This window comes from Mus caroli, unplaced genomic scaffold (genome assembly GCF_978045245.1).
Source record: "Mus caroli unplaced genomic scaffold, Mus_caroli_1 scaffold_9, whole genome shotgun sequence".
NCBI classification, from domain to species: Eukaryota; Metazoa; Chordata; class Mammalia; order Rodentia; family Muridae; genus Mus; species Mus caroli.
Window position 1 is genome coordinate 69497340 of NW_028227264.1, and position 60948 is coordinate 69558287.

The 60948-nt window shown below is 44.7% G+C and overlaps 2 protein-coding genes across 4 annotated transcripts in view; both read right to left on the bottom strand.

Moving 5' to 3' along the window:
• The window catches only part of Tfam (transcription factor A, mitochondrial), a 10852-nt gene extending 5155 nt beyond the window's left edge, over positions 1-5697 (bottom strand). Inside the window, exons 1-5 of one of the 3 annotated variants that reach the window (XM_021174086.3) lie at positions 5678-5697; positions 4361-4476; positions 2427-2497; positions 1748-1897; positions 113-208 (exon numbers count right to left, since the gene is read on the bottom strand). In XM_021174086.3, the coding sequence (XP_021029745.2) occupies positions 113-208; positions 1748-1897; positions 2427-2497; positions 4361-4476; positions 5678-5694 (450 nt within the window). In that variant the 5' untranslated portion in view covers positions 5695-5697. Of the gene's footprint in view, positions 1-112; positions 209-1747; positions 1898-2426; positions 2498-4360; positions 4477-5282; positions 5645-5677 lie in introns of those variants that run through there. The other 2 variants (XM_021174085.3, XM_021174087.3) reach the window with 2 other exon arrangements.
• A 16521-nt stretch (positions 5698-22218) lies between these two features.
• Ube2d1 (ubiquitin conjugating enzyme E2 D1) lies at positions 22219-55787 on the bottom strand. Its single transcript, XM_021174639.2, has 7 exons — positions 55644-55787; positions 29650-29713; positions 29528-29559; positions 27218-27295; positions 25695-25800; positions 24126-24219; positions 22219-23100 (listed from the first exon to the last, which is right to left on the bottom strand). The coding sequence occupies exons 1-7, from the start codon at positions 55665-55667 to the stop codon at positions 23055-23057; spliced, it is 444 nt and encodes a 147-aa protein (XP_021030298.1). The 5' UTR covers positions 55668-55787; the 3' UTR covers positions 22219-23054.
• Positions 55788-60948: the final 5161 nt, after the last annotated feature.

Here is a 60948-nt window from a genome sequence, read left to right on the forward strand (position 1 = left end):
TTTCCATTTGCTATTTTCCTTCGTCATGCGACATCAGACAGACCTACAACTTCCTACATGACTTTAAACTAAAATACACACAAACCTGAGGGCCACCTGCAGCTCTGCTTACCTGAGCCGAAACATCCTTTGCCTCCTGGAAGCTTTCAGATACATAAATGTTATATGCTGAACGAGGTCTTTTTGGTTTTCCAAGCAAAATTAATTCCTGAGTAACAAAAATTAAAGTGTCATATACAGTCACCAGGAAGCTGAATACAGAATCCAACACTAGATACTGTTGTGTTTCTGCCACTTTGTAGCCAGCCTCTTCCCTCCACTTCCCAGTGCGATGCACAGCACGCACCACCACACCCAGCGTGGTGGGATTTGTAAATGAAGTGTGTTTGTTACACCTTGGAGATCAAACTTTGTCAAGCATAGCGTCTTAAAAAGCTAATAAGTTATTGTTCCATACAGAAAGGTTTTCCCTTGACATGCTATTTCTACAGCGTTCATGAACTGAACTGTACCTTGGTTTTTTTGGGTTTTTTGTCAAGCATAGCGTCTTAAAAAGCTAATAAGTTATTGTTCCATACAGAAAGGTCCCTTGACATGCTATTTCTACAGCGTTCATGAACTGAACTGTACCTTGGTTTTTTGGGGTTTTTTGGTTTTTCGAAACAGGGTTTCTCTGTGTAGCCCTGGCTGTCCTGGAACTCACTCTGTAGACTAGGGTGGCCTCGAACTCAGAAATCCGCCTGCCTCTGCCTCCAGAGTGCTGGGATTAAAGGCAGGCGCCACCACGCCCGGCTGAACTGTAGCATTTTTTAAAGCCCCATTTCATCCTTGCAGGGCATCCTCATATTGGCCCAACATGCCCACTCTGAACCTGATAAATATAGGACTATTTGTTGTAATAACCTTATCTCATTCCTCCCTTTCATGGCTCAAGCATTTAAAATTCAAAAGATGTGTTCAACTCTTGCCAGCTACCAAGAAGGGGAACTATGGGACGGGCAAAGAGCATCTCTTATGCCAGGTCCCACATGTACTGTGATACACACTACACTGCACTGCACTTTCCTATCTATTTTCTGTACTTGGAGAGTGTCATAGCAGTGTCTGAATTGACAAAGTACTTAGGTGAGATGGCACAGCAGATAAAGGTCTGTATTGCATAACCCCAGCAAGGGTCAAAGGACAGGATGAACTCCACAAAATTATCTTCTGACCTCCACACTGGTACCCCTGCCCCCATTACACACACACACACACACACACACACACACTTAAAAAATAAATGGGAGGGGGACCTAGGAGTAGTTAGGAGACAAAAGGTATTAAATGTCTAAGGTCTTATCTGCATGGGTTTTACGTAGAAACTGTAAGAGAATTCCTAAAGAAAAATGTAGCCTGAATGAAATCAAACAGTGGCCTTGAAGTAAAATTAACACAAGTTGAAAAATAAAAAAAAGTTAACAATGTAGATGTTTTAATAGTTATTTCTTTGGAAGAAAATATGATCCTATTTCAATAAATAAGTGACATTTTTCCTCTGATGTGCTAATGAAGGAATTAGCACCTTTAAAATCCTGATCCCCTACAGACAATTCAAACGTGAACGTCCCTCTGGAAGGTCTGGCCTAAGCGAGTGCCCAACAGTACTCTGCTCCGTCACCTCTGCCTTCGCTGACACAGGGAAACTAGCCCAGACTCTCGGCCATGCGGACTCTTCCTCCCGGGAACAGTGTTTCACGATACTCACTCTTCTCTTCACCAGTGCTTTCTTTTTTAACCGTTTCTGCCGGGCCTCCTTCTCCATACCCATCAGCTGACTTGGACTTAGCTGCTCTTTATACTTGCTCACAGCTTCTTTGTATGCTTTCCACTCAGCTTTAAAATCAGCTTCATAAACCTGTGATGAAAAACTCAAATCAAAATCAATCAACTGGTGCTGCGGGCGAGCTCAACCCATCACATGTCAGGGAAGGACAACTGGACTCAGATAAAGGGAGATGACCAGCCAGGAGAAGATAGATGTGCTCTTAGATGTATTTTTCACTGGCTTGCTAATAATCAAGGTGTGAGGACAGCAACTGGCCTTCGTTCCTGACCACTGTCAATCACTCACCTGCACTCTGCCCATCCAAATCATCACTTACGAAACAAAAATGAGAGATTACCTGTGTGGACAGGACTGCCAAGAGGGGAGGTGATACTGACAAGATGGCTCAGTGAGTAAAGGCCTTGCCATGCCCAGGGTCTATGACCCTCATAATGGGGGGTGGGGAGGGGCATACACGGGTAGGCCCCTGGAGCTTGCTGGCCAATCAGCCTACTCAGCTGGCAAGCTATGAGCACAGGCAGAAACCCTTGCCTATCCACTGAGCAAACACACACCCTATCTACACAGCTGTCAGGAAGCTGACAACAGAAACGCTTACCTTTTTTTCTGCTTCCGGTAGCTCCCTCCACAGGGCTGCAATTTTTCTAACCAATTCTGAAAGTTTTGCATCTACAAATAGAATGGAATAAAAATGGATGTCTCAATTTTATTTCTTAGAGGTTAACTTCTACAACCTTTTGAAAATAGCCTAGTGGCTCTAAAGACAGGCTAATTACATGCATCTCTACACCATACAAATACAATTTTATCAGGAAATGCTAGAAAACTGATATTTAGCTTTAAGGAGTATGTTGTAGATTACCACAATCAGTCCTTGCAAACCCACTGCTAGAGTAAAGTAAGCACTTGGGGAACCACCTGCTTCAAGTTCAGGATGTCTGCATTTTAATTCAAATATTCTGTCATGTCTTTCAAGATTTACTGTTAGTAAAACACACACAAGTCAGGGCCTAGCAAACACAGAAGTGGATGCTCACAGTCATCTATTGGATGGATCACAGGGCCCCCAATCGAGGAGCTAGGGAAAGTACTCAAGGAGCTGAAGGGAACTGCAACCCTATAGGTGGAACAACAATATGAACTAACCAGTACCCCGGAGCTCTTGACTCTAGCTGCATATGTATCAAAAGATGGCCTAGTCGGCCATAACTGCAAAGCGAGGCCCATTGGACTTGCAAACTTTATATGCCCCAGTACAGGGGAACGCCAGGGCCAAAAAGGGGGAGTGGGTGGGTAGGGGATTGGGGGGTGGGTGGGTATGGGGGACTTTTGGGATAGCATTGAAAATGTAAACGAGGAAAATACCTAATAAAAAAATAAATTTAAAAAACAAAAAAACACACACACAAACCAAAACGCGTGCTGCTCATATAATAGCACCTTGCACTCCAACTACAGAAGTACCATTCGGATATAAGATAATCCATTCGTCTCCATTTCTCCCTCATTCTTAACCGAGGATACAGCTGCTTCATCAACCATGTGTTAGGACCAAGTCTTCCACTTAAGAAGACAGGGGAAGCCGGGCGTGGTGGCGCACGCCTTTAATCCCAGCACTCGGGAGGCAGAGGCAGGCGGATTTCTGAGTTCGAGGCCAGCCTGGTCTACAAAGTGAGTGCCAGGACAGCCAGGGCTACACAGAGAAACCCTGTCTCGAAAAAAAAAAAAAAAAAAAGAAGACAGGGGAATTCCTATAAGCATGTCTCTTCATCTCCTATCTACAAGGTAAGAATTTCAGTCTGATTTCCACTAGCATCTTTCGAGGTACTGGAAGTAAAAGAACTTTGGAAATCCTAAGGACTGACTTATTAATCAGCTACTACCTTTACACCGTATATTCAAATGAAGGTCCTACAACCCTTTCTTAGGCTTCCTGGAAAACTTTTCTAGTTGTACATCTTTTCCCGCCTTCAGCTTAGATAATTTCCAGTTAAGTTAATGATTTATACAGACCATTATTGTATTATATAGAACACTTCCCGATAAGTTATTTTATTGCACCTTAGACATTACAAACAAGCAACGGCCCAGGATACCTAGGCCTCAACTTTATCTCTTTTCTCTACAGTGCTCTTCACTCTACATGCTTTTATTTTTTTATTTTTTTGTTTTTTTTTTTTAAGATTTATTCATTTTATGTATATGAGTACACAGTAGCTGTCTCCAGACACACCAGAAGAGAGCATAGGATCCCATTACAGATGGTTATGAGCCACCATGTGGTTGCTGGGAACTGAACTCAGGACCTCTGGAAGTGCTCTTATCCACTGAGCCATCTCTCCTGCCCTCTACATCTTATTTTAAAACTATTTTTTCTCATTTATATTTAAAGAACTTATATTAGTTAAAAAAAAAAAAGTTATACAGACTACCAAAGAAAATGACTGTTGCTAGATGCTCTGGTAATGCAAATCAAAGATTGCAATTAAAAAAAATCATATCAGAGAAGATCATAAGTCCCAAACTCCTTACCTGGGTGTTTAGCTTTAAATTTGGGTAGCTGTTCTGTGGAAAATCGAAGGTATGAACTCATAGGTTTCTTTGGATAGCTACCCATGCTGGAAAAACACTTCGGAATACAGACAAGGCTACACACAAGTAAAAAGAACCGAATGTCAGATACGTGTAACATTCATACACAGATCTCAGATTCTAAGTACAAAGTCAGCCAAGGTGCTGTATATCCAACATATTCACCTACAATGCTAATAACTAGCTCAGCAGTTGTGGCACGGGCCTTTAATCCCAACATTCTAGTGGCAGAGCAGGTGGATTTCTGTTAATTTAATGACAGCCTAGTCTACAAACGGAGTTCTAGGACAGCCAGAGCTACGCAGAGAGACCCAATCTTTAAAAAAAAAAAAAAAAAAAAAAGTCAACCAATCAACCAAAAAAAAAAAATAATAAAATGGTAATAACCTTTGAGTGCATTTCCCTTCCCTCTGCTGTGCTAAGAATTCAATTAAACGCAAGGGGCTTCAGCTGTATAAGCTCCACAACCGACTTACTTCAACACCCTACCCTAAGCAAAAAAAAATAAAATAAAGAGGTTGCAGGGCTGATGCCTGCAAACAGGGCAGGTTTGGGTGACCTAGCCAAACCAAAGAGGGGTGAAGCAAGTCCTAGCATCATGGGTGACCTCGCCAAACCAAAGAGGGGCCTGCAGGGCTATCCTAGGTGACCTCCTGGCAGCGTCGGGGCGAGCGTTCCGCGCCACAACTCCAGGGCCCGCCTCCAAGGCAGAAGGAGAGCGCCCTAGGCGCCGAAAGGTAGAAGGTGACAGGAAGTGGGGTCGGGTACCAAAAGGCGCGAGACCCCAGTCGGCCCGGAGGACGAGGGTGGGACGAGGGCAGACGGACGCCTGAACGAACGGCGTCCCTCGCCCGCGGCCTACCTGATAGACGAGGGGATGCGACCCCCGCAGCCCGCGCACATGTCGACCCCCGTGCGCCCCAGTGTTTTTAGCACGCTCCACAGTCCCCGGAACAGCGCCATCGCTCGGGCCGACGAATGATGGCCCGGCGCCGTCCGGTTCGTCTCACGCAATACGGTGCCTATAGACGGCCACTCTACCAGCGTGGGAACTCCGGGGGCTTGTTAGCATGCCCGCCGCGCGCGGGGCACTGTGGGAAGCCCGGACTTCCGGTCCGCGGCAGGAGGCGGGGAGGACCGGAGGTGCTGTGCGTCCCCCACCGCTCAGTGGGCGGGGCCGGGCCGAGGAGGGGGCGGAGCCTGCGGCTAGGCAGGGCGGGCCTGGTCTAAGGTGGGTGTTGCTGTGCGGTGGCTTACCCCCAGGCCCCTGCCATGTGTTCTCCTGGGCTGCCTGCGGGCTGTTGCTGAACCATGGGCCTGGGCTGCCTACTGAGCTTCGTGACGCTGGTGCTGCGGCTTGTGTCACAGTGCCTGGCTACTGAAGTTAGAGATCCGTGGTACTGCTGATGCCCCAACAGCAAACTGCATGTTTCATGAGTCCGCAGGAAAGCCTACGAGGCTACTGAAGAGATGGAAGAGAGGGAGGAGTGGTCATGAAATGGATCGCCTTATTTATCTTCTCTTTAACAATTAATAGAAAGGAATGAGGGTTCCCAGGATGGCCCAGAGCCTGGCAAGCTTGAGTTCTATCCCCAAGACCTACATGATTGAAAGAGAGAACCAACTCAAACAAGTTGCCCTCTGACTTTGACATACACACACAAACATGTACACAAAAGGAAATGTGTCACCAAAAAAAAAAAAAAAAATTAATAAACTGAACCCAGCTTAATGGTGCAGGCCTGTAATCCCAGCCCTTGGGAGGTGGAGGCAGGCATTCAAATTCATCCCCTGCTACACAGCAAGTTCAAAACTACATGAGACCCTGCCTCAAAACAAACAAAAACCCAAACAACTAGCCCTCGTAATAGCAACAAAGCAAGAATATTCTTCAGTTGATCTTAGCCAAAAGGCTGAGAAGCAATAGCAAAAATATTCTTATATTAATATCTGAGCAGGGAATGCCAGAGCCCTGAATATTGTTTTCCACTTTGCAGATCACATGGACTAGATGAGCTTAGCCAGCCAAACCACTGAAATTGTGGGACCAGGATGGACTTGAGGTAGTATACAGTTTATGTTCTACAAAAAACTCGATTTTTGTTTGTTTGTTTGTTTGTTTTTATTCAATGGCATGGAAAAGATTAGGAAGATCTAAAAATGGTCAAGGGCTTCAATCTGTTAAAATATGTTGCTTAAGGTCTGGAAATGTGACTTAACTGGTAGGGATGTCTGCCAGGATGCACAGAAAGCCCTTGGCTTAGATATCCCCTCTCCCCCCCATAAACCGGGATCCTCACATAGACCAGGCATGGTGTCTTAAGCCTCTAGTTCCAGAACTTGGGAAGCTGAGGCAGTAGGACCACAAGTGCAGGGTTATCCTTGCCTACAAAGTAAATTCCAGGTCAGTCGGGCTAGAGACTTTGTTTCAAAGGCAAAATAAATAAATAACATTTAAAATAACTATGTCATCCATCAGGCTGGGTGGTGAATGCTTTCACTCCAGTCACTCTGGAAGTAAGAAGCGGGTAGAGATCTGCTCTATATACAAGTTCGAGGTCAGCCAGAGTTAACATGGTGAGAACCTACCTAACAACAACAGCCTCTTCTGCTGCCTACCTGTACTTTTTTTTTTTTCTGAAAAGAAAGCAAAATCTTACTAGTGTAACACTGAGCTGAGAGTCTACTTCCTTTCTGCAGCTTTAAACCACTGTCTCCTTCAAGAGACAGAAGACCACGCCCACTCCTCAGAAGACCACGCCCACTCCTCTAAACCCACTCCTTCTAAGCCCAGTTTACCATCACTTCCGGTTTCATTCTCTCTTGAGGGTAAAGGGGACTTCCAGCTCGTCCTTTCAAACCTCCTGTCACAACAGCAACAAGATCCTTTGTGTTTGGTTTGCCCTTGGAGTATATCTAAACAGATGTAAAAACACATTTTCCTGTAAGTCCAGGCACCGAGCAATAAGAAATTATAGTGCCTTCCTAAAATGGAAGTCTGCATAAGACATAATTCCTCCTTAATCCCTGGTCGAGAGATTTCTAAATTAATTTGCCATTATAAATCAAGGAGAATATATCCTTGTAGTGTTTTTATTGTAGATGCATTCTTTAACTGTCTGCATTTGCAGCTACTAAATAAATAAATAAATAAATAAAGCTTAGCACAGCACAGCCTTTCCCCAGATTCTGTCCTCAATGCCCATAATTCTGTCTGTCATAGCCTCATGTCTTATGTATTCTATGTAACCCAGATCTCTCATTTCATCTCCAGATCCCACTGAGTGCCAATGCTGCATGGTCCCTATATTTTAATACCAATCACAAAACTTTTAGAATCGTTGCCTTAGTACATCTCTACCATGATGTCTTACTGAAACCCAAGTTTTAAAATTCTGTGAACAAAAGTAATGATTTTTGCACTCTATTGATGTTTCCCACTTCCCTCATCCAAGTCAATAACTTCCTGTTCATTGTAGAATCTCCTCATTGATACTCCACTCGCTAACCCACTGCTGAGGAGGAATGCAGCTGAGGAGGGATGGATGCTGCTGAGGATGGATGGATGCTGCTGAGAAGAGATGGATGCTGCTGAGGAGGGATGGATGCAGCTGAGGAGGGATGGATGCTGCTGAGGAGGGATGGATGATACTGAGGAGGGATGGATGCTGCTGAGGAGGGATGGATGCTGCTGAGGAGGGATGGATGCAGCTGAGGAGGGATGGATGCTGCTGAGGAGGGATGGATGCTGCTGAGGAGGAATGGATGCTGCTGAGGAGGGATGGATGCAGCTGAGGAGGGATGGGTGCTGCTGAGGAGGGATGGGTGCTGCTGAGGAGGGATGGATGCTGCTGAGGAGGGATGGATGCTGCTGAGGAAGGATGGGTGCTGCTGAGGGGGATGGATGCTGCTGAGGAGGGATGGATGCTGCTGAGGAGGAATGGGTGCTGCTGAGGAGGGATGGATGATACTGAGGAGGGATGGGTGCTGCTGAGGAGGAATGGGTGCTGCTGAGGAGGGATGGATGCTGCTGAGGAGGGATGGATGCTGCTGAGGAGGGATGGATGCTGCTGAGGAGGGATGGATGCTGCTGAGGAGGGATGGATGCTGCTGAGGAGGGATGGATGCAGCTGAGGAGGGATGGGTGCTGCTGAGGAGGGATGGGTGCTGCTGAGGAGGAATGGGTGCTGCTGAGGAGGGATGGATGCTACTGAGGAGGGATGGATGCTGCTGAGGAGGAATGGGTGCTGCTGAGGAGGGATGGATGATACTGAGGAGAGATGGATGATGCTAAGGAAGATGAATGGATGATGATGATGATGATAGATGGATGCTGCTGAGGAGGATGGATGAGGAGGAGGATGGATGGACACTGCTGAGGTCGGATGGATCTACCTTCCAGTATACATCCTCATTGATGTTATAGCCAGAAACATCCTGGAAAATCACTTATTTCCAAGTGGTAAAAAATGCACTCAAAGTCAAGCTAGGGCAGTCTTTGTAGAAATAGAAAAGAAGGACCAGAAAGTGAATCCATGGAGTTATGGAGATGGCTTGATAAGCACTGTGGGGAATGGGGCTATACCCAGACAAGCTGGTCTCCAGGTGAGCTGAGGTCTGAACCCCGAACGGTGATAATTCACCTTCATGACACGGTAGGTGTTCCCTCATGCTCCTGGAACTCTGGCTCCTGCTTAAGTTACTGCCCTCCCCACTGCCCCCACAAGAGAAGCATGGCTAGAAGTCATGTAGACAGTGACCCAAGCTTCTGACCTTCGGACTAAACTCCTCCCCAGCTACCCAACAACAGTAAAGAGCTGTTCAGCCCCTGCTTGCTCTCTTACTTCTTACTCTCTTACCTCTTACCCCTCAGTCTCACCCCCTCTCTCCTCTCTTTTTGCCTTCTCTCCTCTCTCCTCTCTGTCTTCTCCTCTCCTCTCTCCCTCTTACTTTCTCTTTCTCTCTAGCCTAACCCCCCACCACCTCTCTTTCTACCTTCTCTCTTCCCCCCTGCCTTTCTATAATAAAGCTCTAAAACCATAGAGAGCCTCTGCTCCAGTCAAGATCCGCTGTGCTCACTCTCACCGGTGTTGGGAACCTCTCTTCCCTCATCCCTCTCTCCTATAACCCTGGTGGCTTTAGCAAAGTAGCTCTGGTGCTCCCAGGTAGAGCTGCCCCTTTGCCACCCCCCGAAGAGTGAGTCAGAGGACTTAGATGCCCACCTGGGGATGAGTGAAAGGTAGATAGCAGCCCTCCCACACCTGACTGGCCAGAGAATAGGTGGAACTCTGGCGGGGTGTGGGTCTTCCCCTTCCCCCACTTCCCCTGGGCCCCCCTTTTTAGTTCCCAACAAAGTACCTACCTCACAAGCATGAGGACCTGATTGGATCCCTAGCATCCCTAGGTGAAAAAAAAAAAAAAAAAAAAAAAACAGTCATGGCAACATGTTCATATAACCCCAGAGCTGGGGAGGTGGAAGCAGATATCCCCATGGCTTGATGGCCAGCCAGTCCAGCCAAAGTAATGAGCTCCAGGCTCAATGTGAGAGAGATAACAATGAGGTGGACATTGAGGAAGGCATCCACCATCGTTGTCTGGCCACACACAGGCACGCTTGTTGCACACCCACATGATTTGTACATGGTTCTGGACACACGTGGGAGTGCGTCTCTAGTAAGAACTAACTGAGGCAGAGAGCCTTAGAGTGGGCAGCACCTTCCAACAAGCAGCCCAGACACAAAGAGAACCCAGGGGGGGAAAAGTCTTGCTTGGCCTTCTTTCATTTCCTGAGTCTGGATCATTGTGACTGTCGCTGCCACCTTCTAACATCCTTCACAGACATCGGAACACAGCTTCTTGGCTTTCCAGTGTGGACTGATGGCTGACAGTTCTCCAGGAGTCAACCAGACCTGCAGCACCAGATTGAGTCGGCTGAACATCCCAGTGTCACGGACTGAGACGCTGCCGACTGCTGTCATGCAGAGCGCCATTGTTGTCGAACTACTCATCCCTAGGAGGTAAGCGGCTTTAACCAATCCCCTTTTTGTAATAGGTGTGAGTGTGGTACTTAAACAGACATGTGGACAGATGGATGGGTGGATGGCCAGCTGATGATTTGGGTTGATGGAAGATACATACATGCGTACATACATATATGGATAGATGGATGGATGGATGGATGGATGGATGAATGGATGGATGGATGGACTGTAGGGTTATTGGTGTCCCACATCCACTCTGCTACAGGGCTCCGGCTGCTGGTGGAGGCGGGACTCGGGAGTTTTGACTGCTGGACCCAGAGACTGCTGGAACTGGCTCGGGGGTCTCCAGGCCTGCTGGGAGGCGAGGGCCGTCTGATTCTCATGCTCTTGGGCACCCAGGCACAGCTGGATGCTGCGGAAGAGTTGAGAACGGAGTGGGGGCTGTGGGCTGGACTAGTCTGGGCTGAAGAGGAAAAGAGGGGAGAGCTCCGGCTGGGTCCTGCGGGAATAGAGTCCTTGGTTTGTCGGTAGCTAGCTGGCTTGGTGGAGGCTGTGGCTAGGATCGCTGAGAGGCCTTCTGCGGGAGATTAGACACAGCTCTTTAGGTGAAGGCCTATTCCATGGCTCCCCACAGCAGATCCCGATGAAAAGAGGCAATCCATGGTTTTAAGACATTTATTGTCATGGCAAAAAGTAGATGAATTAAGCCATACCCCAGTTTCTCAGGGCAGGCCTGAGGTTAAATACCTTTTGCAGGGAGGATTGTCTCGGAAGGGGAGTTTATTGGCTAAGCCTCCAGGCCTTTAGGTACCTCATTAAAATAGAGATCTGTCTTGAGGCCTGTGACCTGTGGTCACGTCCTCTACCTGTGGAGAGGCTTGGGGCATTGCCCTTACATGACAGAATGGCCACAAATCTATGGAGGACTGCAGCCTCGAGTCAGGAGCCTAGTGTGTGGGAGCTTGGCAAAATGCCTACCATTCCTGCAGGGTCACTGGGGTTTCAAGCCTGTGCTTGACCAAAAACCAGGCTGCCTTTCACAGTCCTGCAGTGGACCGATGGACAGACAGGGAGACAGACGAACAGGCAGTCGGATGGATGGACAGACAGGCAGACAGACAGGTGGATGGGCAGACGGACGAACAGACAGATGAAGGGATGGATACATGGATGTGAAAAGATGAGCATCTGCCCAATTGTTTAAAATAAAAACTTGGCCCTGTGGGGAATGCTGGTTTTCTGTTAAAAGTATCGTTTTCGTCGATTGCCAAGTGCTGGGTGAACTCTGTGAGAATCTATTCCGGGACCCAGAGTCGCAGACAGCCCTGCCTTTTCAGACCCAAACATGTTTTTCTCCAGCTGTCCCTCAAACCCCGTTTTCTGGGGATGGGCTGCACCCCTCCCTCTGTGACAGAGAGCAAAGTACAACCAGCAGCCAAAGAGTGTAATAAGCATTGCATCCATGAAAACGGCTAGAAGGTAAACAATTTCTACCTTACCTCTACGTGGGGCGGTTCTGTACACAAAGAGCGGTTCTGTGTAGACGTGGGAAGTACATTTTGGGGCTGTGTATATGAACGTGATGATTTGGGTTTGGCTTAACTGCTCCTTGCACAGAGCTAATGCACAACACAGCACTGGTGGTTAACATCAGTAACCACAGGCATGGATCGTTCCATGCTGAATAATGGAGTGAGGGGCATGGATAGTCTTCACGGAAAAGGAAAGATATTCCTAAAATAGAAGAGAGTCTTGTTTCTGTTGATGGGGACATACCTTAGCCACAGTGGGAGATAAACCCTGGGAGAGCAAGAGGGTGTGAGACAGAGCACAAAAGCCAGCAGCTCCCTATAGAGAATCCTGAGTAGAGCGCAAAGTCACAATAAAAGAAGAAATAACCTCAGAAAAGTGACATCATCAAACCAGGGGCTCACAAACACCCAGCAGAGACAACCTGAGGAAGTCCCACTAATCCCCAAACATTTTCAGTGGGCTCACATGGCACATGACAATCTACTAAAGTGATACTTTCAATCAATCAATACTGACAATCTACTAAACTGACAATACTGACAATCTACTACAATCAATCAATACTGACAATCTACTAAACATTCTCAGTGGGCTCACATGGCACATGACAATCTACTAAAGTGATACTTTCAATCAATCAATACTGACAATCTACTAAACATTCTCAGTGGGCTCACATGGCACATGTGACAATGACAATCTACTAAAGTGATACTTTCAAGAGAAACCAGCATTCCCTACTGGGCCAAGGTTTTATTTTAAACAATTGGGAAGATGCTCATCTTTCACATCCATCCACCCATCCATCTATACATCCACCCATCCATCCATCCATTCTATCTACCTAACTCATCAGCTGGCCATCCATCCATCCATCTGTCCATATATCTGTCTATCCGTTTTTTTTTTTTTGGTTTTTCGAGACAGGGTTTCTCTGTGTAGCCCTGGCTGTCCTGGCACTCACTTTGTAGACCAGGCTGGCCTCGAACTCAGAAATCCGCCTGCCTCCGCCTCCCGAGTGCTGGGATTAAAGGCGTGCGCCACCACGCCCGGCCTGTCTATCCGTTTATCATGCTCACACATTGGGAGTCTGGGCAGAGCAGAGTGTCTTCTTGGTGGAACTTCCCAGTAGACGAACAGAGAGCAACACAGAATAAGAACATCACCAAAATCAGGTACTGAGAACGTTAGGCAGAAGCCTTGGAAGTTGGAGTCAGCTGGAGCTCCCAGTGGTGAGCTTTCACTCCGTGGCTGAACTTCTGGCTTCTCTTTCCCACTGCAGGCACTTTCGTGGGACAAACAACAGTACATCTATTAGAAATAGAATAGTTTCTATCTGTTTTCAAGGATGCAATGTGTTTACTCTTCAGCTGTTTGCTGTCTTGTCTCTGTCACAGAGCTGGTGGGAAGAGTGCACTCATCCACAAACAAGGGGACCTTTTGAGACAAACAAGCTTGGGTCTGACAAAGCAGGGGAGGGCGTATGTGCAACCCTGGCTCCCAGAAGAGACTCTCAGTGAGCCACATAGCACAGGACTATCTGCTAATGTCATGAGTCCAATGTGAATGTCAACCCAATAGATTTAACACAATGAACAGATGCTTCTCCCAACTTAAAGGAAGACATATTTTGAGCCGGGTGTGGTGGTGCACGCCTTTAATCCCAGCACTTGGGAGGCAGAGGCAGAGGCAGGAAGATTTTTGAAGATTTCTGAGTTTGAGGCCAGCCTGGTCTACAAAGTGAGTTCCAGGACAGCCAGGGCTATACAGAGAAACCCTGTCTTGAAAAACCAAAAAAGAAAGAAAGAAAGAAAGAGAGAGAGAGAGAGAGAGAGAGAGAGAGGGAGGGAGGGAGGGAGGGAGGGAGGGAGGGAGGGAGGGAGGGAGGAAGGAAGGAAGGAAGGAAGGAAGGAAGGAAGGAAGGAAGGAAGGAAGGAAGGAAGGAAGACATATTTCTGGAAATACAATATACTCTTGAACACTGCTTGCAAAGCTCATTTATTGAGCAGCAATTACAGAGCAATGGGGTAGAAACTGTCATCCTCTGGTTGCTGGTGGGGGGCAGGATTGCTCACAGGAAAGCTGTACGTGTAACAGCTGGGGCTGGGGTGACAAAGTGCTCATGCACAAGCATGAGGACATCAATTCAGTACCCAGAACCCACACATGTGACGATCAGATGTGACTTACTGAGACTCTCAACACTGGGAAGCAAAGACAGGGGAATGGCTGGTATTGCTCACCAACCTGCCTAGTCTAGTTGTTCAATCTCAGGTTCCACAAAAAAAGAGGGGGGGTGAGGTGGACAGGCGGGTGGATGGCTTCTGAGAAGTGATATTTGTGGTTGACTTCTGGCTTACACACGCGTGTGCGCACACACACACGCACGCACACACACACACACAGAGAGAGAGAGAGAGAGAGAGGTGGGGAGAAGGGGGAAAGAGAGACAGGGAGATAGAGACACAAACAGAGACAGACAGATAAATAAATTTAAATACATACACACATACCCCTCTTAATGTGCACCTGCCTGTAAAGGTGCACACATGTACACATACACACACAACACTCTTTTTTTCCAAAGTGTAACATCTTACTGTAGTGGTCTGGAAAAAAAAAATACAACCGAGTATCTTTTTTTGTTATTATTAAATCAAGAGTACAATAAATCACACATACAAAAAGCCACATGTGTCATTTCCTTTCTAACGGTTCCGTTTCATTCTCCCACAGTCTGCTTTCACGCTGCTGAAGCTGACAGTAAAATCATTATGCAAAAGCAGTGGTCCCCACCCTTCCTGACGCTTCAACAACCCCCCCAACCCCCCTCCAGGTTAGGAACTGTAATGTAAACATTTGAGTTTTCTGATGGCCTTCAGTGACCCCTGTGAAAGGGTCATTTGACTTCACAAACAGGTTGCAAGCCACAGGTCAAGAACCACTGTTCAAAAGGAAGAAGGAGAAAGGAATAGAGATCAGAGGGAAGAGCTATTTATGTTACCAGTTACCAGTTCCTACCTAGTCTACTTAGTTTCTGAAACATCCCAAAGACAACAAAATCTGCAAGCAGCCTTAATTACTACAGGGACATCAGATTACTCTAGTGTCATTCCTACAGTGCATTTAAAAATAAACACACCTTTGCTGTCTTTTTGACAGTATTAAGAGATTTATTCTTAGGCTGGAGAGATGGCTCAGCATTTAAGAGCACTGACTGCTCTTCCAGAGGTCCTGAGTTCAATTTCCAGCAACCACATGGTGGCTCACAACCATCTGTAATGGGATCTGATGCCCTCTTCTGGTGTGTCTGAAGACAGCTATAATTGTACTCATATACAATCAATCAATCAATCAATCAATCAATCAATAAATAAATAAGTAAAGGAGAGAGATTTTTCCTAAAGTATAAAAACCAGAAACAACTGGAGCTGTGTTGTGGATAGCCCTGGGGCTAATCATATTTGATGTTAATCCTGTGCTTCTGTGAGGGGTTGCGAACAAGGAATGAGTCAGCACTCAGGTGATTTCCTGTAAACCTGCTTCCCACCTTAGTTTATAAATAAAGGCTAGAGCCTGTGATTGGGCAGAGAAAGAGGGGAAGGTGGAGCTGAAGGTTTTGGGAGAGAAAGAGAGAGAGAGGACAGAGGAAGAAGAGGAAGAAGGAAAGCGGAGAGAAGCACCTGGCCTGGAGAAACAGCAAGTTCTAAGTGGTCTCTTATATGGGGAAGATGGTAGTGTAGCGGTAGATCTGCCCAATCTAGGTGCACAGCTTGTATTCATATTAATTGAGTTGGGTTTTCATTACCTGGGCTTATTTGGGTTGGAGATTTACCGCAACAGGGCTGGAGGGGTGGCTCTATGGTTAAGAGCCCATAGTACTCTTGCAGCGGACTGAGGTTTGGTTCCCAGCACCCACATCTGTAACTCATTCTTGGGGATCCAATGCCCCCTTCTGACTTTGGTGGGCATCAAGCATTTGAGCAGTGCACTTAACATTCATTCAGGCAGAATACTTATACACATAAAGTCAAACCTTTCTTCAAATGGTAAAACCCAGACACAATCTAATTATGCATTTATGAGAGAAGAACTAAACAAATTAAGTGTGCCAATTCAATGCAATACTGACGAGTGACAGAAAGGAAATGAACAACTAGACACACTCTCCACAGAAGAGTCCCGACCATGCCTGCGCAAAAGATGCCAGACACATAAGAAAACATGATACTCAATTCCACTTGTGTAAAACTAATGTAGAGTGAATGAAATCAGACTAATGGTTGCCTCACAGACAGACCAAGATGGAAGAAGTCAGCTCCATGGTACCTAAACCACTTCTCCAAAGTCTTTTTGTTTTGTTTTATTTCTGAGACAGGGTTTACTCTGTGTAGCACTGGCCGTCCTGGAACTCACTCTGTAAACCAGGCTTGTCCTCGAACTCAGAGATCTACCTGCCTCTGACTCCCAAGCGCTGGGATTAAAGGTGTGCGGCACCACCCAGCATGTCCCAAGCCTTATAATGGGTGGATGACAGGAGTGTGCAATCTCCAAAACACACTGGATAGGAAACCTAAGATTAATGGAATCAGCTCTCTCTACATCAGCCGAAAATAAAAATAGCACAAGTAACAGCTTTTTCTATCTTGAAGTCAATTGTCTGTGTCTGCAGGAGACTGGAGAAGCATAAAAGATGAGCACTTATGTAAATATACAGGACCGGGCTTCATAGAACAGAAAATTCCTGCACGCTGACTTAAAGATTGGGAGAAATCCATAATGGTTACATGGATGTAATAATGCTATTAATAAGCTAACCGAGCCTCTGTGTCTGTCTGCCCTTGTGCTCTGGCAAGTGCCTCGTGGATGCCAATGCTGAGGATGTATTGCTCATCCTGTGAGCACTGTACATAACACTCCATAACGGTTTCACGAAGCCTGCAAGGCGCCAGATTTGGTTTTTCCTACTGTATTCAGAGAGCCATACCTGCCAGGACTATCATTCGTGTCAGCATCTGTTAAACAAAAGGTATAGTTTGTTGATTTCAATTTATATTATATGCAATGCATTTGTGATATAAGCAAATCCATGAGGTTATAGGCTTAACGTGTGTGTGTGTGTGTGTGTGTGTGTGCAGAGATGAGATGGTGATGTCAGATGTCTTCCTCAACATCCACCATACATTTTTAAGCAAACGTCTCTTGCTGAACTTGGAGTCTACCAACTTTGGCTGGACTGGCTACCCAGCAGGCCCTGGGAATCTTCCTGTCCCCACCTCCGCAGCACTGGGATAAGACAAGGCTGCCAGGGATCCAAACTCTGGACCGTGTGCCTGTGAGCCAACTTCACAGAGCCACAGATTCCCTTGCCATCCTTGCTTTTCATTCTCCAGAAACACTGTATATGACTTTGAGGGCATTTTTATCTAAACTCTTAATTTTCATTATTTCCTTAATAAGGCTGGCTTAAGAAAACAAAACACATTCATGGGTGCCCGCGGATTAAGAAAGAGTACAGGCAGACGTAACATTATATCAATTGAGCAGGTTGTACTTTCGGGTTTAAGAATAGGTATGTATGTATGTATGTATTCATGCATATGTATGTACATATGTGTGTATGTATAGATGTATGTACATGTGTGTATTTATATGTGTATGTATATGTATGTGTGTATGTATATGTGTATGTATGTGGATATATGTGTGCCTGTATGTGTGTATGTATGTACATGTTTATATGTGTTTGTATTTCTCTAATGGAAAATAGAGAAGAAGGAGGGATATAAGGGAGTTTGGAAGAAAAGGAGAGGAAAAGGAGAATTATAATCTCAAAAAGTAAAAGAAATTTTAAAAATAAAAAGTACAGAATATTAAAAACTTTACGGCAGGAGCAAGTAGACTGTCTTTATTTTTACTACATATACTAGTTGGGCTTTTTCTAAAATGTAATATTAACACATTATTTTTTGTAATAATTAAAAGTATTCTCAGTTTCTAAGACAGGCTGGACTATGTTGGACACTGTGGTAAGTTCTAAAAATACCAAGATGACTAAGGCCCGGCCCATCTGTTTCAGTTTGCCCGGGAGAGCAGGAGATGGCTTCCGAAAGTAGGTGACTTTGGAACGGCTGTTGTTGAGCGCAGAAAGCGTGGGGTGGGCCCTAGAAAAGGGAAAGCTGCAAGTCACAGCGTGTGTGAGGGCATGGGGTGCCACAGAGGACAGAAAGACGCGAGAAGGACTGACTGACCGAAGTCGCAGCCACGGAGGAGCGGGATGCGTTCAGCTCGGGAGGAACGGGGGGTGGGGGTGGGGGTGGGGGGCATCGTGCAGGAGGTCAGCAGAGATGGCAGAGCAATAGAAAGGACCATTGTATGTCGACAACCGCTCTGCTTTCCACTCTCCATCTCTCACACGGCTTCTGTCAGAAGTTGCCCAAAACCCGGCTTCATTGCACCAGTCATGTGTGGTGCCCTCAGCTTGAGACACTGTAGGAGCTATTCCCAGTAAGTAAATTCTGTGGGAAAGGGTACTGCTGGATTTCAGAAGTGGTAGCTGCAATCACATGGTCATTCAGACAAGCTTCTGGAGGGACTGAGAGAGGCTCATGGACCCTCTAGGACAGCAGGACCCAATAGTTTAAAACTGAAGTCAGTTTTAAAATAAATTTTGTCTTATGAAACATCCAATCCTGATATTTTTTAGATATTCCTTTTCTTCCTGTTAGGTCAGTTCAGCTCACAGTCCAAAAAGCACAGTCTTATACCAGAGGATCAGGTAAAACAAATTTATATCGAACAAAATATAAATGATACAAAAGATATTAAAATATTGAGATATTTATTAGATAGGGCTGGAGAGACAGCTCAGCAGTTAAGAGTGCTTGCTGCTTTTCTAGAATTCAGGTCCCAACACCCAGTAGGGCAGCTCACACTTACCTGTAACTCCAGCTCCAGGGGACCTGTCACTGTCTCCTGGCCTCTGGGCACCTGCATTTGCACGTCCACAGTCACACATGTACACATAATTAAGAGACAATAAAAACAAATCTTTGGAAGAAAATATTAATGCATTAGGTGTTCTTTCTACCACTCAACCCTCAGCCCCACCCAAATTCTCAATCATCGTTACTACCAAAATTCATTGAAGAACTTCATCAACCACAAGCCTCTTATAAAGAGCTCAGAGGGATGGTGAGATGGCTGAGTGGGTGACAGGGGTTTAGAACAGGTCTGAGTTCAATCCCCGGGGACCCACGTGGTGGAGGAGGGAACAGATTCCCTCATGTTGTTCTTTGATCTACATGCACATTGGTGTGAACGGACACATGCACACATAAATAAATATGATTTGAAAGAAACAGACAAGGTCTTAACATCCCTCTGCAGAATGAGTGGTTATCTGCAGATAGTGTTTTAATAAATAAAATCATTTCTACCAGCTGCCTCATTTATAAAATTCAGCTGAAGAACCAGAATAGAACTATAAAAGGCCAGTGTTGCTCAGCCATAGTCACCTGCCAAGTATGCAAGAGGCCCTAGGCTTAAAGCCCAGGGCTGCTCCTAGAAGTGTAACAGTGTAAGAGTGCTGTGACCCTACAGGAGATCAAATTTTCAAACATCATCAACTGGACTAGAAACGGAGCCCAGGCCAAACGGACGATCAGTAAACAGACACATAAAACACTTCCCAGGCAAAGTTCTCTCTTAATCTGGGAAGGAAATTAATCTCCTAATCTTTCCATCTTAAAACCAAACCAACCAACCAACCAAACAAACAAACAAACAAAACGAGTTAAGCAGAAATAAGGATAGGAGTATATAGCCTTGTACGAAAACACTCGTCCACCATGTCGGAATTCTGTATTGTGGCAAAAAAACCCCAGAAATGCTGGAAGTGTGACTCCGTTAGTAGGATGCTTGCCTGCATCCACAAAACCATGAGTTCTACCGCACACACCACATAATCCTGTGATCCTGGTACTTAGAAAGGAGGTAGAGGCAAAAGGACCCAAAGTTCAAGGCCATCCTTGGGCATGAGTGAGCTCTCATGTTTTGTCTGTGTGCTTTGGGTCTTTTGAGGTTAATAAGCCAGATGCTTAGGTCCAGCCTAGTGGTAGGACTGCAAAGAGGACATGAAGCAAACCAGCTAGTTATACACAGCTTACCCAAGCACGTGAGTGAGGCTGGTCTTCCAGGAACCACAGGCTGATGAGACAGCTGGCGACAGAGAGGAGGTGACACTGCTTTCTGTATGTGGCATTTACAAATACCTACAGGTCCACCTTGCAGGCTCCCAACTACCTGGAAACATCCTGACTTCGAATACAGAGACTCCCTAAGACTCTATTGGATTCATAGTATGAAATCTATGTTTAATTTATGAAAAACCATAATAATGCTTTGTAATATTTTATATTTATTTTAGAGTTTGGGGGACCCCAAAGGACAATTTGTAGGAGTTGGCTTTTTCTTTCTACTATGTGGGCTTTAGGGATGTAATTTGAGTATTCAGGCTTCATGGTGAGCATCTTTATTCACTGGGCTATCACCCGGGCCCCTGAGAATGTAGCTGTAAAGTTTAACCGACATTCTGTGTTAGTATTAAGCAAGAGCAACAGACCCATATGGTGACATGGTCTATGCTTCCCCAGAAAGTAAGTTTATTTTAGTTAGTAAAAATGTGCTCTGCCCGGAGGAGTCAGGATGTAAGCAAAGACAAACAGGAGTTAAAGCAAGTTTCAAGCTTTAGTAAGAAAAACCAGAGAAGGGCTGGAGAGATGTTCAGTGACTAAGATTCTGACTAGAGTCCAGGTCTCTACACACACACACACACACACACACACACACACACACAATTTTAAAAAACTTTAAAAAGAAAACATAAAGACACTTCTAAAAATAAATACCATACAAATGAAAAAAAAAATATTTGTTTTGGGGACATGATCTCTTCTTACACTATAGCCCTGGTTGGCCTAGAACTTACTAGGTAGATTAGGCTGGGCTTGAACTCAGATATCCTCCTGTCTCTGCCTCCTGAATGCTGACATTAAAGATAAGTACTACCATACTCGGTGCAAAAGAACTCTTTAAAATGAAAGATAAAACAAATCTCTTACTTTCAAAATACACTAAATATTATCTAAATATGAGAGGACACAACCTCAGGAAACATGTAGCTTATATGGAATGGATAGTAACATGTGTCTTGTTCATGAGATGGCATTGATTAATATCTCTATTTCTCAAAGCCTGTGTTCCCTTACACATTCATTTCACAATTCATTTAATTATTTTACAGTCACTCACGAAGATATATTTCCTAAGAGGACAGCCTCTGCTTCAGTAATAGCAAGTCTTGATAAAATAACAATGGAGTTTAATCTTTTGCTACCAAGGACGCCCATCAGACTCTTAATCATTTACATAGCTACTGTGCTAATCAAGACCACTGACGCTCAAGTCTGATGTGCCCGGGAACCTTAACAAAATGTGTGTTCACCGACCGCAAACATTAGAACTTCCTTTCTTTAAAAGCCTAGAAATATAACCTGCTTGTTTAAATTCATTTTTTAGCTGGCAATTTATAAAAACGGAAACCTCTTTTTAAAAAAAAAAAATGGTTGAAAAAACGTAGTAAAGACAGATGCTTTTCATATTGTGATGGCATTAAAATTCTATTTTAGAGATTCTAGGCTTTAAAACATGGAGTGATGTCATAGCAGCCATACAGAGAGTCATTGTCACAAGCCAAGCTGGTGGTTCTTCAGATTAGGACTGTTCTTTAGGGTAGGGAATACAAGCTCACACTCCTCTCAGGGCACTTACATGCAATCCATCTTGGGTGTGGATAAACCCCAGCATCTAAATTCTCATCTCCATTGAGGGACGGAAGTAAACCACCTCACAGCAGACAGTCTGATGAAGAGGATGCTGACCTGCTGCTGTGAAGTCTATAAGGAAGGCTTAGTGCTTAGGAGAAACGCCAAGGTCAGAGGTGAGGTGGGCAGGGGTTCAAGGTGCTTGCTGCCAAGGCTGACGCACCCTGAGTTGGATCTCAAGGAACCAGCTGGTGGAAAGAGACCATGGCTCCTACAAGTTGTCCTCTGATCTTCATCGCCAACTAAATAAGTGAAAACATTTCTTTTTAATGGAAAAAAAAATGAGCCCACATCTTCCAGACAGTTTTCATGCCAAGTTATTTGAAGTTTCAATCCTTAAGAATAGATCAAGCAGTTTTGATTTTTTTGCATTAAGTAGTCAAGACGAATAGTAGAAAAAGCATTTTATTTATATGGAAAAGGCTACAGTCAGATCTGTAAAAGGTGTCAATATAATATTGCCTATACAGGAAAAAAAAGGTCAAAGGTGAAGAGCAACAACAAAAAAAGTCACACACCTTCCTACCTAACAGTGCAATTAATTCACATTGCAATAAAGTTAAGTCAAGTACAATAAAACCCAAACAAGTGTTTCTCCATTCTAATCAGTATACTGAGAAATACAGTGTGCAGATCAGTTCCGGTTTAAGAAATACGCATTCAACCCACAGAATATGCTAAGACAAGGGGGGTGGGGGGCAGTTAAGTCATCATCAGCTGTTGGGAGCTTCAATACTGTTCACGGGGGGTGGGGGTGGGGAGGAGGAGTCAGGAGTTGACATAGAATATATTTAGTCTATACAGTAAAAAAATACAAATTATAAAGTGAGCTAACGAAGAATGAGATCTGAATCCAGATTTATAAAAGTGACGACATCTTGGACGGCACATACAATGTTTCTCAGGTGAAAAACGTCTCGTTTCAGAGAAAGAAAAGCATCTGGTTGCTTTTTCAGTCACGTCACAGATCTTGCTGGAGATGCAGGGGGTCCAAGTGTCTCAGAAACCGAAAGAAAGGTCCTCTTCAATGAGCACAGAATGCTAAATGCTCTCAGCAGAGTTTCCAGGGGATTCTTGGAAGTTTGTTTTGTCTTGCTTCAGAAACACACTTAAAATGAGTAAAAACCAAAGGGCTCGTGGAACAAAGGACACGGCAAACGGCGCCCGGCTTACTGCTAACGCTGGAAAAGACATAGATTTTACAGTACTCTGGCATAAGTGAAAGTGTTTGAAACTTTACATTGCATATTTCTGAGTCCATTCTCTTGCGTGCCTGTTGTATCTGTAGACATATAAAAAGAGAGAGATTAGAAACACAGACATTTAACCTGTAGAGACCTCTGCAATTCTGTTCAGAATTGTGTCTTCTGCCTCTTCATGGGGACCATCACGCATACACCTGCCATTTGGGTTGGTGGGCGATGGGGTGCAGGGGTAAGGGTGGGGTGGGTAGCACAAATGCATGCAAACATAAAAGCAAAAACAGACGACTTTTAAGTTCTTAAATTCTTGATCAATCTACATAAAAATATATCTAAATTATTTTTTTTAAAAAAGACATTTAAAAAACCAAACTTCAAATAGAAGTCTATAGAAGCCGACTGGGAGGGAGGGTTATCTCCAAGATTCATGAGAACTCAGGCACTAGGAGGATGCAGTGGCTTGACAGTAAGGTCAGCATGGGTGGGCCGAGAAGCAACTTCCCTTTTGAGAAGATGGGAGAACACTGGCCAGTGGTTTCCAGTGATAAATGCCTTCCGTGTTTAGTTTAGCAGCTAGAAATGATGAGGTCACAGCACAGACATGTACTATTAAACCTAAACACTAACCAAGAAAGAGATTTGGTTGGTTGTTGTTTTTTTTTTTTTTTTTTTTTTAAGATCTTATTTATTTATTATATGTAAGTACACTGTAGCTGTCTTCAGACACTCCAGAAGAGGGCGCCAGATCTCGTTGCGGATGGTTGTGAGTCACCATGTGGTTGCTGGGATTTGAACTCTGGACCTTCGGAAGAGCAGCTGGGTGCTCTTACCCACTGAGCCATCTCACCAGCCCGTTGTTTTTTTTTTTAAAGATGGTTTAAAAAAAAAAAGTCAACTAGGGGGAAAACCTACACAGTTAAATATACTTCAAGCAGCAAATACGGGTGGACAATGCACACACACACACACACACACAGGTGGAAATGCACACACACAGGTGGACATGCACACATACAGGTGGACATGCACACACACAGGCGGACATGCACACACACACACAGGTGGACATGCACACACACGCAAGTGCACAGCGGCAAACACTTACTTTTCTTTGTCTGATTTATAGATCTGTGCAATATCTGGTACTAAGGGATCGTCTGGATTAGGATCACAGAGCAGCGAGCATATGGACAACAAGACTAGATTGGAGAGAGAACATTCCATTAGGCGCTGCCACTTCTGCATTGTAAAAGGCACACGGCTGAGCATGACGGTACTGGGTGTAAAGGACAATGAAAGTGGAGAGGAACACAGTGAGGCGGGAGTGCGGCTCAGTGACAGGTGGCTTGAGAAGCCCGAGGCCCTAGCCACAAAACCCAACCCAAACCAAACCAACCAAACAAAAACCAGTCCACTCCCCCCCCCAAAAAACAACCAAAAGCCCAGCATTGCAAAAATAAAAAAACTCACCTGGGGGTTACATTTTGTATTAACTTCAGTTGGTAGGTAAATATCATATTTAAATGTATTTATTTCTATTTCACATGCATTGGTGTTTTGCCTGCATGTCTGTCTGTCAGATCATTCCTTGAGTGATCTTATTCTTCATGGAACGAGTCTGAAGCCATTTGCAGCCTCAGAGGAAAGTTTCCCAGAAGGTAACAGTACTCATTCTTCTTTAAAGTTAAATTTGTTAATTTATCTTATGTGAGTACACTGTAGCTGTCTTCAGACACACACCAGAAGAGGGCACCAGATCCCACTACAGATGGTTATGAGCCACCATGTAGTTGCTGGGAATTGAATTCAGGACCTCTGGAAGAGCAGTCAGTGCTCTTAACCACTGAGCCACCTCTCCAGTTCTTAAAATTATTTTTTTATTTTTGTTTCTTCTAGACAGGGTTTCTCTGTGTAGCCCTGGCTGTCCTGGAACTCACTCTGTAGACCAGCCTGACCTTGAACTCACAGATTCACCTACCTCTGCCTCCTGAATGCTGGGATTTAAAGGCATACACCACCCCTGACTGGCTTAATAGCTTATTTTATCAGCCAGTCCTGGAGTTGCACTTTTTATTGTTAATAGACACTTTAATAAATGGGACAAGTCCCCAAATCTGTTTGCCACCCCCAACCCCAGATAGCCAAAATCTTTTCACTGATATTTCTCTTGCTTTTTTTTTTTTTTTTTTTGTAAAGACAGAAGGGCAACTATAAACAGGCTTACTAGAAAATCCCTAACTCTAGCAATTTTTAAAGATTTGTTTTCCATTTTTAATTATGTATAGGCTAGAAGATCGAGTCTCCTGGAGCTGGAGTTACAGGTCGCTGTGAGCTGCCCAACCCTGGCGCTGGGAACACTAACTCAGGACCTTTGGAAGAGCAGTATGCACCTGTACTTCATTGAGCCTTCTCTCCAGCCTTTAGTTCCTGAATTTTTAACTCTCTGGTTTCATTTAGATGTGCCCATCCATTCATTTCCCCGCACCCCACCTGAACTCCAAAGTTTACTGAAAGCCAGCGTGACTAAAGAGTTCCTAGAAAAAGCAATTATCAAAACAGAAGAAAACCCAGCAGGTTGAGGTATTTTTGTTTGTTTGTATGATTTTGTTTGTTTGTTTCAACCGCTGGTCCCAATCCTCGCTATGGCTATTTTAAATCTGAAAAACAAAATTACCTTTCGATACAGTCAGAGCGGGCGACCACTGGGACCTCAGGATGTCAAGACAAATACTCCCGTTACTGTTTATATTTGGGTGGTAGATTTTTGTTGTGAAAGCAATCTAAAGATAAAATGGAACAAAAAGGGTGTTGGTTGCCACAAATAGGAACAAACAGAACCGATCCACTCAAGGGTAAAAGGCGCTCATCATCTTTACACAGCTTTGGAACAGACATGGATACACGCAGCTCAGCCCCTGGGAATCTGAAGGAGACCAACTTAGCTTAGCCTCCTTTTCTCCTCCAGGAGTTGGGAAGTGTCTGGGGTGTGGTGAGGAAGTCTGCAGTAGCTGGTATGACGGGCTGAGTGACACCTGGACCAATTACTCTGGCTTTCATCACACCTCAAAACATTTCTCTTAACCTGACTGTCAGTGATACCCAGAAGGCCACTTGGATCTAGAAACAGGACACAGAATCTGTCAGGGCGGAAGTGGGATGCCTCAGCTTATCACCTGTCCTTGGTGAACCACAGAGAAGCCGGGTCTTAACAAGAGCCACTGTTGTGTGACATCATCCGTATGATTTTTAAGCTGGGTGCTTTTTAAAGCGCTATAATTATTTCCCTGATGGCATATAAGTTCCTTCCCTTCCTTCACACCCCCCACCACTTGCCTCTTCTTTGGGCTTTAAACCTCAGAAAACGTGTTTTCATCCCCTTCTGCCTTTCAGTGTCCCCACTGTGATTCCCATTATGAGGGGACGTGATGAAGCTCAATGTACATTCACTGAATACTTAAGTGTAGCCTGTAGTTATAAAAAAAAACAAAAAACAAAAAATGATCCATGCTATGGCCAGCTAGGCACTGGCAACTGAGGTCTCCCCACCCCCATTCAGGGGGCCATAGGGGCGGATGGCTTGCGAAGTGCAGAGTGGTTTTACCAAGGGAACCAGGGCAGACAGCCGCCTGGGGATCCCCTTGGGGGTGGGGACACAGCCGTTGTGCAGCCAGCCATAGCATGATTTTTTTTTTTAAAGTACACACTACACTTAAGAAAGCTGGGTCTGTTTTGGAAAGGTAACACTGTGGACGGAAAAGCCTGCTTTCCTGACTGTAAAAACATTCCAAACAACTCATATCTCACAAGGAGGAAAAGCCCAGGAGCCTAGCAGGCATAAGAAAACAGCTGACTAAGAAAGAGCATTCTAGGGCCGGAGAGATGGCTCAGTGGTTAGGAGTACCGGCTACTCCTCCAGAGGACCTGGGTTCAATTCCCTGCACCCACATGGCAGCTCACACCTGTTCTGTAACTCCAGTGCCAGGGGATCCGACACCCTCGTACAGACATACATGCAAGCAAAACCCCAATGCACATCAAATAAATTAGAAAAAAGGAGGGAGAGGAGGCTGCAGATCTGGAGGTCACACAAAGGGGCATGCACTTGCTAACCTACCCATGGTCTGTGAGGTCACAAGATCACTCTAGACAAACAGTAAAAATCCCTGCTATGGGACAGATGAGTGACAGGATAAATACCTTTGGTGGTTTAAAGGGATAGTCTGTCGGAAAGTGGACAGTGAGGAAGAAGACTCCACCTTGATAGGCGCTGTCAGGCTGAAATTACACGAGAGGGCGCATCAGACTCTGGCCATGGCACATACTCAACCCCTCTGAATGGTCCCCGGGCATTAACAGTGCGAAGGATTTGCAGTTTCTTCACAATTCCACCAGTATCAGCTTGTAAAAAAAAAACCACGATTCTTGCACCATGAGTTGGAGGAATTTCTATGGAGAACAGGCTCCTTCCCAGGTATGAAGTTACCCAAGGGGCCCACCAAGTTTAAAGGGAAGCAGATGCGCATACGCACAGCGGTGTGCTTTAACCAGACAGATCATGGGTCGAGGCCTGCGGGGAGGAAGGAGGATTCTCTAGAGCAGTCATCGCTGTTTTTAGAAGGTTACAACTAATATTTACCTTTTTTATTTCAAAATATTAAGTTCTAATGTCCACACAGGTACAACCAAAGGGAAAAAGTGAGTACGAGGGTTAACTGGGTACCATTGTATGATTTAACCTCAATATTCATTTGCAAGTAAGTACTTTATATTACAGAAGATAAAACTCTAAAACCAAGCTGGATGAATTCAGTATTCATGATATGTTGAATTAAGAATCAACTTTACCCTAATGGTGTGTGTGTGTGTATATGTACACGTGTATATATGTATGTGTGTGCATGTGTGTATATGCATGTGTATATATGTGTGTATGTATACGTGTGTGTACATGTGTCTACATGCAATTTCTATAAACAAAAGAGAAAGATTAAGGGGAAAAAACAAAATAGTCGCAAAATATATTCCAAATTCTATTTTTATAATTTATGTATATGAGTACATATATACCCACATTTTATGTGTATGACTATGATATCTTCATGCACACCAGAAGAGTGCATCAGATCCCATTACAGATGGTTGTAAGCCACCACGTGTGACTGGCAATTAACTCAAGACCTCTAGAGGAGCAGCCAGTGAGTGCTCTTAACCGCTGAGCCATCTCTCCAACCCCCTCAGATTGTACTTTAATTCCTTCATAATTACTGGAGTGCATCATGGGTACTAAAAACAGGTCTGTCATTCTTTCAATCCTTAAAGTTCTAAGATTAGAGGGCTATATTGTCTAATTATTCTCACTACGTTGCTTAATTCTAGTTCATTAAACATTAAAAAAAATAAATGTAAACAAATGACAAAGACAAGCATGGTCCTCATGGACAGTGGAGTGACATTACAAAAGATGGTGGGGCGGGTCTACGCTGCTGCAATAAGAGAGTCACGCAAAACAACATCACAATTGCTTGTTACATGTGATTTACCTGAGAAGTGCCTCAGAGGCCACAGCTCTGATGGGAAGCACACCGTTGGATGATGGGGCTTTGAAGGTTCATGCAGATAGTGAACACTGAGCCGGGAAAGAACTATGTTCTTATTGAAAGCTGCTAGGTAAATATGCTGCGCTCTCGCTTCTTAACTTAATAGGCTAATTTAGTCATTTAGGATCATTCCTCAGGGGCTCTTCTTTGAAATTCAGCATCTTTTTTTCCCCCCAGTTTGGATTATAGGGCAAATGATTTAAAACTCGATGACTGAGTACATAAAGCATCCCGGGGAGTGTGTAAAGCCATTCAGGAAGGGCACTGCTAGTGTGTTCTCACCGGGCGCCTGCTCTTTCACTATTAGCATTTTGTTCACGGAAAGGCAAAGCCCGTCTCACTGTCATCACTGCTCCTTGGGTGGGGAAAGAAATCTAGATAACAAGGAAGGGCCAGTGATAAAACAGTCTGCGGTTTAAGGCAAAGCAGCAAACTCAAAAGGTGACAGAGATCACCCCACAGCAGGACGCCTCCACTCCAAGTCGAGAGCCATGACCTACAGCAAACCGATGCTTGCCGGATGGAGCAGTTCCACTCCTGGGTCAGACTTATTTCAAACCTCTGAGAACTGTGGATGTGTGAGGAAGATTTCACCTCCTTTAAAAACAACTGATGCTGTATTAAGAACTAGTAAGGCCAACACACAGACTGCCTGCACAGAGAGCGTGACCTTGCTATGTAACGAGGAAGTATTAGCACAGTAAATAGCGCTGTGACCCAGTAGGTATTTGCCAGCCAGCCATGCTTTAGGAAATCACTGCAAACCCTCAATCAGGTTTTGCTTCCTGAGTGATTCAGAGGACGAGAATATTTATCCTGAGTCACGAACATCTCCTCACAGGTCAAAAGGCAAGAGTGCAGAACAGCCACGGGGGGGGGGGGTTAATCCACACGCGTGAGTTGTACTTACAGGCCCCATGATGGTTGCTTGCCAGTGGAACACTGAAACACAGAGGAATAGGAACTGTCACTTACAGTTGCTCAAAGCCATGCTTTCAATGGTAGCAAAACCCAGCAACAGAGTAAACTTACAGTCATCTCCCACGGGTCCCGCTGAGCAGTGGGCAGGTGGATCACGCTGTAAATCACTTAATTCCTGAAGGAAAGCGGAAATACTTTCAGTTAATCCTTCCATTTCCAGGGAAACAGGCACGAAGAACCCAGAAAGATGCAGACTAGCAACTTCTCTTTAAATCATTTTAGGTTGATTCTATTCACCATGGACTCTGACATTATGGGTAGAAACATGAAGTTGTATTAAACCTCTTTATGAGAGAGCCCCAGCCTCTGAAAGGATGAAGCAGAATAAGAAGTGTTTTCCTTTAAGATCCCTACTATGTTTTCATGCAGGATCCTCTGTCTTTGCTATGCAGATGATATGAACAAGCAGGTCCCGGTCTGCACAGTAACTCATGCATGAACTCCCCAGGTTTCGTTTCTAGCCCCAAACAAACAAGGTCTGTCTCCCAGGAAGTTACAGTCCAATGAGGGGAAGTGAGAGCTTGGGAACATGGGTACTTAAGGAATGATTGAAGGAGCCAAGGATCTGTGCAAAGAGAAGAGGTGGGTTGGGAGAGAGAGATGGCTCAGTCCACAAAATGCTTGCTGCATAACCAGGAGGACCTGAGTTCAATACCTAGCACCCTTTTAAAAATTTGCAGGCAGTGATACAAGCCTGTAATTCCAGCACTGGTGAGAGAGAGAGGCTGGAGGGTCCGGGATTTGCTGGCCAGCCAGCCTGGTTGGACTGGAAAGTTCCAGGTTCAGTGAAGACTCTATCTCAAGCAGAACATGGAAATCAATTGAGAAACACACTGGACACCAATCAACATCTGGCCTCCAAATGCTCCCCCCACATGTATTGGAACTCGCAGACACACATGTACATACACAACATATCAACACAGAGTAGGAAAATAATCAGGCCATGTTCTGAAACCTACAGTATTGATTCACGGCTCTTTTTCTAGCCTCAAGGCATTAAAGGAAAGGCAAACAGCAGATACCTCTTTCAGGCTGTCCAGTCCTGCCCCAGAAATGCCAAATATAAGTGGTTCCATAGCTTTGGGGAAGTCACTTAACCATCCTAGTTTTGTATGGAAAAGAATTGATCTTTCTTAAATAAGTAAGATATGAATTCGGTATCCACACACTGGAAAGAAGGCTCAGGGGAACTGCTCTTACAAAAGACCCGAGTTCAAGGGGCTGGAGAGATGGCTCAGTGGTTAAGAGCACTGACTTTCAGAAGTTCTGAGTTCAATTCCCAGCATCCACATGGTGGCTCACAACCATCTGTAATGGAATCCGATACCCTCTTCTGGTGTGTCTGAAGATAGCTACAGTTGTTCTCATATACATAAAATAAATACATCTTTAAAATAAATAAATAGATAGATAGATAGATAAATAAATAGATAGATAGATAAATAAATAGACATGAGTTCACTTACCAGCACTCACACGACAGCTCATAAACACCACCAGTTAACAGCAACTCCAGGGGCTCCAATGCCCTCTTCTGGCCTCCACAGGCAACCACATTCACACATATTCACACACTCATGCACGTAATTAAAGATGAATCTTAAAAAGCAAAACAGTAGTATCAAAGACTATATGTGGCTAGGGAATGTAGTTGGGGGCGGGGGGGGGGGAAGGGGGCAAACTATTTGCCTAACAGGGAAAGCCCCGGCCTCCATCCTTACCACCACACAAAGAAAAGATTATACCTGAAGAACCCGGTATGGAAGAACAAAAGGCAGTGCAGCTGAGCCATAGGGGATGAAAGGAAGTTAGCACTGAGGGGGAAGGGTGAGATGAGCCTGGGAAGATAAGTTGAAGACAGACAGGAAGCACAACACAAACCCCACAGAGCACAGAGCGTTGTACAGAGTGCACTGAAGTTGGGTGGGTAGGAGGAGGGAAGGATCTGGTCAGGGTTAGGGGATGGAGGAGAATCTGACAAAAACATACTACATGAGACTCTCAAAGAGCAAAAGGAAGCCTTGCTGCTATTTAAAGGGCCCTGCCATGTCAAAGATGAGACAGAAGGATGGCAATCTGGAAGACTAGTTAGTGACGGCAAGACAAGTAGGGGGTGTAAACTTGGTGGGGTTCTAAGACGTGTGGTTCTGACCCAGGACGTTCTAGGGGTTTCCCTACCCCAGGAGCTATTAGAACAAAGTAAGGCCACCAAACACAATCTGGAACAATGGCGTGGAGGCAATTGAGGGGGGTCTTTGATCTCTGTCAACCTCAGAAGTAGGTGTCAGAACATCCTATGTGATATGCAAGCCCCGACAGCCCAACTTCTCACCTCCTAGTTTTACAGATGTGCAAAGATTGGTTTACTGAGGTACGGACCTCCAGAAGACAACGTGGTGAGGAAAATGACCACATTGTATCTGATCCCTGTGACAGCAACAAGTCTGTAGAAAGACAGGCAAACAAACTGCACATTTCATTGACTCCTAAATGCCCCCAACTGTGGACCATCTTTGTGCACCCAATAATCAAAGACACTGCCAACCATGTGTCTAGAATTCAGGAATACTAAAACCAGAAAGATGGCAGCTCAGAGCTGTGGTGCAACATTGCCATATGTTTTGATGTGTGCTCACATCAGTTCAGTGTTCTGATAAAGGCAAGGATGTGACCCGAGGCATGGCTGCAAGCCCAGGGTCTTCCTTCTGAGCCGCGTCCCTTCAATGCTACTTTCATTTTGTTCCTCCCCACCCCACCCCATCCCTGCCCCTGTACAACTAACTCAGCTCCTGTGTTGGTCCATGTACTGTTAACCAATGGGAGACACCAGTCTTCTGAGATCTCCCCTGATTCTAAAAGCAAGGCTTTAACATTGAAGCCCAGGCACCACCCCTCACCTGGGGAATGACTTTTGCTTTCCAGGTTTCAATTTTCTTTTGTACAATGCAGCATTACTATTTCATCTACAGTTTCCATGACAACCGCAGGACAGAATACAGGTCAAGTGCGCAGCAGGGTCTCCCCAGCTCACGGCAGCCATTGCAATAAACGTTGAGACAAGATGGAAGGAGTTCTTGCCAATTCTCTTGGAGTAGGAGACAAGAGTTTCAACAGTGTGGAAAAAGTGGGAGAGGAGCTGTTCTCAGTTACAGCCAATTGCGGGGACTGCCTTCTATTGGTTTTTCTAATTTGGGATTTGGGAAACACTTCTAAAACTACTTGTGGAGTCTTCTAAAAACATTAATGTATCCAAACCTTTTTTTTTTAAAGACAAAATATCAATATGTAACCGTACCTAGCCTGGAATTCATTATGTAGGCCAGATTGGCTTTGAACTCACGGAGATCAGCCAACAGGCCTCGCTCTAAACATAAGGTAAACAGTACTTGCTTGAACTCATTTTAACTGGTCAATCAGAAAAATGCAGGTTCTAACTGTGGCTTAAAAACTATTAATGATCTGCATATGCACATTTGCATTGTGATAATGTGCTAAGACTAAATCAGGTATAGACGCAAATGCACACTAATTACTTTTGTTTATTAACAAGACAAGCCAAAACCACATGGCAGCTGCAATTGCTTTGAACCCTATTCAAATCTCAAATGCCAAGCTGTTCTTCAAATCTCTTTAAATTACATTTACAAGAAATGTCTTATTCTCATTTTTTTAAACAAAATTCATTTTATGTTATGCATGTGAGTACACTGTAGCTGTCTTGAGACACACCAGAAGAGGGCATCAGATCCCATTACAGATGGTTGTGAGCCACCATGTGGTTGCTGAGAATTGAACTCAGGACCTCTGGAAGAGCAGAGCCATCTCTCCACCCCTCGTTATTATTATTATTTTTTAAAGTCCTGATTCCACTTCCTTCCTGGAAGAGGGAGGGTGATGGATGAGAGCATAAATCAACAAACTTAAGGAGTAAAGTCTATAAGGGCCAGGTTCTCAAGGTATCTGTGGTGAGCTCACCCACCATAAGAGAGAACGAGCTGACAGAACAACAGACAGCCTTAAATATGTCCTGCTAGGCTGTCAGGGAATATGCAACCACAGCCCCACGGGGTACAGTTCGGGCAGAATGAGCAACAGACAGCAAGGGTGGGAGACACACGTTCCTCCCTCACCTGCAAAAATACAGATCTTAAGTGCAAAAAGAGAGCAACGAGGTGTCTTAGGAAATTCTGAGATGACCTCATGAGGCGAAAATATAACACTGTGACTATGCAGTCTATAAAAACTGCATCCAAGCATACCAGCACCCACATTGGCCCTTAGGTCAGCTCAGCATCAGTCAATGTGGTTGTAGGGGACACAAGGAGTCAAGGGTCGCTGAGCGATATGCTCTTTCCAAACTCCCTTACAATCCAAGCTCGTGGTACTTTCTCTGCAGTAAGGAAGATTTCCTACCCACCTATTTCTGTTGGATCATATATTTGATGATTCAAAAAAATAATTCAGTGAGATAACTCAAGTTTAATCACCTGAATGACTCAGCTACTTAATCACTGCAGAGACATTTAACGTCCGTCCGCCTGAAGCTTCCATTATAATAACTTGAGCCATCTTGCTGTAGCCTCCTTTCTTTTACGCAGCAATCTCACATGCAGCAATGGTATTCCTGTGTCGTGTCTGTGTGGTGGTGGATTTTCACCTAAACTGTGCATCAGAGAACTATATCAAACCCATTTCACTTGCATTTATCTACGGGGGCACAGTTTTACATTAATATGAAAGTAAAAATACCAACTCCTATACATACACGACGATGCTGCCTGTTTCTTATTAATCTCCTTGAATTGCCTGCAGTGCTAGTCACTGGGTGGTCAGTGTGAACTTTATTGTATTATTCATATGTAGTTGGTATTTTTACTTTCATAAATATCTTAGTAGGTCAATAGAGAGATACCTAAATTTGACATACAGACTTCACTTCTGCTCTAAAAGGAATTGTCACAGATAAGATACCCTGTGAGTGTGATGGAAAATGAATGTTTGGGAATGTTAAAAAAATAAATAAGGGCTGGTGAGATGGCTCAGTGGTTAAGAGCACTGACTGCTCTTCGGAAGGTCCTGAGTTCAAATCCCAGCAACCACATGGTGGCTCACAACCATCCGTAACGAGATATGACTCCCTCTTCTGATGTGTCTAAAGACAGCTACATTGTACTTACATATAATAAATAAATAAATAAATAAATAAATAAATAAATCTTTTTAAAATAAATAAATAAAAATAAAACCAAAAACGACTTAGTGACGTAACAAGATGGCCAGAAAGATGTCTCAGAAAGGGAAGGCTCTTGAACTGCAGCCAAGCCTGATGATCTAAGTTCGACCCCTGAGAACTCCATGATGGAAAGAGAGAACTGCTTCATGCTAACTGTCCTCTGACTCCCATCCCCATCCCACACAGAATAACGATAATGAGTTAAATAAACTTTAAAACAACAGCGATAGCACGCTAGGGTTAAGCTGTCTCTCCACTTCTTCTAATCTTCAGTTCCCTAAGAGTTAACACTGAATCATACACTTTGTTCAAGTGCACAGGGTCCTCATGTGAGCTGACAGCACTGTAAATTCTACCTTGGATCTCAGACACACTGCAGAGTCTTCTGCCGTCTGATGGAACGCTTGGGCTTTAGCCAGACCTCTTTCCTAGCCATGTGCAGCCAAAAGAGCTCGGGTAGTACTTGAGTCCAATCTTTTTACAACTCATGACGGCATCTACACGTGTGCATGAAAGCAAAGCAGTGTCTTGTGAGGACAACAAAACACGCAATGGGTGGAACACCAGCCAGACCATGACCTGAACCAAACCATTGTCAACAGATGAGAATACTCCCATTCACAGCTCAACTGCGGCTCGGCGGGGGAGGGGTGGGTGTTGAAAGACAACTTTGGGGAAGGCAACTTGGTAATGACTATGACATTGGAAAATGCATTTGGTCCTCTGTCCAGTAACTTAACTCCTACAAATCACCATGCGCGCAAGCACACACACACACACACACACACACACACACACACACACACATACACACACACACAGATATCTGGCATAGCATTATGCCTAAGTACAAAACACTGACAGCAACCACTGATCCACCAATAAGGGGATGGCTTACAAACCACACACCGTGAATCCTAACAGCCATAGAAAAGAACAGCACAGATCCCACAAGCTTAGGAGGATGCTGAGCAAAGGTTACACAGCATTCAAGGAGAGTACGCTATTTATTACAGTCTCTGCTATTACAGTATTTACTACAGTCTCTGCTATTACAATATTTACTACAGTCCCTGCTATCACAGCTTCCAGATGTGTACACTACACACACACACACACACACACACACACACATAAAGCAAGAGACTGAGAACACACACATGCAATTCTGAACAACGCACATCCTTAGAGTATTACGCTACTTCTACTATGCCTTCCTGTTTGAGAGAGGGTATCGCTACATGACCTGTGCTGGCCTGGAACTCATAGAGCCCCAGTCATCCATAAACTTAAATCCTCCTGCCTCAGCCAGCTCTTTGTACAATTTTAAAAAACGATAGAATGGAACTCTTTTCTTTTCCTTTCTTTTTAAAAAAATCTCTATATATACATGACAAGTGTTTTCTCTTTTTATTAACATTTTCTGATATGACCAGGAAAAAACCGAGTGGCTGTCATCAATTGTAGGGTAATTATGCAAAAGACCAGGCAAGCAAATCCAGTGTTAACATCCCAGACAGCTGAATCCTAGAACAAGAAAAGGGCCAAGTGGGAGAGCCGAGGAAGCCGAGTGTCCTTCCTAAGCTATGCTCCTCATGAAAGTAGCTGCATTGTGGTTTACATAAGCTGTGGGCATCAGGGGAAGAATGTGTACTAACTGCCTATATTGTGCTAAAATCTTTCTGGACTATTAAAAATATTTCACATTAACTAATGAAGGTTGTGGGTGTTGAACCCAGGTCTTGTGTAACTTGGGCAACCACTGAGCTAAAACCCTCAGGGGCCATTATTTTTAAAAGTTTATTTTATATTTGTGTGTGTGTGTGTGTGTGTGTATGGGGGGACATGGGCACATGAGTACAGGTGTCCACAAAGACAGAACGAGATCCTTTGGAAATGGAATCACAGAACGTTGTCAGCTGCCATGTGGGTGCTAGAAACCAAGTCTGGGTCCTCTGTAAGAACAGCAAGTCCTCTTAAGCCCCAACCGGCTCCGCAGCCTTAAAGAGCATTTTGAGAAGTAAAAGCTTTGGAGCCAAATCTGCTGACCCTTACTAGTAGCTGTGTAGCCCTAAGAATGTAATATCCCTCTGAGTCCTAAGTGTACAGCCTGTAATGTGGAGACATCCCTGGTGACCTTGAACTCTACAGAGTTCAAGAAAAGCACAGTGGTTAGAGCTGGGCATCTGTAATAGATTCTTAATAAATGCTGATTTCCCTTTGGTTTGATTTCCCTTTGGTCATTTGCTTTTCATTTTCACTTATATTCCAAGAGAGGGTATCACTAGGAAAACAAATTGGCCTCAAAATCGCCACTCCCCTGCCTCCACCCCCACAGCGCTGGGATTACAGGTGTATGCACCTTGTCCAATTTGGAGTGTTGGAATGCTTTTATTTTCATTTGGAAATCAAGACCCTCACCCCCTCTTGTCCTGAGTTCCTTTACAGCACTTGGCAGGGTGCTTCCCACACATAGATTTTTTTTTTTTTTTTAAGTATTATTCGAGTCACGTTCCCGTCAAATTTCAGAAGAAACAGAGGATGAATAGATTTGGCAAACAAATAAAAACCTCTTACTCCCCTGACAGGTATGTGGGTTGCTTGACGTAAAAAGCATAGCGGGTTCTTGAGAACTGTATAGGTCCCTTAACTTGGAGTGTGCCCTTTGTCATAATTCATCACTGAACATCATGGCATTTGAGAGGCTAGCAACCTACGAGATTATTATCTGGCAAAGATTTCTAGTACATGGTACGTATGTGAGATGTGGTCTAGAAAAGTCTCCAAAATTCACCCAAGAGGAGTAGACGGCAGGAAATAATCAAACTCAGGGGTGAAATCAACCAAGTGGAAACAAGAAAAACTATTCAAAGAATCAACCAATCAAGGAGCTGGTTCTTTGAGAAAATCAACAAGATAGATAAACCCTTAGCCAGACTCACTAGAGGGCACAGGGAAAGCATCCTAATTAACAAAATCAGAAATGAAAAAGGAGACATAACAACAGATCCTGAAGACATCCAAAACACCATCAGATCCTTCTACCAAAGGCTATACTCAACAAAACTGGAGAACCTGGATGAAATGGAGAAGTTCCTAGACAGATACCAGGTACCAAAGTTGAATCAAGATCAGGTTAATGATCTAAACAGCCCTATATCCCCCAAAGAAATAGAAGCAGTCATTAATAGTCTCCCAACTAAAAAAAGCCCAGGACCAGATGGGTTTAGTGCAGAGTTCTATCAGACCTTCAAAGAAGATCTAATCCCAGTTCTTCACAAACTATTCCACAAAATAGAAACAGAAGGTACTCTACCCAACTCATTCTATGAAGCCACAATTACTCTGATACCTAAACCACAAAAAGACCCAACAAAGATAGAAAACTTCAGACCAATATCCCTTATGAATATTGATGCAAAAATCCTCAATAAAGTTCTTGCTAACCGAATCCAAAAACACATCAAAACAATCATCCATCCTGACCAAGTAGGTTTCATCCCAGGGATGCAGGGATGGTTCAATATACGGAAATCCATCAACGTAATCCAGTATATAAACAAACTCAAAGACAAAAACCACATGGTCATCTCGTTAGATGCGGAAAAAGCATTTGACAAGATCCAACACCCATTCATGATAAAAGTCTTGGAAAGATCAGGAATTCAAGGCCCATACCTAAACATGATAAAAGCAATCTACAGCAAACCAGTAGCCAACATCAAAGTAAATGGTCAGAAGCTTGAAGCAATCCCTCTAAAATCAGGGACTAGACAAGGCTGTCCACTTTCTCCATACCTATTCAACATTGTACTTGAAGTCCTAGCCAGAGCAATTCGACAACAAAAGGAGATCAAAGGGATACAAATTGGAAAAGATGAAGTCAAAATATCACTCTTTGCAGATGATATGATAGTATATCTAAGTGACCCTAAAAATTCCACCAAAGAACTCCTAAGCCTGATAAACAGCTTCGGTGAAGTAGCTGGATATAAAATTAACTCAAACAAATCAATGGCCTTTCTCTACACAAAGAATAAACAGGCTGAGAAAGAAATTAGGGAAACAACACCCTTCTCAATAGTCACAAATAATATAAAATATCTTGGCGTGACTCTAACTAAGGAAGTGAAAGATCTGTATAATAAAAACTTCAAGTCTCTGAAGAAAGAAATTATAGAAGATCTCAGAAGATGGAAAGATCTCCCATGCTCATGGATTGGCAGGATCAACATTGTAAAAATGGCTATCTTGCCAAAAGCAATCTACAGATTCAATGCAATCCCCATCAAAATTCCAAATCAATTCTTCAACGAATTAGAAAGTGCAATCTGCAAATTCATCTGGAATAACAAAAAACCTAGGATAGCAAAAACTCTTCTCAAGGATAAAAGAACCTCTGGTGGAATCACCATGCCGGACCTAAAGCTCTACTACAGAGCAATTGTGATAAAAACTGCATGGTACTGGTATAGTGACAGACAAATAGACCAATGGAATAGAATTGAAGACCCAGAAATGAACCCACACACCTACGGTCACTTGATCTTCGACAAGGGAGCTAAAAACATCCAGTGGAAGAAAGACAGCATTTTCAACAAATGGTGCTGGCACAACTGGTTGTTAACATGTAGAAGAATGCGAATCGATCCATTCCTATCTCCTTGCACTAAGGTCAAGTCTAAGTGGATCAAGGAACTTCACATAAAACCAGAGACACTGAAACTTATAGAGGAGAAAGTGGGGAAAAGCCTTGAAGATATGGGCACAGGGGAAAAATTCCTGAATAGAACAGTAATGGCTTGTGCTGTAAGATCGAGAATTGACAAGTGGGACCTCATGAAACTACAAAGCTTCTGCAAGGCTAAAGACACCATCAATAAGACAAAAAAACCACCAACAGATTGGGAAAGGATCTTCACCTATCCTAAATCAGATAAGGGACTAATATCCAATATATATAAAGAACTCAAGAAGGTGGACTCCAGAAAGTCAAATAACCCCATTAAAAAATGGGGCTCAGAACTGAACAAAGAATTCTCACCTGAGGAATACCGAATGGCAGAGAAACACCTGAAAAAATGTTCAACATCCTTAATCATCAGGGAAATGCAAATCAAAACAACCCTGAGATTCCACCTCACACCAGTCAGAATGGCTAAGATCAAAAATTCAGGTGACAGCAGATGCTGGCGAGGATGTGGAGAAAGAGGAACACTCCTCCATGGTTGGTGGGATTGCAAGCTTGTACAACCACTCTGGAAATCAGTCTGGCGGTTCCTCAGAAAATTGGACATAGTACTACCGGAGGATCCAGCAATACCTCTCCTGGGCATATATCCAGAAGATGTCCCAACCGGTAAAAAGGACACCTGCTCCACTATGTTCATAGCAGCCCTATTTATAATAGCCAGAAGCTGGAAAGAACCCAGATGTCCCTCAACAGAGGAATGGATACAGAAATTATGGTACATTTACACAATGGAGTACTACTCAGCTATTAAAAAGAATGAATTTATGAAATTCCTAGCCAAATGGATGGACCTGGAGGGCATCATCTTGAGTGAAGTAACACAATCACAAAAGAACTCACACAATATGTATTCACTGATAACTGGATATTAGCCCAAAACTTAGGATACCCAAGATATAAGATACAATTTGATAAACGCATGAAACTCAAGAAGAATGAAGACCAAAGTGTGGACACTGTGCACCTTCTTAGAATTGGGAACAAAACACCCAGGGAAGGAGTTACAGAGACAAAGTTCGTAGCTGTGATGAAAGGATGGACCATTTAGAGACTGCCGTATCCAGGGATCCATCCCATAATCAGCTTCTAAACGCTGACACCATTGCATACACTAGCAAGATTTTGCTGAAAGGACCCAAATATAGCTGTCTCTTGTGAGACGATGCCGGGGCCTAGCAAACACAGGAGTGGATGTTCACAGTCAGCTATTGGATGTATCACAGGGCTCCCAATGGAGAAGCTTGAGAAAGTACCCAAGGAGCTAAAGGGATCTGCAACCCTATTGTTGGAACAACATGATGTACTAACCAGAACCCCGGAGCTCTTGTCTCTAGCTGCATATGTATCGAAAGATGGCCTAGTCGGCCATCAATGGAAAGAGAGGCCCATTGGACTTGCAAACTTTATATGCCCCAATATAGGGGAATGCCAGGGCCAAAAGAATGGGAATGGGTGGGTAGGGAAGTGGGGGGCGCTATGGGGGACTTTTGGGATAGCATTGGAAATGTAATTGAGGAAAATATGTAATAAAAATATTAAAAATCAAAAAAAAAAAAGTCTCCAAGCTCAGACGTTAGAATGTTCTCGGTTTTATTTCTAGTTTAGAAAACCTCAAGACCCCATTCCCTCCTGTTTATTTGGAATACTGCTGATCTAACTTTGAAGCCACTGCTTCGGGTAGCTCCTCCCAGTGAAGTAGAGGGTCTGTGTTGAGCTAACCTCATCTCAAAGAAGATGGGGCCCTGACCACTGGCATTGCTCTGGGTCAGCAGTGACCAGAAAGGCTGTGGGCTGTGGTGTGGATGAAGATCTTACAAGAATGTATTCCCTGCCCAGTTTAACCACCTGGGCTAGTTATAAAAGTTCAAAGGGTCTTTCCACACACACTGTGTCCTAAACGCACAATTCAGGTTATGTCATTATATCTTAGAATCTGTCTTAAAGCCGGGCAGTGGTGGTGCATGCCTGTAATCCCAGCACTTGGGAGGCAGAGGCAGGCGGATTTCTGAGTTCGAGGCCAGCCTGGTCTACAAAGTGAATTCCAGGACAGCCAGGGCTACACAGAAAACAAAGAAAAAAAGAAAAAAAAATCTGTCTTAAAGACCAAATGGTGTTCAACTCTCTCCAGTCACCAAGGAGGTGTGTTTGACGGTAATTACCCAAGGCACCGAGTTCAAGTGCACTTCCGAATTTGTGGGGAAAATAGGTGTCTTCACAAGATGTGGTCCAGAAGGATAGGGAGGAGGTCATGAATTCTTAGAAGTGTGAACGGCTAGGCCACCCAGGAAACCTACTTAAGAAAGAGCCAAACAAGGTGGACCTCAGGGGTGTGATCCTCAAAGTTCAGGGCATCTTTCTGGGACAGGAAAGGGGCTTTCTATAGAACTAGGTAGGATACCTTACTTGATGCAAAGTGCCTTTATATACAATGCTAACACTGAGGGGCTGTGGAGATGGCTCAGTCTCATAAAGTGCTGTACATCTGGCACTCACATCAAAACTGGGCAAAGCAGAACCCACTTGCAATTCTAGTGCTGGGAAGGCAGAGGCAAAGGACCCATGCAAGTTCCAGGCCAGCCAAGCGCTACATTGTGTATCAAAGACCTGTATCAAAGGAGAGAGAGAGAGAGAGAGAGAGAGAGAGAGAGAGAGAGAGAGAGAGAGAGAGAGAAGAAAAAGAAAGAAAAAATAGACAGGCAGAAAAACAAAGTAGAGAGACTTACTGGGTTGTCAACCTGTGACCTCCATGTGCGCATATCTGCAATATAAACACACACATGCACACATGCACAAAACGGGCCCAGGTTCACCAAGGATATGCAAATTAGAATAAAATGCTACGCCAGCTTACATGCCAAAATGGCTAAGAAGTCAAAGAAGCAAGTATCCATGTTGGGAAACTTGAAGCAAGTGGGACCCTTTGTCTGTGTGCACAGAAAACTGGTAAGAAGCAACATGCAAGCCCAGATATCGTTCGTGTATCACAAAGTGGTCTTACTGTCAAATGCAAGCCTGACACACATACGTTCACCTTGGGGGCCTCATTGGCAATAGCCCCAATCCAAGGACAACCTTAATGTCCACCAATAGCAGCAGAGCTTGCTATGTATCGAGGCAGTGTCAGTGAAGACACCTGAGCTCCATGGAACAGTTCAGATAAAGGTGTTAAAACAGTACACGGGAGACACCAGACAAAGCATAGGTTTCCCTTTAAGGGCAGTTCAAAAACATCCGGGCGTGGTGGCGCACGCCTTTAATCCCAGCACTCGGGAGGCAGAGGCAGGCGGATTTCTGAGTTCGAGGCCAGCCTGGTCTACAAAGTGAGTGCCAGGACAGCCAGGGCTACACAGAGAAACCCTGTCTCGAAAAAACCAAAAAAAAAAAAAAAAACCAAAAAAAAAAAAAACCAAAAACATCGGCTTACCTGATGGCAGGCAGAACCAGCCAGAGATGCCTCTGGGACTCTTGTGAGGGACTTCCTGCGTGTCAGGCTCACAGTTGTCTTCATTTTGTAAAAATCCTTCACTGTTCTGTACGCTGTGCTCATGTATTTTGTAGTTCACCAGATTTTACACTGTTACTTTAAAAATTATTTTTAATGGTATGTGTGTGTGTGAATGGGGAAGAGAGAGGGGGGAACCCAACTTGCATCCTCTGTAAGAACAGCAAATGCTCTTACACACTCTTCCATCTCTGCAGCTCAACACTGTAACTTTTAAAATGAGGCTTTCCTTGATGAATAACATGATATTAAAAGCAAGGCTGTATGGAGTTCACATCGAAGCAAGCACCCTGGGTGAAAGTGCGCATGCCTTGTGGACTTGCACTTCAGCTTCCTTTCAGAACTCCAAAAGTGGAATGGACTGTTGGTGAGATAGGTTAGGTTTCCTCACATCTGAGACAACGGTTAGCAGAAGCCAGCCCTCTATATCCGAATATAGATCAAGCAATGAATAAATACCATCAACACAGATGAAAACACTCCCGAGAGGAAAGGGGTCTCTGCCAAAGAAGCAGTTTTCTAAGTTCTTGTGACGGATGTGCAGTAGGGGGTATCTAAACTTCAGAGTACAGCTATTAATAGGTTACAAGCCAATGTCCTTATAGCTTGACAAGAACCAAAACAACAACAACAACAAAAACCAAACCAAAGCAAACAAACAAAAAAAACCCAACCAACTAACCAACAGACGAACAACAAAAAACCAAAAACCTCGCAAGGCTGAAAAAAAAATGTGTACTTAAGGGATTTCTAGAGCCTTCTGAGGCTAAGCATGTCTATTCCAGGGCAGACTTCTATAATCAGCAAGATACAAAGAGAAGCATTGGGAGGCCTCGACTGAATTTAAATGGGCACAGATGGCGTGTTTATAACACACCCCCACAATATGCTAAGTGTTCTCCACCAAACCAACCAGGACACAGCCCCTGCCTCTAGGGACTTAACGTCTAAAAGTAGACGAGGCCCGCCTAATTCAAAGAAAGCAAACAAATACAGGGAAGGAAAAGCCTGGACTGGAGAGAAGGAGCCTGTGTCCATCTCTTGGCTCCAGCATCAGCATCAGCAGAGGGGAAGGGCAAGCCAGAGTGGCCTTATTTTCCCTAAGGCTTAATATGATGCTGTGCAGTAAATATTTGTGGAGAACTGATGCTGGGCACACTGAAAAATGCTGTTGTGGTTGTAACAGGCAGAAGGTCTGAACCTGCCTGTGAGACAATATATAGCCTGTGATGGCTGCATGCAGCTGGCAGACAGCACACGGCCAGGCACAGGGACTGATTTATGGCTGCAAATTTAAATTATCCAGGGCCAAGCACAGGAGAGCATTATTTCAACCTCCCCTGGCTTCACCAGCAATTAATTGACAGGGTAAAACACCTCTACCTCAAAACCCCAAATGAGTCAATGACCCTTACTGGTCTGCATCTCGCTGCCCCCTAATTTGGTGTTGCCTCTCAAGGGATATAGGAGCTACATTTGGTTTGTCTACAAATAAACATTTTATGAGCTTATAGTCCATGCGCCGATGTCCTCACCTGGCAGACTAGAGCCCTTTCAACAGAGAGACGTCAGAACAAAGTGTCTCCTGACACAGGCCCTCTCTATGCATTTGAGTTAAAGAATATCTTGAAGCCGAGCACGGTGGCGCACGCCTTTAATCCCAGCACTTGGGAGGCAGAGGCAGGAGAAACCTTGTCTCAAAAAACAAAACAAAACAAAACAAAACAAACAAACAAACAAAAAAGGATATCTTTATTTTACACCACATGGTTTCTTCCTAGGAAGATTTCAAAATGCTGACATTCAATTAGTTACCTTATAGGAGCCAAGCTCTCACTTCAACAAGCTGGTCCTGGCTGCTTCTCACATTGGGGTGCCTGTCAAAGGTTGCTTTTAGCTGGGTGTCTGTGACTGTAGGCCTAAGTATGTTTGGGACTCAGGTCCCAATGGAAGCAAGCCATAGGTTAACCTCCTCAGGTTGTTCGCCTTGTTTCTCAGATTTTTACCAATTATTTGTGTGTGTGTGTGTGTGTGTGTACATGTCTATGTGTGTGATGTATGTACATTTGTAAGCATCATACTGTTATGCACACAATGATGTAAGAGGCCAACTCTTGGGGCTGATTCTCTTCCTCACAGAGGCAAGTCTCTACTGTCATTTCTGCTTATACCAAGTTGGCAAACCTGGGAGCTTGTAGGTCATTCTGCCGACTCTCCGATCTTGCCGTAGGAGTGTTGAAATGTGTGCTACCTCATCTGGCTTTTCTCCATCGATCAAACCCAGGTCATCAGACTTGTACGGCAAGTGCTTTATCCACTGAGGCATCACAGAGGCCCTGCTTTGGGGGTGTGTGTGTGTGCGCGCGTGTCTATGTTGTATGTATATGTTCACATGGATGTTCTCATTCTGAGAACAGCATCTCTCATAGGCCTAGAACCTGCAAAGCAATTTAGACAAGCTGGCCAGTGAGCCCAATGAACCCGCCTGTCTCCCCAGCACTGGATCACATGGACACTCAGATGCTTCTACAGGCACTCTGGTTCCCACTCTTATGTATAGCAGGCACTTCCCCCACTAAGTCATTGATGCAGCCCAAGGCAGCTCTCCAAAGAGATGATACAGACAAAATCCATAGGGGTAGGAGGCGGGTAAAGACAGCAGCGACCCAGGTACCTTTGTTCCACTGGTATGCATTGGGACCAGAATCCAATCTAGAATAAAATTTGGAGGTAAGGATAGGGAGTTTTTTCTACCCAATGTGTCATTTATCCACAGGGTAAAAGCGTTGTAGTCACCTGTCTCTGTTGTAGTCAGAGCAGAGACCTATTAGGATTAGGAGCTGGAGAGATTCCACTAAAGCATCCAGGTGCCCACTGGATGGCAGGGGGAGGAGCCTGAAGAGACTCAGAGCCAGACAACCTTGAAGACTTAACTTGAAGAGCCAAGCAAAGGTCGGGAAGGGTTGGGTCAGAGTACCTCCAGAGAGCCCTTCAGTGTTCTCACCTTCTCACTTCCATGTCCTTCTGCCACGGACCCAGGTAAAAACACCTGAATGTGAACAGCCCTTTGGCTTTTCCCACCTAAAACCCTGCTGATGCCAACATGTCCACAGGATACCAAGTGTGTCAGGCCTCTGCAATAGTTTCCATCCATTGCAAAGTTAGGTTTACAGCAGGGATGGCAGTATATGCCACTGGTGGTTCTCAAAACTTGAAATGCCGAGAATAACAGGTTCGAAGCTGGCCTGGGCTACACAGTAACTTGAAGGCAAAAACTGAGACTACACAGCTAGGCCCGGTATAGAAAGAAAGAAAGAAAGGGAGAGGAGAGGAGAGGAGAGGAGAGGAGAGGAGAGGAGAGGAGAGGAGAGGAGAGGAGAGGAGAGGAGAGGAGAGATGGATAGAAAGACAGACCTCTTTGCCCTACTCAAGATGATTTTCAATTTTCTAAAATATTATCTTGCCTATACTGTATTGTTCAACATGGCTTCCTGTTAGGAATTTTCTTAATCACCTCCCCCTCTCAACTTATACACACATTCATATTCATATTCATGTTAATTCTCTCTCTCTCTCTCTCTCTCTCTCTCTCTCTCTCTCTCTCTCTCTCTCTCTCTCTCCCTCCCTCCCTCTCCCTCTCCTCTCCTCTTCTCTCCCCTTGCCAATTAATTCAATTAATTTTTTTTTACCAACTTTACCTTTTGTCTTCAGGTCTTACCCTAAACATCATTTAATTAGCAGGTCTCTCTCATCCTCTGTGGGTCCCTACTCTATTCCCAGATTCCTTGCCTGCCTTTGTCCAGGACATTCATCAGAATAGCACTGCGCATAGGGAATGACATTACATCCTCCTCAACCAGCCGTAGATTAGGATACGTTTCATGGCTTCACCAGGCAGGCTCTGCATTGAGTAGACAAGTCTCAGCATTGCCCTTCTGGGTCCTCCATTCACCAAGGTCCCACGCTCTTCCCCATCGTTGCTTCCCAGAGGCATGGTTATCTGCTCCAAATTAGTCAAGTCTGCTCTCTTGAGTTCTATAGCTTTCTGTACAAAGAGGGAGTCCCTATGTCTTTCACCCTCCTATGTCCATCTTTTCCTCTGAAGAACTCCTGATTTCCTCCAAATGAATTTGCCCTCCCTGTCTGTTACCTCCTCCCGGCAGAGATACGTTGTGTTTTCCTTGTGGATTCCCTACATCTATCTAATTATAGTTACAGTTTTCATCTTATCCTTATTACTAGTTATACCTACTCTCTCATTAATCTCCTCATTCATTTAGTATACTTTGTATCAGAAGGTATTCTATAAATGCATCACTTGTGATCCCTAAAATTCTTATGGATGACGCAGCTACATAAGGCAGCGCTCTCCAATTATCTGGAAAAAAAATTACCCTTAAAGGACCAAGACACATGTCAAAGAGATAGAAGCCAAACAGAATTAGAAAAGCACATTACAGTACCAGCCCACCATAAAAGCACTTCTTTGTACCACAAATAATTGATCTCAAATCAGAGGACCCACTAACAGTCTATTACACATTATGATGCCAACATTGGAAATTTCTTATATCTCAAAAACATCAGAATTTGTCTCACGTGGCTGGAGAGCACATAGCTCAATTTTTGTTTTTAACCTTTATGACAAGTTCGGATAGCTGCTGAACAGAACAAAACGCAAATGGCATTTAAGTTTTCTGGAAATTATAAAAGAGGCCCTGATACTGCTCAGTGGTAGGGTCCTTTGCTTAGCATGTGGGCTTGATCCCGCATCATAGTGGGGAAGAGAATTAGAGGTTGCTATTATGCATACACACACGCAAACACACGTATGTATAATGGACACAGCACACATATGCACAGAAGGGACCACCTAGATGCTCAAATTCACTCATCAGGTTTCTAGATGAGGCTTTCCTGGCCAAGGTCAAATAGTAAACCTAGGACCAAGGTTCAGACTGTCTGACCTCCAGTCCAGCCCTCTTCACACCTGGATCCACTCACCCCAGGACCATGACAACTGGTGGTCTCTGCTTTTCATGATACCCATGTGCTGAAGCGAGGCTATGTGCTCAAGAGAAATAACACATGAGAGTAAGCGAATGAAAGAGGATTCTCTCTCTCTCTCTCTCTCTCTCTCTCTCTCTCTCTCTCTTTCTCTCTTTCTCTCTCTCTCTCTCTCTCTCTCACACACACACACACACACACTCACTTTGGAGCTCACAAAACACTGCTTCGTAAGCTTTGAGAAGTATTTGTGCTCAAAGACACTGTCAGAACTAAGAAAAACAAGACAGGACATGACTGCACACTTCACAAAATGCATGGCAGACTCTAGTCATAAGGAATATGCTACACAACACCTCTCCCCACTTAACCTTATTTGCTTGTTTTAAATGGTTGATTTTTTAAAATGAGTTTTATTTTATTATTTTTGTATACATGGGTGTTTTGCTTGACTGAATGGCAACATGTCTGGAGGCCATGAAGGCTAGAAGAGGTGTTAGGCTCCCTGGAACTAGAGGGCATAGACAGTTGTGAGGTGTTGTGTGGGTTTGGGAATCGGAGCAGTGTTCTCCAGAAGAGCATCGAGTGCCTTAACCACCGAGCCATCTCCCCAGCTCCAATACTGCCCTTTGATTTCTACCTTACCAAAACTTACCATTTAGTTCATTTTAACCAAGGGAGATGATGTTTCAGGGGGGAAAATTCAAATAAGAGAGAAAACCTAGTTTTAAAATAAACACAAACTTGTTATTAAACATTACTTTTCACAGCTCTATTCTTTTGTAAAGTCTTAATTTTATTTTTATCTCTCTGTGTATATGCAAATGTGTGTGGCTTCCTGCAGGGATCAGAAGAGGGCATGAGATCCCTAAGGCTGGAGTTGCAGGCAACTGTAAACCTCCATACAGGGTGTGAATGCTGGGAACCAAACTCCATCCTCTGGAATAAGAACGAACACACTTTGAGCCATATTTCTCTCCAGCCCCCAGAGTTCCCATCTTCTTTTTCTTCTTCTTTTTTTAAATTTATTTTTTATATATATGAAAAATATGAGTATATGAGTACACTGTAGCTGTTTTCAGACACACCAGAAGAGGTCATCAGATCCCATTACAGATGGTTGCTGAGAATTTACCTCGGAACATCTAGAAGAGCTGTCAAGTGTTCTTAACCTCTGAGCCACCTCTCGAGCCCCAGAGTTCCCTTCTTAATAACTGGCAGAGAGTAGGCCCTTAATTGTTTATGTTTGAAAAAAAATCCATCTTAAACTGGGCACCTTATTGCACACCAATGGATCGCAACACTCAAGAGGCTAAGGCAGAAAGAACATGGGTTTGAAGCCAACTATTCAGAATCTGTCTCAAAGTAACAGTAACTAAAGTAATCACGGTGCTACTCTTGAACACTATGGTGTGACATCACTAACTGTATACTTTGTTGCTACTTGAAACAGAAAACAATGAGTGTCTGAGTGTCGACACTTTGTATCAACTGGAAATGTGTCTAAGCCCAGAACATTTTATCTTATGTGTGGGTGAGTGACAGGCAGGCCCTGTTTTATGAAGAAAGATTTGGAATTTAAGTAAAGATTTTAACAGAGTGGTAAGGGAGAGATAGTATATATAAGGGCAGAGCTTCCTTGGAGAGTTGCCTCATTTGGTCACATTTTGTTAGTGATTTTTTTCAAAACATTCAGCTGTAAATGTTAAGAAACAGGCTCTACATCATGACTTGGTAATCACATATACATAATTTTCTACAGTACCACCCAGCTATATACTCCCAAACTCTATGGCACCAATGGAAAGTAGCCAACCTAAGCACGCACACGCGCAAACACAGGCAAACACACACACACACACACACACACACACACACACACACACACAGAGGGACGGGTATCTGAACAAGTTTAAAGTGGAAGGATAGATGTGAATGTGGCCCTGTCCACTCCTTTGAAGAGGAACCTTTAAACCTGAGAGCCTTCCCATTAAGCAATATGGTATCCCTTAAGATAAGCAACATACCCAGATCAGAAAGAGTGGTTGGCAAAAATACCCAGGAAGAGGCAAGACAACAAGATCCGGAACTTCCAAACTGTACAGTGCTTCCTCTCCACCCCAAGGAGAACTGCACGTGGAAGGCCCTTGTGCTATCTGTGTAAAGCTGAACCAGAAGCAAACTAAATGCACATGATCTCAGCTTCTCGGGGGGTGACATAGACCAAGAGAGTCTGTATTCCCCAGCATACATTTTCCGGTAGGTGGCCCCCAAATTACAAATCCAGACCTACTGTGCAACCCAATGATGCCACTCCAGGACTTTTATGGGCAAGAGAAGGGTCAAGTTACTCAATACCTGTTTTCAATAAAATACCATTTCTTCTGATATTTATATTTCTTCTGTGAGGTGTGGATCAACATATTGCTAAGCCACCATGAACTTCCCTGTATCACTTTTGATTAGCAACACTGAATGAAAATACAGGCCCCAATGCTTTCTGTGTATTTCAGGGAGCCAGAAGGGGCAGGGATGCTCTTTGATTCCTGGAGGCAATCTACATCCATCCCTTGGTCTTTACATGTCTGGCTCCAGAGAACAGACGTCAATAGTCTCATCTAAGTCTATGCTACTTATATCTCCTCAGAGAAGGAGTTTCAGAACATTTAAGCTACCTTTGTTATCATAAAGGAAAAAAAAAGTAGACAGTGGCAAAAGATAGAGTTTAATTACAGGGGCTTAAGGACAGGAAAATTCCCACCACAGATTCTTCCTCCAGAAAGAATACTGCTTCCTCTCCTCTTGAGGCAAACTGATCATCTACAGACAATAAAGATGCTGGGCTCCGTGTGTTTTCTTCAGGGCTCTCTCCTTCTGTAATCTTTCATTTGATCTTCTAATGTGAATTAGTACTCAAAGCCACGACGGGCACTTAAACGATCAGACCAATTCACAATTATGGCAAATGAAAATTCCACAATAAGGCTACCATCAGACTATCTAAAGAACTCTAAGCAGTTGTTTTTCTAAATCCCTCTGGAAGGAGTCAACGTTTCCAGGGGCATGGGGAAGACGAATGAAGCTGTTATTCTCCAGTGTTTAGTGACAAGGGTCATCTCTGAGGAGCAGGGTGACTGAGCATCACTCAGCGCTGAGCTGTGGTGGCAATTAAACAAGCAGAGTTCTAATTACAGGGTTGAACATCATCTCGCTGAGTATTTGTCTCCATCAATTCATCTGACTTAAATCTTTCTTATGTGTTTATCTTTGAGATAGGGTCTCTTCTAGCCCAGGCTGGCCTCCAGCTTTGTATGAAACGGAGGGTGACCTTGAACTGATCCTTCCCAACCCTGTCTCCAGAACACTGGGATAACAGGAGGGAGCCACCATGCTAGGGATGTGTGCATACCGGGTGAGCACTTTGCCAATTGACTTCATGTCTTTCAGTTAAAAACAAACAAGCAAACAAACAAACAACACCCAACAACATAACGGTCCATATGATGGAGGGAGAGGTCTGTGCTTTATGACCTACTGTCCCATTTGGAATCCTAGCCATTTCCCTATGCCAGATATGTGATCCTGTGAACTCCAGTTAACATCTCCTGCCTTTGTTTCATCATCGGCAGAACGGGAATCAGATTGTTTCTAGCTCTACGGCCTCATGAAGGATCAGACTCATGAAAGGTAAGCTTTTGGCATGGTGTTAGGCAGAGCGACCTCTGCACACGGCAGTGGTTGTCATCCTTTGGGACATGTATGGGTAAGAAAAACTGAAGTCAGTTACAGAGCCGGGAACAAAACCTGGATCCTCTCTTGACCTTGATGGCACAGGCACAGAGGGCCTAGCTGCGTAAGATAACGGTGTTTCCTAGAGCAGCACGGACGCTGTGATTCAGAAAGCCTACGAATCAAAATCAGAGCATCTCAAAACAGTGATGAAACCTGCATTTTAATTTACCTTCGTGCACACAATTTAGGTTAATTATTAAAAAGCCAAATGTTCGATTTTTGGATACAAGGGCAACTTATTTATTCTTGGGGGCACTTGGAGCCTTGAAAGCAGTAGGTATGTGTCTTAGCACTGAGCCACACTCCCAGGCCCAAATGTTTCATTTTGGGACAGAACACTATACAGGGAAGGGTAATTATCTGTGTCACGATATTTGTAAAAGAAAAGCCTTTTGTCTCACTCTTCAGAAGATAGGCCAAAAGAAAAAAAAAAAAAAAAAAAGGCCGAGGTCTAGTACATAGCATGTAGCGGATTATTACCTAAAATTCCTTCTGGAAAATAAACACAAAAGGAGACAGAGACTACGATGTTGATGGCAGCTGTATTAGGGTTCTTTCTCCCTCAGGTCTCAAAGTGTTCGGTATTGTGTTGTAACATTTATCGTTTAAAAAAGGTGATTTTTTTTTTCAAAGCAAAGTGTACTGGAGGACTGAAAAACAGTGTTCAGCAAAGAAACACCTAAAAAACAACTAACAATAGACACCCAACTGAAAGCTGCTCTCTTTTGTCAAATCCACCGCAGGCTTCTCCCCTCCGATTTTGCTCAAACTTTATCCCTTCAGTGATTTAGGCGGCTGTAATAACATCTTTCTCTATGTCTAAAAATAGGCCACGGGTGTGTAAATTTATGAGCTGAAATGCAGAACTGGCACAGGGTGTCTAAATTAGAGTATTAAATCCTTTAGTCTACTCCAGCACGGGGATCTATTTGAAGCGCCTATGTCCACATGCTTTGTAGAAAGACAGTTTTAATCCAACATCATCTTTGTTCTTTTCATAGGTGGAGAAATGAGAAGCTGTGACCATTATTCTCAAATGTGCCAAATCACTTCTCAAGAGATTAAGCCTGGGAAAAACTCGTCCCAACTCCCGCCTCAGGTTCCCTCTTTGAATAAAGAGAACAGAGGAGAATATCAGGGCTTTTGACCTTTCCATGTAAACCCCACCTCAACCTGGAGGTTCAGCATCTTTCCACTGGCAGCCCTGGGCTCTGCAGTGACTCTGTTCCCTGCCCTAGGGACTGCCTCTTTGCCTGCACTCTTGGCTACACCACTGCAAACCTTGAGTTCTATGAGCTTTGAGGCCTGATACTTTAGGTAAAGAAATAGCACTGCCCAATGGCCTGAAGTTTTCTGATTGCTTTAAAAGATACTCAAAAGAAGAAGATGAAGAAGGAGGAGGAGGAGGAGGCGGCGGTGGGTAGGGGCTTGAGAAATGGCTCAGCAGTGAAGAACATTTATTACTCCTTCCGAGGACCCAAGTTCAATTCCCAGCACTCACACTAGACAGCTTACATCACATTCACCAATGGCTCTGGCATCAGGATACCTGATGTCCTCTCTTCTTCCTTCTTCTAGCCTCTGTGGCCACCCTCACACATGTGGCACGTACTCACAGATACACACACTAAAAATAAATCTTTTTTTTTTTTTTTAAAGGCCAAAGGTGAGCATTGAACTCAACATTTGAATGAGATTCAAATGAGAATCTGAACACAGGATGTCAGAGGGCGCTGGAGCTGCCCCCGGTGCAGCCTGTCCAACCTGGACTCGGTTCTAAGCAAGATGACAGGTGAGGAAGGAAGAAAACGGGAGAATCAACTGGGGGGACGGGGTGGCTGGCTTGTATGACTGATGTGATTTGTGGCAGTCAATGACAGGAATATAGAATCATGTGCCCTCTGGTGTCTTCTCCAAAATACCAGTTTGTCACAGATTTCCCATCAGCTGTATTTAAGGTTATCTTCATACTAGATAACTCTGTTTAACACACAGTATCTACTAAACAAAAGAAAGAAAGGAAGGATGAAAGGAAGGAAGAGAGAGAAAGAAGACGTGGACATTTGCCATATTAACATAAGTCAAATACACAGGCTTAGCTGAGCAACAAGATGCATCAAGCCTACACATAAAATAATGTCGTATTTCTCTGGATGGATATATACTCTAGATAACTCCTTTGGTATCTAAGAGCTACTGTGTGTGTGTGTGTGTGTGAGAGAGAGAGAGAGAGAGAGAGAGAGAGAGAGAGAGAGAGAGAGAGGAAGAGTGCAAAACCACATGGAAATGTTTCACCATCATGAAAGGAAGCAAAGTTTGAAAACTTCCAAATGGGAACCAACAGTAGATTGATTGGTGTTCAGAAATCGGCACGGTAATGACGACTACAGCTTCAAAATTAAGCTTGTTTATATGGTTAAAAATAAAGTGCCACCATGTTATCTTCAAACGAGAAAACGTCATTATTTAATAAACGCTGATCTTAACATTTTATACCGAGTTGACCTTCAGCGGCACAAAGAACAGCGACGATCTACACAGCTAAGGTTTATACCAAAAACAAAAACAAAACAAAAAAAAAAACCCAACCAACAAACAAAAAAAAAAACAAACGAAAATTTGGCTGCGGGTAAAAGTTGCTGTCCTCTGTAGCGAAAGATGCCTGCTTCCTACCACTCTAACTCAGAACCTTTGCAGTCAAGTGTAGCTGGAAAGGCTGATAAAACGTTTGGGGAGCCAACCATTTCTTGTGAAATCAATTACCAAACACATTATCCACTGTTGGCGCATTTGCTTCTAAAGCGATCCCAAACACCACGTTCCCAGCAGCAAGGACTACCGCTGTAAAATGTTAAAAGACACTTGAGATAGGGGACAGGCCAACAAGAGAAATGGGTGCGGTAAAGAATACAAAGAGAGGGTTGGAACAGATCCTATGTATGGACTGACTGACCCTTCGATTGTCTTCCTCATTCTCTATTCACACATCAAAGCATCCAAACAATTTAATTTGTGGTTCTTAGTGTTGTGCCTTCAACTCTACATCTAAGTTTATCGTGAGGGTGTAAAAAAAAAAAAAAAAAAAGAAGAAAATACAAAACAAAACCAACAACCTGCTTGGCTTACCTAGCCATGAATCACAGCCAGGAGCTCATCTTGCTGTGTATCAGCAACTATGTTCTCAGTACAGCTATGTGACCTGAAGTGGCAGCTGCGTGCAGAACCACCAAAATAGCAGGGGCAAGAGCTCTCTGCTGGCTCCTCGGCCCCAATCTCGCGTTCCCAGCCCTTTCCTCCCACTGAGCACCAGACTGCAGAGCCCAAAAAGACCCAGCCCCACGCTCTGAGAATAAAGGCCGTAGGCCCACCACACCTTCCCTGTCCTCTCGGGGAGCCCGGGGTGCGAACACAGCAAGGAGGGCTCCGGGGACACTGTGAGGACGCACAGCGTGATAGGGGACGCAGGCCGCCCGTTGCAGAGCAAGCCCCGGCCCAGCGGGGATGCACACACCCCGGGACAATCTGGCCACCCCACGGGCACCAGCACCCGAGGTTCTAGGCTCATCCTGGGAAGGGCACGACCGGATCGGGTCACTCCGAGGTTCCAAGTACCCGGACCCTGCGGATGCACGCCTCACCTGTGCGGGCCGATCCGCACCCTGGCCTCCCCAGTGCCCGCGCCCCTCCCACGCCGTGCGCCCCGGGTTCCTGGGGACATCTTGGGGACACCCAGGTCGGTTCTGGCAGCCACTCACTTTCTGGATCCGCTTCAGCGCCATGGGGCAGGCGGCGGGGGCTGCGGCGGGTCCGCGTGTCCCGGGCTGCCGCCTCGCAGGGCTGCTCCGTGTGCGCCCGGGCGCGGTGCGCGAGTGTGCGGGCGGCGGCGCCGGGCTCTTTTGTTTCCGCCTTCGCTTGCTGGGAAGGAGCCTGCGCCCTCCCCGCCGCGCCCCGCCCGCCTGGCACACTGGGAAGTGTAGTCCCAAGCTCGGCCTCTGCCGCCCGCGCGGACGTCGTCCGGTCACCCGTGGGTGACAGCTGCGACCAGGCTGCTGCCGCTCCCTGCAGCCGCTCTGCAGAGCAAGGTCCCGAATCTGCAAAAACCGGGACAGCAGGTGAGCTGTCGCTCCTAGGAGCTGCTGTGAACCACGGCTCGCTCCTCTTCGCACAGACCCTGCGGCGGATCTTAACTTCCTTTGCAGATAATTCTGTCTCTTCCCTGTTCGCCCCTGGGGGCCTGAGGAGTCTTCGTCAATTGCACTCCACCTTTTTTTTTTTTTTTTTTTTTTTTTGAGACAAGGTTTCCCTTTATGTCTTTTTGTCTCCACCTCCCAGAAAAGGGATTGAAGACAGCTTTCCACACACCCAACCGTTACGTGGTCTCTGGCATCCGAACTCAGGTCCTCAGGCTTTGTGGCAAGCAGTTTACCCACTGAGGTGTCCTCCAGCCCCTTCTCAGTTCTTGTGATCTCAGATCTTGCTTGTCCTTTCAACCATGACTTCTTGGCTTGGCACCTGCAGGTCAGTCTTGGATTTCTGACGACGTTGGTCAGTCTTAGGTTTCTGATGACTAAAGTCAATCCGTTCCTTATCTAAAATGGTTTTGAATCCCATATTGCTTCTCAAAACACTCAACACTCACTGTCGTGGCTTCCACTGTGTCACTGCAGCTGGATCAGCCACATCTGGGAAATTCTCTTCTCCGCCTTTGCAGTGGTCCACAGAAGACCAGCCCCACGCCCTCTGCAGAAACTAGAGATGGGTTGCGGCCCAGAAAGCTTCGAGGGACTGTGCTTTGCAGAGGTCCCCTCAAGCAGTCCTGCTCTGTCTGCATATTGGTCTACTTTCCTGTCCACCCCCCCCCCCCCGTGTGTGTGTGTGTGTGTTTGAAATTATTTCCCAGAAGCTGTACTCCTTGTTTTTTGAGACAGAGTCTCTCACAGGGACCTGGAGCTCACCTATTGGGCTAGCCTGGCCAGGTATCTGCTGTCTTTACGTGCTCAGCACTGATTTTACACACAAGCCCCACCATGCCTACATTTATGCCCTTGTCAACACTTTATAGACATTGTCTTCCCACTTTATTATTATTATTATTATTATTATTTTATTGCTTTATCTCGCCCTAAAAGAAGGGTGGCATTAATGCAATTCATCTTTTTAGCTAGAGACCAAACCATAAATCAACCCTTCTTGTGTCAGATCATGGAACTCAGGGTCTCAGGCACACTAGAGTAAGTACACAGTGAACCACTTTTCATTGGTCATATCCCAAACCTAGCTCAGGAGTGTTAGAAAACACTACTGATCAAAGAGACTTCTGGAAAATAGTAGCTAAGTCCTGACTCCTACAAAGAGTTGTACAGAGACTGGCTGGACACCTGAGTACCATCCTGCACTCTGGAGCTGGAATACTAGCTTTATGCTTTTCCAAATGGTGATCTTGTTAATGAAGTCAGAGATGTGCAGTCTGGTCTCGGGCTCCTGATGCATTCAGTGCTGTGTGTTCCCATGCCAATGGCTTTTGGATGTCATGTTGTAAGTGAGGCCATGGTTACCTGCTACCATCGTGGGAAAGCGTCACTTCCCAGGAACTCCTTGCCAGACAGTTCTTCTTCCTGCAAGATGATTTGGAGGTTGGTACTAACCCACCCCAAGAGCACACCCTCCAGTATCCCTGTGGGTAGGAACCTTTCATTTGAAAGTCACTGAGGGTTCAAGACAGGGACATCAAGTTTTCTCTCTTCCAGAAGGTCCTACGGGCTGTTCCAAGCGTCACTGATTGAATCATCTTCTTCCTCAAAGATGTAGACACCCACAAGCCACAAATGTCCATCACAATTCATCACCAACTCTAGCTTACCTGCTGTCATTGATGAATGCTTTGGTTTTGGTGCATCACTCATGGTGTAGAAGGACTTCTTGTCATTTACCCGATGAACTCTTACATATCCTTCTAAACATAAGTCAACAAAGTACACCCCAGGAGAGTTTCCTCTGTCTATTCGCCAAGGTGGGGAGAAGAGATACAAAGAGAGGGGAAAAGAAGAAAGGAGAGGGAAGGGAAGGGAAGGGGTAGTAGTCAGGGTTCCCTAAAGGAATAAATCTGGTAGAGTTGATATATATTAAAAGGGGATTCGTTGGGCATGATGTCACATGCCTTTAATCCCAGCACTTGGGAGGCAGAGGCAGGTGGATTTCTGAGTTTGATACCAGCCTGGTCTGCAGAGTAAGTTCCAGGATAGTCAGGATTACACAGAGAAACCCTGTCTTGAAAAAAAAAAGTGTGTGTGTGTGTGTGTGTGTGTGTGTATTGTCAGATTGCTGTATAAGATATGGTCCATGAAGTCCAGTGACGGCTGTCCCACCCTGGAGAGTCCAAGAATCTGGTAGTTGCTCAGTCCATGAGTCTAGATGTCTCTGCAGTACCAATTTGGTGCTGGGGGCCTGGAGGATTCCTGGAGAGCTGCTAATCTTCGGTGTGTCTTGGAAGCCCAAAAGGTTGGTTCTAATCTTGGTGAAGGAACAAGATAGAGTGGTTGTCAGCAAGAAGGAGGGCAAACAGGGGAAAAACTATTATCCTTTTGTCGCCTTTTATCTGAGCTGCCACTAGAAGGTGGAGCCTGCATTTAGGGTGGGTCTTGTTTCGAATAATCTGGCTAAGAAAATCACTCACTCTGCATTTTGCATTTAATTGATTGTCCAGTCAGGTTGACAGCCAAGATTAACCAGCAGAGAAGGAAATGGGGGGAGGGCAGGGAAGAAGTGGAGGGAAGAGTAGAGCTGAGCTCACAGGGAGGTGATTCACACCGGATATACTTTCTGTCCGTCTGTGGATACAGGGACAGGATGTGTGACAATCTTCCACAGAAATCAGGACAGGTCATACACTGGAAAGCCAATGCTTAATAAACCAGGAATGAGTGAAGAGAAGACACATCACCATGCTTGGTCCCCGGTCCTGCTGAGAATATGAGTGGTGTCACCTTAAGCTGGTAAGTTTTAAACCACAGTGTACAGATCTGGATGCATAGTAGAATAACCAGAGAGCCTTTGGAAAGGGCCAGCATCCAGGCCCCCAGGAAGACTCCCTGAAGCGTGAGCCAGGCTGCTTCTAAGCAGAAGTTCCTTCAAACCAGTGACCCTTGGGCTTTAGCATGTTTCGTACGTGGAGCACAGTTTCTTACATCCTTGCTTTGGGATGTGGTGTTTCTAACAAACTCCCTGTGATGCTGATACTGCTGGGTCTGGACCACATGCTGACACTCCCTGCTCTGGATCTTTCCAGTTCCAAGCATGGTCTCTGCACTGTAGTGGTGGTATGCTAATCCACGCTAAACTCCCCTGGCAGGTGAGCTTGCACTTCACTACCGCCCCGATGTTGTGGATTCTCTAGTGAAAGAAGCACACACACACACACACACACACACACACACACACAGAGTCTTATTTTTAATATGGTCTAAGCAGCTCAATGATTGGACCACTCCCAGACTTCTATGTTGCCAAGCCTCCCCTCCGATACTCCTGAATTATTACTAAAACCCATATTCCATCTTTGCTGCCCCAGACCCAGTCGGGGAGGGGCCCCTTGGGGCTGCTCTTTCCAGGCTCATCCGTGATTGTCATTCTGTCTTCTGCAGCTCTCCTGTCTGATCTTCCTGCTTCCCTGGCAAGACAGTACTAAATCTTTCTTCTTCTCTGGGTTCCCTTGCCCAGAAAATCTAAAGTCCCATCTCTGTTTCCCCTGCCCAGCCATTGGTTGGCAGCAACTTAGAGCCAACTGGGCTGGGCGTGATGGCGCACGCTTTTAATCCCAGCACTTGGGAGGCAGAGGCAGGTGGATTTCTGAGTTCGAGGCCAGCCTGGTCTACAGAGTGAGTTCCAGGACAGCCAGGGCTACACAGAGAAACCCTGTCTCAAAAACAAACAAACAAAAAAAAAATTAGAGCCAACTGGGAGCAGGGATTCACAGTGTCTTACATGCAGTCATGCACATTCCTGTATAGTTTAGGAACCTAATTTACATAACATAAGCAATAAACCCAACCCGCAACACTGCATCACTTGAGGACTTGTTCGGAAGGAACAAGTGTCTTGAACATTACTGCAGACATGAGTCTGACCTTACAGTTGAATAAGATTCCAGTTACCTTTCTCATTGATACAGCAGTGGCAGCTTAAGGGAGGGAAGGTTTATTTTTGCTCATACTTTGAGCAAAGTTATTTTGGATGGATGTCATGGAGGCAGGAAAGGGCAAGTGGCTTAATTGAGTCCACAGTCAAGAAGCAAGAGAGCTTGACTTCTTTCTTGTTGTTCGGTCTAAGACCCCAGCCCATAACATGCACTGCCACACTCAGAGGATCATCCCATCTTGGCTAAAGCTTTCAAGAAGCAGCCTCATAGCTATACCTCAGTGGTGTCCTTCCGTGATGATTCCATATGTAATTGACAATAATTTGGGGTGGGAGATGGCTCAGTGGGTAAAGTCTTTGCCGGGCAAGCATGAAGCCCTGGGTTCAATTCACAGCTCCAAATAAACCAGGTATGGTCCTGCATGATTTGGGGGATGGCTCAGTGGGTTTTAGTCTACTGGCTAGAGTCTGAGCAATGGGAAGTGGAAGCAGATGTATCAGGACTTCAAGGTCACTTCATCCTTGATACATAGTGAACTCAAACTTATAAGAGACTGTCTCCAAGACAACAACAACAAAACCCAACAACAACAGCAAAGATTTTAACATCCAAGGACCTCTTACTACTTGAGCCATGGCCTATGAAAGGTCATCATGTGAGAATTTGTCAGAAATGTAGGCTCTTAGGACCTAGATCTGACCTTCCAAGTCATGCTAAGCACACAGGGTCTAGAGTTTAAATGTCCAGCACCCCCACCCCCAGCATATGTGCTCGTGCACACATGAGCTATCCTTTTTTTGAAGGTATTGAGTATTGGCAAGGTAGAAGAGACTGACACACACACACACACACACCCATCGATGATGGGGCTTTGATATGGTGGAGTTCCTCTAAATGCTAAACATGGAGTTACCAAAGAGTAGTGA

Excerpts from the sequence above, each read along its gene's own strand:
- Ube2d1 (XM_021174639.2), bottom strand. The coding sequence starts at position 55,667 with ATGGCGCTGAAGCGGATCCAGAAA. Across the intron at positions 27,296-29,527 it reads AAGCAACCATCATGGGGCCT|CCTGACAGCGCCTATCAAGG; the intron begins GTAAGTACAACT and ends GTGTAATTTCAG. Across the intron at positions 25,801-27,217 it reads ATCCCTTTAAACCACCAAAG|ATTGCTTTCACAACAAAAAT; the intron begins GTATTTATCCTG and ends TTTTATCTTTAG.